A 72,089-nucleotide genomic window follows, 5' to 3' on the forward strand; every position below is an offset into this window, starting at 1 on the left:
CGCTCAAGGGAATTCCATGACTCAGCCCTTGTTATACCATTCTTTGTGACTGCTTATTAAATTCAAGTCTTCTCAGATGAAGGATATTTCTTTTGTCTCATAAAAATGCTCAAAGACTCTTCAGGCTTTCAAAGGCAGGTAGGTCCAGGAACTGCTAAGTCATGGTGCACCACAGATTGCCTTAAGATGTCATGGCAAATAAGTCTAACTATCCTCCCTAACAGGCAGCCATGGGACTGGCTACCCTTCATCTCAAGTCAAACTTGTTTCTTTACAGGCAAGTAAAGGAAACCCTCTGGAGATGATTAGGGAAGCAGTGAGCTTGGCATCCAGTCCCATCACTTCATGGGAAATAGATGGGGAAACAGTGGAAACAGTGTCAGACTTTCTTTTTTTGGGCTCCAAAATCACTGCAGATGGTGACCGCAGCCATGAAATTAAAAGACGCTTACTCCTTGGAAGGAAAGTTATGACCAACCTAGACAGCATATTGAAAAGCAGAGACATTATTTTGCCAACAAAGGTTCATCTAGTCAAGGCTATGGTTTTTCCAGTGGTCATGTATGGATGTGAGAGTTGGACTGTGAAGAAGGCTGGGCACTGAAGAACTGATGCTTTTGAACTGTGGTGTTGGAGAAGACTCTTGAGAGTCCCTTGGACTGCAAGGAGATCTAACCAGTCCATTCTGAAGGAGATCAACCCTGGAATTTCTTTGGAAGGAATGATGCTAAAGCTGAAACTCCAGTACTTTGGCCACCTCATGCGAAGAGTTGACTCATTGGAAAAGACTCTGATGCTGGGAGGGATTGGGGGCAGGAGGAGAAGAGGACGACAGAGGATGAGATGGCTGGATGGCATCACTGACTCGATGGACGTGAGTCTGGGTGAACTCCGGGAGTTGGTGATGGACAGGGAGGCCTGGCTGCTGCGATTCATGGGGTCGCAAAGAGTCGGACACGACTGAGTGACTGAACTGAACTGAGCTTGTCAAAATGGCATCGCCTATATCAGGGTCTGGTTTAAAAGGAGACCTATTGTATCTAATGTTCCTTTCTATACAATGATAGAGTATATTATAATTATTATTTCAGCTTTTTTTTTTTTGCTGCACAGGCTCAGCAGTTGCATCTTGTAGGCTCTCTAGTTGCTGCATCCAATTTAGTTGCCCCATGGCAGGCATGTGGGATCTTAGTTCCTTGACGAGGAATTGGACACACATCTTCTACAATGAAAGGCAGATTCTTGACCACTGGACCGCCAGGCAAGCCTTATATATATATATATATATATATATATATATAAAATTAATTCCTAAATCTTTTTTATTTTGAATTATGCATATTCACATGCTTATTTATCTGTAAGGAGTGTCATGTTTCTAGACAAGGTACTTAGCACAGTATCTTTCTTTTAGCAAGTGAAATTAATAAAAATCTAAAATTCTGGAAAATGGAATGAATTAAGATTCTAGTTCTGGAGGTTGAATTCTAGGTTTTGCTTTTAATCAATACAACATATACATGAAATAAAGTACTGAAATTATTTTATATTAAGGTCACAAAATCATCAAGCCAAACTTTTACATGTCAATATTTTTACTTTTTAGTAAAAATTATTTAAGAATGCCTTGTATATCTTGGCTTTATTATTTACAAATGCAGAGATTAGTGGAGTCAAATAACATGTGAAGGTGTTTAACATACTTCTTTCTGAATTTTTTATATACTCACTGTCCCTTGATTTACAAAGTCAATAGCAAATGGTGTCTTAGGGGATACACATAAACATAGGACTAAAATGTCATAGATCATTTTTGATGAGACTTTTCCTAGGTCCATTATGCAGTTTGTCTTGAGAGTTATCATTTTATGCAGAAGCCTGCTTTTTGGAGAAAAAGAAAAAAAAAAATTGTTAAGCTCAAAGTTGATAGCCAGGATGACTCAGACTACAAATGGTAGAGTAGACCAAAAGGTTCACTTCCTGGCACACAGATCCCAAATGGCAGGTGGAAGGCTTGTCACATTTAGTAGGATTTGTGTGTAGTCATGGCTGGGTGTTCTAGATGATTCCTGTCTTCAGTCTCCCTCTCTGGGGTCAAAACCCTTCTTAGAGATAACTCCGGCTAGATATGTCTAGAATTCCAGAGCAGTGATGCAGAACCTGTGGTTGGAATTCTTGCCAGTGTCAACCCGGAAGAAGCTGTAGTTACTGTGAAATGGAAATAACGGATGATATATTTAGGCAGAGTGTGATCTGAGATTCACCTGCTTGCCTGGTTTTCTAAGCTCAGTCGGCTTCCACTCCATCTGCTGAGTTTTCCCTTCCCTACTGGATGAAGGAAAACCTCCTTTCTTCCTTCACTCTTGTTCTGTCTTTGCCTTTTATCTTTGGGGTCTGGAAAGTGTTTCTAGATAGGTGGCAACAATATTTAAGTGTGAATGGTTTTGGACTATGTTTGAGAGAGTGTTATTCCTTTAGTAAGCCAGACTTGGGTTTAATTTATGAGAATCATACCACCCACATTAGTCTTTTGCTGTCATTGAAACATAGGTGGTCAGCAAAAAATTATATTTTTTGAATAAAGGTTAGAATCATCTTTTGAAAAGAGCAGATAATATATAAAATTAAAAGCTGACATCTCCAAACATTGGTTATATGACTGCAAGGTTTTACGTTTGATTAAAATGTAATTATGATAAAATAATATCTCTATACAATAACTTTTTATAGCTTATTTTACCATCTTGGTCATCTTCACAATCACTTTATCCATTCTTCCTTTGAGAGCAGATGGAACTGATCACACAAACATTACTGTCTATAGTCTTTTCTTCTTCTTTATAAACAAATGACTTTTGTAGATTTTATTGTATATAGTTCCTCAGAAGGAGTTTTAAGATAACTGCCTGTTTGGTGTAAAGCTTCTGAAAATTTGTAACTATGCTCATTTGATCTTTCCATAGAGGAGGAACTGAAGCTTCTAGAAACTTCTAGCTTGCCCAAGATCACAAGGAAAAACCAACACAGCAGAATTGAATCTGGGGCTTCAGAACTTCCAAATCCACACTTTTAATCCCTAAGTTTTTCTTTAATATGGGAATTCACACCCTAGACAAAACAATGACTCTCTTTCACTTTGCAAACATTTTTTTTAGTAACTTGCATTTGTTACAGAAATATTATAAGAATTTAAGCCACTGGGTTAATCTTGAAATCATAAAAATTCAAGTCTTTTCCAGAAAAAAAAAAAAAAAAAAAAAACCAGTTCAGAGCTAGGAACAAAGCCGTTCAGCAACTACTCTGTCTAAAGGAAAGGGTGGACTGGCTCTGGTCTGGTGTTTATGGAGACATAGTTCCTCTTTCCACTTGCTCTCTTATGTCATTAGGAAAACATAATTAAGAAGACCTGTAAACAGAGATTTATTTTCTTCTTTTAGGTTTTTATTTAATTTTTTTGGCTGTGCTGTATGGCTTGTTGGATCTTAGTTTCCTGACCAGAGATCAAGTTTGCTTGACTTCCCTATGGAGAAGAAAGCTTCCCCCTGCAGTGCAAGCACCGAGTCCTAACAACTGGACCTGGGGAAGTCCCCAGAGTTCTTCCTTCAATATTCTTGAAGCTTCTATAATGGGATGGAAAGCTTCTAATTCATGTCCTCTGAAAAGATAAATCTCCAAGTCCTTACGATGAGAACATGTGAAGGGAATTGGAGGCCTTTGGTAGCATCTATGTTTAAACACAATGGTCTGACTGTTTACATGGTGGGCGGGGGAGGGGGGTTGGCACTGATGTTATAGTTGATTTTGTGAACCCTGGGTGCAAACACTCTGGCACTATATTATTCTTTAGAAGTTACAGTAATCTGAATGAGCTGCAAATTTGATCTCAGAGTAGCTTCTAGAAACATAATCACTGGGGATCACTGAACCTGTGTGGCTAGTTTTCATTATTTGCAGGGGTAGGTTTATATGCATCCTTGACTTTTTAGTATTTTTCTTTAGCACATTGATTAAAGAAAAAAAGAAAGTCATGCAATGTGTGCAATCAGATTTAAACAAAATAAAAGTTTATGTACATTTTTATAAAAATTCTGAGAAGAGTCAAGATAATTGCATGGGTAAATTTAAAACCAAAACAAAAAATAAACTTAATTGCTTTCAGAACTATTTATAATAAAATGATAACATCATTAATTTTAATGTCTGTTTACTTGTTTGCTTCAATAATTTTTAAGTAAAGCATAAGAGGACATGAAAATATATGATATCTCTCTCATTTAAATATTAATCTTTCTAATTGAAGGTTAAGTAGAATTTGTGTTGAAATGATCATCTAAATAACCTTAATATTCTTCACAAAATTGCTTTTGACTTGTAAACACAATGCTTGGGATGATGGTGCACTGGAGAATAATATTATGAATGAAAACATCTGTGTTACCTTCAGGATAAGCGATTGTTTGCTAGATTTATTCCATCTGGAAAAATATTTTGAGCCCTGACTGCCTGTTGGTACAGTTCTAGGTATCATGTATACAGCAGTGAACAAAACTAAGCCTTTGACTTTGTAGAGCTTAAATTTATTTACTTATGGGTGAAGCAGAAAGCAAAATTAGCAACATCAAATGATGATAAGTATCCCAAAATAAGCTGAGTGTAAGGAGCAGGGAAAGTGGAAGTTGTTGCTGCTTGAGGTAAGCTGGTGGGGGAGGGACTCTCAAACGGTGACCCATTTGAATAGGCACCTGAAGAAAGAGAGGATGCAAACAGCAATGTCCCAGGGCAGAAATGTGTTCTATGCTGGAAAGGCAGGACAAGAAGGTCACTGTGGATTTTTCTGTAGCAGTGTTGGATGTTATTATAGGAAATGAAATCAGAGAGTCAGTCTGGGCCAGAGCTTGCATTGCCATGACTAAAATTGATTTTTACTTTGGCTTTTAATCTGTATGAGATTGGAAAGCCATTGGAGAATTTTCATTAACAGAGAAACATCTATATTTAGCAAACAAAAAACACATGATGTTCAGTTAAATTTGAACTTCAGATAAACAATGAATAAATGTGACATAAAAGATGTCCCAAACATTGCATGAGACGTTAACTTATGGTAAATTATTTATAATCTGAAATTTGTAGAATATCCTATATTTCAAAGGCGTTCTCACACTTATTGTTGTTTGGTCTCTAAGTTGCGTCCAACTTTTGTGACTTCATGGACTGTATCCTTCCAGGTTCCTCTCTCCATGGGACTTTCCAGGCAAGAATACTGGAGTAGGTTGCCATTTCCTCCTCCAGGGGATGTTCCTAACCCAGAGATCAGACTCTCATCTTCTGCTTTGGCAGGTGGGTTCTTTACCACTGAGCCACCATGAAGCCCATGTTCTCTCACTGCTGTGTGGTAAATAAACATTTTGTTAGGAAAGAAGTAGAAGCTGCTAGAATCTACTTTTAAAAATTCAAATATATTCATCCATTCTTCTTTAATCTGAAGCTGCTATGAAAACTATAACTCAGTGAGATGTGTGTGCTTATGAGAAGATACATGAATTTGCCTTATTTTAATAAATATCTATCTGTTCAAATTTTTTTGGATAACAATAAGGTATCTTTAAATAGGTACAATAAAGTATATTTTTGTACAATGTTTATCATTATAAACATAAATAATTATATTATTGAAAATAGGTATTAATTTTAAAAAGCATAAAGTGGACCAAACAAGATTTGAAAAATACAACAAATTATCTTGATTTAATGGATAAAACTAGGTCAATAAGTAACTAGATTATACATGATTTTTTAAGAATATATTGTACATTTATAGGCATTGTAAGCATTGCATTTACAAATATATTAGACCCGAAACACAAATTACAAAATCTTTCAGAAGTGAAATTAAGATATTTAAAAATACAATGAAATTATATTACAAACCGATGGCAAACCACAAATAAAATATCCCTTATGTCATATTTTTAAATATTAAGGCATACACAAGAATATTAGGAAAAATTCTAATTGATAACAAAATGATGCTTATTAAATCATCTGAAAAAGTAAAGCAGCAATTTGAACAAATTTGTAATTTTAAATGTATAATTTAGAAATCTGCCTGCAATCTAGGAGACCAGAGTTTGATCCATGGGTCAAGAAGCTCCCCGGAGAAGGGAATGGCAACCCACCCCAGTATTCTTGCCTGGAAAACTACATGGACAGATAAGCATGGTGGGCTACAGTTTAGGGGGTCACAAAGAGTTGGACATCACTGAGCAACTAACACACACACAACTTAGAAATAAAGTATCAGCTGAAAAAGTTGCAAAATGAAAAACAACCTGGGCCTAAGAGGTAGACAGAAGAAAACATCTTAGAGAAATATAATTAAATAGAAAGTATATATGCAGTAAAGTTCAACAAAGCTCTGAAAAATTTAAAAAAACAATGGTTTCTTTATTGAGAGAGGAAAAAAGAGAAAGCATATATATATATATATATATATATATATATATATATATATTTCAGTCATGACAGAGAGTGGATGACTATAGCTAAAGAAGACATTAAACAGATAATGAAATGATATTATAAACAATCTAAGAGCAACATATTTGAAACAAATGTGAAGAATAATTTGCTAAACTGTCCATTAAAAAAGTTAAATGAGTATTCTATGCTTTAAAGAGATGGAATATCATCAATATTTATTTCCACAAATAAAACTCAAGGTTGTGATGTCTTAGCTTCTACTCTACCAACTTAATAAGGAAGAAAATTTTCAGTCTTACAGAAGCTCTTCTAGAGAATAGATGAAGAAACCCCCACTCATTTCATGAGGTTGGAAGACCCTCACACCAAAATCCAACAAGGATAGTATGAGAAAGGAAAAAGACTAGCCAATTTCATATATGAACATGGATGTAATAGATTTTGAAAAAAAATCGCACACCAAATTTTAAATACATCCTGAACAAATTTGATCTATCTCAATGAATGTAGGTTTTATTAACATTCAGTTCAGTCGTTCAGTCGTGTCCGACTCTTTGCGACCCCATGAATCACAGCATGCCAGGACTCCCTGTCCATCACCAACTCTTGGAGTTCACACAAACTCATGTCCATCGAGTCGGTGATGACATCCAGCCACCTCATCCTCTTTCGTACCCTTTTCCTCCTGCCCCCAATCACTCCCAGCATCAGAGTCTTTTCCCATGAGTCAAGTCTTCGTGTGAGGTGGCCAAAGTATTGGAGTTTCAGCTACAGCATCAGTCCTTCCAATAAACACCCAGGACTAATCTCCATTAGGATGGACTGGTTGGATCTCCTTGCAGTCCAAGGGACTCTCAAGAGTCTTCTTCAACACCACAGTTCAAAAGCATCAATTCTTCAGAGCTCAGCTTTCTTCACAGTCCAACTCTCACATCCATACATGACCACAGGAAAACCATAGCCTTGACTAGACGAACCTTTGTTGGCAAAGTAATGCCTCTGCTTTTCAATATGCTATCTAGGTTGGTCACAACTTTCCTTCTGAGGAGTAAGCGTCTTTTAATTTCATGGTTGCAGTCACCATCTGCAATGATTTTGGAGCCCAAAAAAAGAAAGTCTGACACTGTTTCCCCATCTATTTCCCATGAAGTGATGGGACCAGATGCCATGATCTTCGTTTTCTGAATGTTGAGTTTTAAGCCAACTTTTTCACTCTTCTCTTTCACCTTCATTGAAGAGGCTCCTTTGTTCCTCTTCACTTTCTGCCGTAAGGGGGGTGTCATCTGCATATCTGAGGTTATTGATATTTCTCCCAGCAATCTTGATTCCAGCTTGTGCTTCTTCCAGCCCAGCGTTTCTCATGATGTACTCTGCATATAAGTTAAATAAGCAGGGTGACAATATATAGCCTTGACGTACTCCTTTTCCTATTTGGAACCAGTCTCTTGTTCCATGTCCAGTTCTAACTATTGCTTCCTGACCTGCATACAGATTTCTCCTTGTAAAATAGGCATAAAGAGATTGAGAATGTCTAAGAGTTTTTCCTACTATCTCCAAGATCAGGTTTAGGCTCAAATCCATATTTTTCTAAGCCAAAAGCTATTGTTTTTCAGTGAAGTCATACTCCCTTAAAAAATATTATTACTAAGGATAAAAACAAATACCCCACAGGATGACTTAAATAACAGCATAAATGACAATGTAAATTTTTCCTTGATCATTAAGATATCCAACTTGATGTAAGACAGAAAAGCTAGCAGTTTCTTTGCTTTCCATTTGCTAATGATAAGTGTGAACTCTAGGCAGTGTTCTGCAATAAACAGTATAAGCTCTCTGGTTTGTCTTGCAGGTGTTCCCATGTAACTGAGTATTTAGGAAAATAGTTTTGTTATTCCTTTATTTATTATAGCTTACATGTTGCAAAACATTGTGATCTACACAATCCTACTGCCAACAAAATGTGAATAATTACCTAGGACTGAGCTTCTAAATTAGACTCATACCAGCAAAGAGATGTCAGTAGGATTTTGGCTCCAGGTTTTTGCCTGCAGTAAGTCATTATAAGTTAAGTGGAAAGTCAAGTCTGTTCCCCTGGTAGCAGAATGTCCACCCTTGCAGGCACAGGGAGGCTTATTTTAGGGCAGAAACAATACCTCCCACATTGCATGATAATCACTCTTGTATTTATAGACAGTGTAAATCAATCCTGGGCAGGCAATAAAATGATCCTTTCTGCTTTTACTTTAGGTTATTTAAGAAAAGGCCTTCTGAAAAATTCAAACCTTTTTTAAAGCAATCCCACCCCTTAGTAAATTTCATAGTTCAATCTTCCACAATCACGTTGTGGTCTATTTGTGTGCCCTTAATGACTTTCCACTATCTGGAAAGCAGCACTGTATTCCAGCTGTGCAAGAAGGAGAATCTGTATTCCAGAACAGTCGATGCCCCAGCAGAAAGGCTGACTGAAAGCAGGTGTGCATCATTATGCTTAATACTCAGGGCTTCTCTCTCTTTTTTCCACCTTAGCATCCTAATAACTCTACAAGTTGTTTTTTGTGACTCACAAGTTTGCAAAGGCCTAAATGGCTTAAAGAAGGTGGCTTAACTTTTTCCTCAGATTAAATAAAAGCTAAACATCAGATATTCTTCATAAGATACCTTTTTTTTTAAATTAACATGTATTCTAAGTAATGGCAATGAACGATTAAGAGTACAGGGTAATGAGTACAGAGTGCATAAGATAATACAGAAAAACTATTTTGTTTCACACAAGATCAAGAATTACATAAGATTTCCACGTACAAAAATGAGCAGGAGATCACTGATTTCTAAAGTTATTATGCCACACACTTGCCATTAACAAATTAGCTGTAGATAGACCTAGAGACTGTCATACAGAGTGAAGTAAGAAAGATCAAAACCAAATATTTGTTTATATATATATATATATATATATATATAAATTAGAATCTAGAAAAAACAGTATGTGTGTGTGTGTGCTCAGTCATGCCTGACTCCTTGGACCCTATAGATTGTGTGACCCTATGGATTGTAACCCCTGTCAGGCACCCCTGTCCATGGCATTTTCCTGACAAGGATACTGGAGTGGGTTGCCATGTCCTCCTCCAGGGAATATTCCCCACCCAGGGATTGAGCCTTTGTCTCCTGCATTGGCAGGCAAATTCTTTACCACTGAGCCATCTGGGAAGCACAGAAAAAAATGGTGTGAATGATCTTACTTGCAAAGCAGAAACAGAGGCACAGACATAGACAAGAAACACATGGATGCCAAGGGGGAAAAGTTGGGATGGACTGGGAGATTGGGGCTGCCATATATACACTATTATGTATAAAATAGCTCACTAGCAAGAACCTACTGTATAGCACAGGGAACTGTACTCAGTGTTCTGTGGTGACCTACATGGGAAGGAAATCCAAAAAAGAGGGGATATATGTATATGTAGAGTTGATTCAATTTGCCACACAGTAGAAACCAAATATGCACCAGTAAAAATTATTTTTAAAGAATCTAGTTATGTGCTCCCAATTTTTGTTCATAGGTAATGAGTGAATTAAACCTCTAAAGCTGTGAAATGTCAGGTTTATTTTAATGCACTCTTGAGTTACACAAAAGTTTAAAAATAAAAATGCAGGAATAAAATGTATTAATTTTTTTATTTAATGTATGCCACTTAGTGCTCAGTCTAAATTGCAATATAACTGCCAATCATGTTGGTGATACATATTGAAAATCATATGGGTAAACAATATGTACAATACAAGAACGCATATAGACCAACTTCCTCCTCCAGGGGATCTTCCCCACCCAGGGCTCGAACCTGTGTCTTCTGTGTCTCCTACACTGGCAGGCTGGTTCTTTATCACTGAACCACCTAGGAAACCCCATGTAGACTGTACTTTCCTTTTTAAACAGAAGAGTAAAGTTTGAAGGAATTACTTTGCTAACATCTGAATGTTTATTCTATTAGCTATTCCATCCTGACGTTTTCGATGTTACAAAAGAGAAAGTTTAGGTAAAAGCCTATGTAAATTTCAGTAGTTTCCTACTTTCAGTTTTGTGGAAAAACAGGTGGGAAGTCCTAGCCGATTATACAACACAGTAAAAGCACTGCTGCATGAATCCCAAATTCAAATTAATGTTTCAACAGCTTCAATATTTATGTCACTAAAAGCTGCCTGAGGCAGAACTGCAGTGTGCTGTCTTCCACAGAGCCGTTGCTGACAGAATTTCCCCCCACTTACTGGGAAGTTGTAGTTGGGTACAAAGCTGAGATAGATACAACGTCTTGTGTCAGTTTTCTTTTTATGATATGAGTAAAATGTATCAGTATGGCTCTGACTTGTTTGGTTGTTATTAATAAGAATTCCCATAGGTAAAAATATCTACCGTAAAATAATTATCCTTGAAGAAAAAATGAATAAATTAAAAAGAAAACTACAAACATTATTAAAATAGAAATTGTTTATGCCATTAGGAATGAAGAGAGATGATTGCCTCATGCCACACAGCTAAGTGTCAGACCTAGGATACAAAATCAGGCAGCCTAGCTATAGAATCTACTCTTTTAAGGACAAAGTTATAATGTCTTTAGAAAACTACATGCCTCTTATCTGATTGTATCAGATAACTTCTCCTGTGCAACAAATGATCTTGTGGTGGGCAGACTCCAGGGTGTTCAAGACTTTTTATTAATATAATATCCTGCCCTGAGTGTAGGGTGTGCGTCTTGCTTCTAACCAAAAGAATGTGGCCAGGGTGATGTGATGTCACTTCCTGGATGATGCTACCTATGGAGGACTTGGTCTCACTGCTGGCAGATTCGCTCTAGAGATGCCCCTTGCTGGCTGAGTAAGGAAGTAGCCACATTGGCAAAGCCTTCATGGCAAGGAAGGTGAGCAACCCCTGGTGGTGGAGGGCAACCTCCAGCCCAAAGTGGGCAAGAAGCTGAGCCCTCTGTCTTGCATCTATGAGGAAACAAATTCTGCCAACAACCTGAGTGTGTTTGAAAGCACTTTCGTCTCCTTTTGACTTACTTCACTCTGTATGACAGTCTCTAGGTCCATCCACTTCTCTACAAATCACCCCAATTGTTTCTTGCTATGGTTGAGTAATATTCCATTGTATATGTGTACCACATCTTCTTTATGCATTCCTCTGTGGATGGATATTTAGGTTGCTTCCATCTCCTGGCTATTGTTAATAGTGCCGCCGTGAACATTTGGGTGCATGTATCTTCTTAAATTATGGTTTTTATCAGGGTATATGCCCAGTTGTGGGATTTCTGGGTCCAATCCAGCTTCTAGATAAAGTCACAGCCTTATTGATGCAATATCAACCTTGAGAGACCCCTAGCAGAGGATCCAGATAAGCCATGTGGTGACTCCTGAACCGTGGAAACTGAAATAAGCAATTTAAATTTTGCTGCGCTTTGTTACAAGAGATAACTAATACAGATCCCAAGTGACTGTGGTTTAAAACAACAACTATTCATTTAGCTCACAGCTCTGCAGTTTTGCAATCAGTTTGGATCCTACTAGATAGTTCTGGTCTGTGCTTATTGGTTCATGTATCTGTCAGCTGGAAGGTCAGGGCCATGGGTGTATCATACAGGTTTTGGCTGCAAGGGTTATCAACTTGGTCCTTTCTCCATGTGTACAGGTTATTCTGGAAGTGTTCTCTGGATGGTAGCAGTGTTCTAAGTTCTTAAGAGAGCAAAGTAAAATGAGCAAGTAATTTTCAGGTCTCTGTGATGTGACACTGGCTAATGTTTCATTGGCTAACAAACAAGTCACATGGGCAACCAAGACTTAAGAAGTGAGTGACAGATCCCAACCCTTGAGGGGGGAAATAGAAGACTGGCTGTGTTTACAAATCATCACATTGGTATTCTCTATCTCTAAGCAACACTACAATTCACCCAGTTGATGAGGTCTGAATCATCCTTTATTCTTGTCATTTTCTCACTTCCTATTTCACTTTTCTATTTGTGTAATCTAAGCTTAATTGGTTCATTTCTTTCTAACATTGTTGTGTTTTAGTAGAAATACAAATGACTGGGTTGTATGCACAGTAAAAATGTGCAGGAATAAAACACAATGTTTGCAGCTTAGGAAATCTTATGGCTGTCTGTCTGAGGTCTGTGGACAAGCACTGAATATAACCCTGGGTAGGGGTTTTAGTGTATGTTCCTAAAGTAGCAAAAAAACTAGGAGTCTCTTAAAGGTCATATGGAAAATGTGAAGTACTTCTTGGGGTTCTCTAAGGCTGAAGTAAAAATTGCTATAGCATACAGAACCTCTCAGTTTTTACTTCTGGGCAAAACTCAATTTGCTTTTTAATTAGGGTTCAAAAAGTATGGTCTACAAACCAAATCTGGAATATTGTGTAATTTTATAAGACAAATGAATTAAGAAACCTGTACAGATTCAACAGGAGAAAAATTAGAATACCCCTTTCAACAGAGTTGCAAAGACATCGTGGCCATCTTCATTTTACCACAGGAATTTTGTGGAATATAATTTAATGGATTCGTGGATGTTGATAAGTTATGCTCCAACTGCTTAGAAATTGTGAACACAGCCTTGGGCATTCAAGCAGTCAGTGTGGAGCCCCCACTCTTTCCATTTTTAGCTCTGTAATGGAGGAAGATACATGTCTGTTCTTCACTTTCTCATGGTGGAGCTCATATGCCTGCCTCAGACATTTAATTCTGTTATCCTTAGTCTGATCTCTTGCCAAGGAAAATTGGTAGATGGGAGGTTTCTGCATTTAGCCAGATTATTCTGATACTTAATTTCCTTTTGATCTACTGGGTTTCAGATCTAGCCAGAAAAATGCAAAACCAATTAAGACTTCACTATTTGGATTCTTCAAATGATAGGTTGCCCATTTTCTCCTAATACTAAAGATTTTAAATGTTGTCCAAGCAATAGTAAGTAATACGTGTATTTTAATGACATATTGTGCTTTAAAAGCTACAAAAGGATTTTATTTACATAATATCATCCATCCTTACAATTGAGGTAGGAGATAGATAGGCCCCTGGGCTGGACAGCTGGTCTTTGTCAAGTGGAGTAAGATTGAAGCTTTGTTCTCACCCAGACACTCCAAAGACAAAGCTAGTGGAAGAAGCTGAGCTCTGCTGAAGAGATAAGGTGCCTACTCTTGAGGTCAAGGAAGACTTCTCTTCTGCACATGTGTAGGAAGGCTCCTTGAAGGTCAAAAGGGAGGGGGCACCATCCCATAGTAAGTGTGGACATATTCCCACAGGCCTCTGTGGTGGGATCCATCTTAGCAAAAAGTTGCACAGGCATCTTGGGGAGGATCCTAGGACCAGTCAGGTAGGTATGAAAAAATAAATGTCCCTTTTCATTAGAGAGAATGTCCACATCCTTTCTCTCCAGGTGTGTATTTCTGCCTTGCTTCAGTCTTTTTATTTTTAATATATGTTGATTCTTAAAGTTTTTTTTTTTTTTAATTTTTACGATGTTGTGTTGGTTTCTGCCATACAACAAAGTAAATCAGCCACAATTACACTTATATCCCCTTCCTCTTGAGCCTCCCTCCTGTCCCTCCATTCCACCCCTTAAAGTCATCACAGAGCACCAGACTGGGTTCCCTGTGCATACAGCAACTTCTCACCAGCTGTCCATTTACACATGATAGTGTATATATGCTGATGCTAATTTCTCAATTTGCTCTACTCTCTCCTTTCCTACTGTGTCCACAAGTCTGTTCTCTATGTCTGCAACTCCATTCCTTCCCAACAAGTAAGTTCATCAATACCACTTTTTTTAGATTTCACATATATGTGTTAATATATGATAAATGTCGACAACTTCTTTATCCATTCATCTATCCACGGACATCTAGGTTGCTTCAATGTCCTAGCTATTGTAAATAGTGCTGCAATGAACACTGGTGTACATTACATAAATTGTTTCTCTGTGTGCTCTCTCACTTTATGTGCTGTGTCTCTGATAATAAACTTAGTACCTGTTTTTACAGCTTTTGTTTTCTTGAAACATTCCTGCTTCACTGGGATAAGAGTCAAGGCCATTCTGCTTCTAGCCTCTAGCCCCTGGTGGCTCTAGAAGTTGGGAGTCCTGGTTTTCATCAGGCTACCCAGGTTCATTTCCTGGGCAGGGACTGCTCACTGCTGTATCTCTGACATTACAATAACAGTCTAAATAAATCAAGAGCGGTTACTATTTTCTTTTTTTTAACACATAAAGAAATAAAATATCAAGAGAAATTAACTTACTTTTTGAAATTCACATTGCTAGGGCATGTTCAGGGCTCAAACACAGGCTGTAAATTTGAATAACAGGATAGAAGACAATATTTTTGACATGTCATTTACTGAGAAACGTAAATGGGTATGTAAAGAAAAGTGATCCTAATGTGCTATGAAACCTCTAAATAACATAAATACTGAAAAATGTTACATTTATAAAAAATTAATAAACTAATCATGTGAAAGATTAAATTAATATTACTTAATTGTGACTCATCTTTAGATTGCATTCAACCACTTTATAATTTATTAAGCAACTTCAATGTGTTTATTTCCGTATGCACAACATCTAAAAAAGAATCTAAGGAACACTCCACTATTAGAAAAAAAATAACTTGGAAATTCAGAAGGGCTTTGAGTCTCATTATCATTCTGCTGGTGCAGAGTGTTAATAACAGCATTGAGAAGCCTTACTTTTACATTAGCATAATTTTCATGTAGATGCCACCATCAAAGTTTACCTAAGTTGACAAATGACTGCAGCCCACTGCCACACCTGCTGCCTTTTCCCTGACAGCAAAGAGTACTATGCTATTGAGCTTTCAGAAAGGTTAATTTCTATTTTCTGCAATTATGAATGACATGGTTAGAGGAGGTTACAGGGAGTCGAATTACTGTGATTACTGTTTGCTGGAAACTATGTAAATATGTATAAAAGCAAAGTTCGTGAAAAATGAAATTATGCTAGACTTAATTTAACCTAGTGTTATTAATGTTATAACTCAAAAGTGTAAACAAAACACCAACATAATAAAATCCAAATCTCAATTTAAAAATTATTTTATTATGTAGCACAAATAAGATGTCTATTAACATTTTTACCATAGGATTGCTGTATTTGGGATCATGCTGAAGCACATTAAAATCCAATCCTGCATGGTGTATAATTTGAAAATGATGCTATTTTATTTGTTTTCCTAACAGCACTGCATCCAAATATGTTAGGCTCATCTTAGAGGCCAAATACTTCATCTGAGCTATGATTCAGAAAATAATAACTTGGTTCTACTAAGCATATATTTATGATTTAATTTATATTATGGCAATATTAGTAATATCTCAGTTATTTAGGATATCTGACTATTCAAGTCTTTGTTTTGAGATCAATTTTTCTGTTAATAATTTAATAAATGTCATCACTAAGTCATACTTCCACTCATTCTTATCTTTGGTATTTTCTCTAGTTCTTTCATATATGACATATTGAAGCATATACCAGATGTGTATGTATATGTTTTATATCCTCACATATGAGAAAAAAAATGTTTAAATATATGAAACAGGCAATCATTCTATGTTGGTTTTAAAACTATGCAATTATGAAGAAAAATTTAAGCATTTTCATATAAGAAAGGCAACACATAATTATGTAAAAGTATCAGTTCAGTTCAGTTGCTCAGCTGTGTCCTACTCTTTGTGACCCTATGGACTGCAGCATGCCAGGCCTCCCTGTCCGTCACCAATTCCCAGACTTTACTCAAAGTCATGTCCATTGAGTCGGTGATGCCATCCAACCATCTCATCCTCTGTGGTCCCCTTCTCCTCCCTCATTCAATCTTTCCCAGCATCAGGGTCTTTTCTAATGAGTCAGTTTCTGCATCAGGTGGCCAAAGTATTGGAGTTTCACTGTCAGAATCAGTCTTTTTAATGAATATTCAGGATTGATTTCCTTTAGGATTGACTGGTTTGATTTCCTTACAGTCCAAGGGACTCTCAAGAGTCTTCTCCAACACCACAGTTCAAATCATCAATTCTTCGGTGCTCAGCTTTCTTCATGGTCCAACTCTCACATCCATACATGACTACTGGGAAAACCATAGCTTTGACTATATGGACCCTTGTTGGCAAAGTAATGTCTCTGCTTTTTAATATGCTGTCTAGGTTGGTCATAGCTTTTCTTCCAAGGAGCAAGCATCTTTTAATTTCATGGCTGTAGTCACCATCTGCAATAATTTTGGAGCCCAAGAAAATAAAGTCTGTTACTGTTTCCACTGTTTCTCCATCTATTTGTCATGAAGTGATGGGACCAGATGCCATGATCATAGTTTTTTGAATAAATATATATTCAATTATATATATGTATATATTTGTATATACATACACACATATGTATATATTATGTGTAAATAGATAACTCATAAATATAAGTTGAGATTGCTTCAAACATTATTCAGAATTTCATGTTAGAAATGGAAGCTTTACTTGAACACTATCGTGTGTGTTTTCAGGATGCTGTCTTTAAAAACAAAGAAACCTTCCCCCCAAATTACATTATGTATTTATAAATATGGTTACTAGAAATTTGATATTCACAATCAACTATGAAATCATCAGTGGCTCTGACAGAGACCTATTTTACCCACCTTCTCTTTTCCTAGACATACAGTCTAACCAGCTTACTGTGCAGTAAGGCATAGTCATGTGACTAAGTGCCCTCCATTGGAAAGCAAAGGGCAGAACCCCAGCCTCACTCAGGCCTGTCCAGTAACACCTTGCATATGTGCCCTCCCATGCTGTTCTCCAGCCTGCTGCTGAAAGACACAGTGACCCAGGAGCCAAGAACTCAGTATGGCAGAGCTCACTGTTGAACACTGAAGTACTGTAGCACCAATCAGGAGAGCTCTGGCTACCAGCAATAATAGCAGTTTCAATTTTGTACAGAAACAAAATAAATGCCTCTCATATTTAGAAAGATTTACATTCTAGGGTTCTGTGCATGCATGTGTATATGTCTGTACTTGAGATATATATGAGAGTAGCTAATATGATTTAATCTTATATGTAGACTTAGAAGACATATGGAGTGAAAAAAAAAAACCTAAGATTTCAAAAGAGATTAGAAATGAGGCTTTTTTTTCTGGTTGTCCTTTGAAACAGGACAACCAAGAGAATTTATTCAAAAAGAAAAGAGGATTAACACTACATGATTTAAGAGCTATGAAGCTGCAGTAAGATAGTGGGGATTATCAAGGAATACACACATATTTTAGTGAAACAGAATACAACATCCAGAAACAGCCCCATAGAAATATAATCAGGTGATTTTTGACAAAGGTATAAAGACAAATAAGTAGAATAAAAAGTGCCTTTAGAAAAAAAAATAGTGGTATAAAATGTAAAGTCTACATGCTAAAAAAATAAACTTTGAATCTATTAAAAAAATAAAATTGGATCACAAACCTAACTATAAATTTATAAAACTTCTGGTAGAAAACTTTGAAGAAAATCTTTGTGACTCTGTGATAGGTAAAATGGTCTTGGATATATTAATTAAACCACCATCTATGTAAGAAAAAAAATTTTTTGGCTTTACTGGATAGAAAAATTTGGCTCTATGAAGTGTCCCATTAAAAGTATAATAAAGCAAACATCAGACTGGGAGTAATATTTGTAATAGACATATTTGAGAAAAGACTTGAAAAAGTATCAAGGATACTTAATTCTCAAAACTCAAGGATAAGAAAGCAAATGACCCAATAAAAACGTGGGCAAAGCATTTGAATAGAAACTCCACCAAAAAAGATTTATGAACAATAAATAAGGACCTGAAAAGGTAGTCAATTTCCATGTCATTAGTCATTAGAGAAAAGTAAATGTTAACTCAGGGTTACACTGCGTGTTAGAAAGACTAAAAAGTAACAAACATAGCAATATCACATTTGTCAAAACACCCAGTTGAAACTACTCAGAGTGGTTTACTGCAAATAAATAAAGAAATTAATTACACAAATTTCCAGTCACCAGTGGCCAAGTCCCAGAAATGCACATTACGTTTCTCTACAGCTTTGCATGTTGGGAGAATTCTCTTCCGCAGAGATGAAAGCCACCTCCCTGAAATGGTGTCCATTGGTCCATTTCTGTTTAAAACAGCCACAAAAATAACATTCAATATCAGGTAAGTTGTCAGCCAACCCTCAACTCTGAGATAGTTGCATCTGTGTTGTTGTAACTTAATCTGGAAGAGTCTATTTTGACTCTTCAGTGCTAGATCTGTTTCTTTGCCCACTTTTGTTATTATAATCAAACATAATGTTGTGCCATCACTGTATAATCATAAGGGACGTGATTTAGGTTATACCTGAATGGTCTACTGGTTTTCCCTACTTTCTTCAATTTAAGTCTGAATTTTGCAATAAGGAGTTCATGATCTGAGCCACAGTCAGCTCCTGATGTTGTTTTTGCTGACTGTATAGAGCTTCTCTTGGATTGCAAAGAATATAATCAATCTCGTTTCAGTATTGACCATCTGGTGATGTCCATGTGTAGAGTCATATCTTGTGTTGTTGGAAGAGGGTGTTTGCTATGACCAGTGCATTCTCTTGCAATGTTTCATTTTGAACTCCAAGGCCAAATTTGACTGTTACTCCAAGTATCTCAACTTCCTACTTTTGCATTCCAGACCCCTATGATGAAAAGGACACTATTTTTCATTAGTTCTAGAAGGTGTTGGAGGTCTTCATATGTTCAACTTCAGCCTCTCCAGCATTAGTAGTTGGGGCACAGACTTGGATTACTGTGATACTGAATGGTTTGCCTTGGAAACGAACAGAGATCACTCTGTTGTGTTTGAGATTGCACCCAAGTACTGCATTTTGGACTCTTTTAATGACTATGAGGGCTACTCCATTCCTTCTAAGGGATTTTTGCCCATAGTAGGAGATGTAATGGTCATTTGAATTAAATTTACCCATTCCGGTCCATTTTAATTCACTGATTCTTAAAATGTCGATGTTCACTCTTTCTATCTTCTGTTTGACCACTTCCAATTTACCTTGATTCACGGACCTAACATTCCAGGTTCCTATGCAATATTGTTCTTTACAGCATTGGACTTTATTTCCATCACCAGTCACATTCACAATTGGGCATTGTTTTTGCTTTGGCTCAGCCTCTTCATTTTTCTGAAGATATTTCTCTACAATTCTCCAGTAGCATATTGGGCACCTACCAACCTGGGGAGTTCATCTTTCAGTGTCAAAACTTTTTGCCTTTTTATAATGTTCATGGGTTTGTCAAGGCAAGCATACTGAAGTGGTTTGCCATTCCCTTCTCGAGTGGACCACGTTTTGTCAAAATTCTGTGGCCCTACACAGCATGGGTCATAGTTTCATTGAGTTAAGACAAGGCTGTGATGCATGTGATCAGTTTGGTTAGTTTTCTGTGATTGTGATTTTCATTCTGTCTGCCCTCTGATGGATAAAGATAAGAGGTTTGTGGGAACTTGCTGATGGGAAATATTGGCTGTGGGGGAATCTGGGTCTTGCTTTGATGGGTTGGGCCATGCTCAGTAAATCTTTAACCCAACTTTCTGATGATGTTTTCGAATTCAACATTGAAAAAACAGAGATCATGGCATCTGGTCTCATCACTCCATGGCAAATTGATGGGGAAACAATGGAAACAGTGACAAACTTTATTTTCTTGGGTTCCAGAATCACTGTAGATGGTGACTGCAGCTATGAATTAAAAGACATTTGCTCCTTGGAAGAAAAGCTATGACCAACCTAGACAGAATGTTAAAAAGCAGAGGTATTACTTTGCCAACAAAGGTCCATATAGTCAAACCTATGGTTTTCCCAGTAGTCATGTATGGATGTGAGAGTTGGACCATAAAGAAAGCTGAGCACTGAAGAATTGATGATTTGAACTGTGGTGCTGGAGAAGACTCTTGAGAGTCCCTTGGACTGCAAAGAGATCCAACCCATCAATCCTAAGGGAAATCAATCCTGAATATTCATTGGAAGGACTGATGCTGAAGCTGAAGCTCCAATACTTTGGCCACCTGATGCAAAAACTAACTCATTGGAAAAGACCCTGATGTTGGAAAGATTGAAGGCAGGATGAGAATGGGATGACAGAGGATGAGATGGTTTGATGGCATCACTGACTCAGTGGGCATGAGTTTGAGCAATTTAAAGGAGTTGGTGATAGACAGGGAAGCCTGACATGCTCCAGTCCATGGGGACACAAAGATTCGGACACAACTGAGCAACTGAACTGAACATAACTGAACTGAATGGCCTGCCTCAGAGAATCCTGCCCTTCTGTCTCACTGTTAAGCTAAAGTGCCTTTGTTCAGAATCTCATCCACCTGTAGATGACAGGAAGGAAGAAATTAACACAGCCCCCTGCCAGAGGCTTTCCATTATAGGAGATACTTAAAACATTAAATGACCTTTTTCCTCTGTTTCATCTCCCTTATCTTTGATCCATGCAAGAACCTGACATCCAGACTGTGACAAGATGGTTATTTGGAGACATTAGTCTACTATTTTGTCTGTCAGCCTCCTTTTTAAATATAATCCTATTCTCTGCCTGAATACCTACTGCCTCAGATTCACTGGCCTTTCATGTGGCAAGCAGAGCCAGCTTGGACTTGCTAACCCTGTGTGTGTGTGTTGGGATTATTTCCTACATCAGCACAATGTAGGGATTTGCTATTTCTTGCTGAGTTACATGCTTTTATGTTCATTTGAAAATGTCTAGAAACATTATTCAAATAAACATCTAGTCTTGATATAAAAATAATTAAAGCAGAAGACTTGGCAGGGCTATTTTGTTTTCATCCTCTTTTTTGTCTTATTGCTCACAAACTAACCAACCATCAAAAAGACACATAGGTACCCAAATTGCACCCCTCTGGGCAAATCTAATTCCATCTGCATTCTGAATATGGCCTCAAGCAGTTAAGAACTCTCCTGCATTATCCCAAAAATCAACAGCAAAGTTTTAATTAAAAAAAAAAACAAACTAATTAATCCCTAAGTAATTTTGGAAATTTTTAACTTCTAAGATAAAAACCAAATGAACTCAGTAAGCCATTTTTGAGAGGCAGGAGGTTGCTGACAATATATCCACCAGGTTAATTAAAAAACAAATATTAAAACTGAAAAGTTGGCTCAATTTACTGATTGCTTAGGAAGTAATACATCCTAGCATATGACATATTTAGGCTTCAATGAGAACTTCGTCTTAGGCCCAAATTTGCAGAAGTAATATATGTATGAGAGAAAATATAAACTACTAGTTTATTTCAAACATCACAGAAGGTATTCATTTTTAAAAAGTGGACCTATTTTTTAATTAAAAAATAAAATATACATGATAAACCTTTGTGAAAGAAAATACGTAGAACAATTTGACATATAACTTTCCTAATCTAAGGAGTTAGATGAAGTTTTTAATTTTCATTCACTCAGGAAATATCATGTTTCAAGGAACTACAAAAGGATTACAAAGATAAATACAATATAGCATTTGCTTTTATGCAAGGGAACTATGGATATTCTATATAGGAAAGATACTTCCATTGACTAAAACATCGAAGCTTTACCATACTGTTACTATTGAAAAGCAATTTGGTATTGCTTGTGTGGCTGAACAGAGAAGGCAATGGCAACCCACTCCAGTACTCTTGCCTGGAAAATCCCATGGATGGAGGAGCCTGGCAGGCTGAAGTTCATGGAGTCACTGAGGGTCGGACACGACTGAGCGACTTCACTTTCACTTTTCACTTTCATGTATTGGAGAAGGAAATGGCAACCCACTCCAGTGTTCTTGCCTGGAGAATCCCAGGGACAGGGGAGCCTGGTGGGTTGTCATCTATGGGGTCGCACAGAGTCAGACACGACTGAAGCGACTTAGCAGAAGCAGCAGCAGTGTGGATGAAACCTAGTAACATACTTGTCAGAGTAAAATTAGTGAGTCAAAGTATTGTATAAATATTTTAAGCATTTTGATGCATAATGCCACAATATCTTCTATAATAACTTTATAATTTCACATTATCACTAATAAAGTCATATCCCCATACACTCACTAAAACTCACTAACATGATGTAGTATAATAATAATAATAAAAAATAAAGAACAGAGCCCATTCATGTGCTTATATTTGATTACCGAAGTTAAATCCTCAACTTCTTGACTTCTTAAAAGCTGTAATTCTAACCACACATTTAACCTTCAGTGTCATCTAAGGGAAGTTTCCAGAATATCTATGGCTTGTCACATTACTCACATTCTGATTCAGTAGTCCTTATGTAGGCTATCTGTGCATCTTTATTTCGGAAAAGGAGCTGGGGCTCATTTAAAAATGGGCCTTCATTTACTTTAACTACTTCCAGAGTTCTGCTCTTAAACATTTACAGGCAAAACCTCTGCATGAGTACAAGCAGGTGAACTGTCAAGGACTCACATAGATAATAAGTCCTACCCAACGGCAAGCTTGACTGATGATTAGTGAAATACAAAAACAAGAAACCACCACTACTGGCTGCTGAGGGAGCTTGAGAAATCATTTCATCCCCTAAAGATTGGGTTTTTTTATCTGCAACTTCTAAAACGTATACTCAGAGGACACAAGCCAGGACATATTTTGATGCTGATAAAGCAAACACTGTCACCGCCACCTTCCTGCTCACTCCCTGTGAAGCCTGGGGAAGGTTCCTGAGCCAGCATTAATATCTGGGGCCCTGATTGGTCAGATACAGTTCCCTGAGTAAGTCCCTCTTTGGGGTTTTATTGTCTCCGATAACTGCATGAATTTAAGAACATTATTAACTTAAATCGGAGAAGGCAATGGCAACCCACTCCAGTACTCTTGCTTAGAAAATCCCATGGATGGAGGAGCCTGGTGGGCTGCAGTCCATGGGGTCGCTAAGAGTCGGACAGGACTGAGCGACTTCAGTTTCATTTTTCACTTTCATGCATTGGAGAATAAAATGGCAACCCACTCCAGTGTTCTTGCCTGGAGAATACCAGGGAGGGGGAAGCCTGGTGGGCTGCCGTATGTGGGGTCACACAGAGTTATAATGCTGCTGGTAAAAATACCAGTGCATTTCTGCTCATTGAAAGAGACACCAGCTATTTTTTTTTTATGGTGATCAATCTTTAAATTGTCATTTATATCAAGTGATCTGTTTGATCAAATGAGATAAACTAGTTCATAATAATATTTGTGCCAAGAAGTTATACTTTCCTGTGGATGAGCTGAATTTCTTAGAAATCTCAGTGATGAAGTTGGAGTTCTGTTCAGAGAGCAGAAAATGAATGAAAAAGAAGCAACAAAGATATTGCACACTAACTTGCTATTAGTTGTGTTTTGTTTTCAGACAGATTGTGAAAGCTAGAGCCTGTGGCATCCTCTCACTAGTTCCGAATCCAAACTCATCTAAAAGTGATAAATCCTATTTTTGAGACAGAAGGCAGCCCCTCAAACATGATCTCTGACAAAATATCTCTCAGGTCACCTGGGCTTTTGCTTTGAGATGTTTTCTGTGACATTTCCTCTTCCCAGACCTAACGGTGGCCCCACTGTCTATCGACGTGAGTGCTGGGGAATTGATTGGTTAGAGGAAATCTTCCCCCCTAGTGAAACCAAGCAGGATGCTGTGGGGCTCCTGGGCATCAAAGCCTCTTTGCTCCCAGTTTCTTGTTTGTAGGGAAGAGTCTCCAGCCTCAGCGACCTTCCCTGAGTTCCAAAGTGCAGGTTCAAATAGTTGCTAGTCAGGGAAGAGAGAGAATGTAAAGACAAGGAAGGAGCACCCAGGAAACACGAATGCAGTCTTGGGGCAGGGTCCTAGTTACTCCTCAAGAGATACATATAACAACATCTTTGTGTTCTTCTGCAGAACTATAACTCCCAACAGATGGAAGATGTTAACTACTTGATGAAGCAGTCTTCATTCCAGAAAGAAGGTCACAGTTTGATAATCTGGAGAACCACAGAAGCTCATAGGAAGACCAGATGAGGCCAGACCTTGCACCCTCTGATTCCTATCAGCAACTTCACCTTTGAACCATTGCTGTGAAACTGCTCACCAAATCCCTCTGGGTTGAGACACACAGTTTTGAGGACATTAGCCCTCTCTGCCCTCCTTTGCCTGGCAAAGCGATAAAGCTATTTTTTTTTTTTTTTTTAGACTTCACCTATCTTCTGCCTCTGAGATTTGATTAGGCAAAGGAGCAGAGGCTAAGATTCACCATCACAAACACCAAAGCAAACAATCCAGAGTGTGTCTCTGTTGAGAAATCGCCAATCAAGGGCAGTGCATGTTTTAGATTCTGCCTTTCCCTGCCCTGATGTCTCTATGGCCCTTGTTCCATGGTGGCTTGTGTGATCTCTGTTGCTGTGCACTAAAGTCAAGGCCTCTGTCTTCATAAATTAACCACATTTCCAAGTAAGTTCAGACGCGTCTTCTGTTAGCTCTATATCTAAATTTAGCAGCTCTCACTGCTGGTGGACTCCTGCTGGCACTTTCACAAAGACAGGAGAGTTGCTTTCACTTTGTTTTTCTCCAAGTTGTGTGGCCACCAAGGATATCCTGTCATCTTTCATTTGTTCAACACTTGACTTACAGCAGCACTTGTGCCTGTAGCAAAGCACTATTCCATTCAACAAAGCACTCACTCCTACCTCAGGCCAATTTGCTTTTACTCATCTACCATGGTGAGATGCCGGTGTATCTTAAAGAGGGTTTTGAATAGCTTCTTCAGGTTGTAAAAGTTTGTTCCAGGAAATAATAAATGGACTGGAAACCAGAGAACCCGTTAAGGCTTCAACTCTTGCTTAAGATATTTCCCATCTAAGAGTGAGAGATGATTTACCATCCCAGCATTTTCTTTTCTTACTAATAAGATTTTATCTCTGTTTCAATTTGGGGTGTGGTTAGGGAAAGAAAGCTTGACTGTGTGTGCAACAATTCTACCCTGGTTGGTAAGTGATCCCATGTTGACTCATCTTGCCGGACTCACTCAAGCTCTAGCTCTGAAATCGACTAAATGTTTAACTTGGAGTGATTTTTTGTTTTGTTCTGTTTTTAGTGCAACTAAGCCTCAATTTCCTTATTTGTAAAAGGGTCATAATTTTAATACGACTCTTTGACACAGTTGCCGAAATGATAACACAAGGTAACTGATTCATAGATGTGTGTGCTTAGTCACTCAGACGTGTCAGACTCTTTCCAACCCCATGTACTGTAGCCCACCAGGGTCCTCTGTCCATGGGGATTCTCCAGGCAAGAATATTAGAGTGGGTTGCCATGCCCTCCTCCAGGGGATCTTCCCAAACCAGGAATCAAACCAGGGTCTCATGCATTGCAGGTGTATTCTTTACCAGCTGAGCTATCAGAGATTCACAGATTATTGGAATTATACATAACAATTTCATGTACCTGATTAAAACTCTTAAAATAGATTACCATTAATTTTTGATAAGATGCAAGATCCTTAGTAGTGCTTTAAAAGTGCTTTAAAAAGGCTTTGAATATTTTGATCTTCTCACTTCACATTAAATTCCTCCTTGTTATTCTGCCTTCCTCTCTCTTGGCATCTGTCTCAATGTAAATAACCTCTGTAAAACATTAATAAGTGTTCCTAGAGTCCTCAATTACTTTTCCTAAACTCCTTCTTACTGGTAAACATCATAGCAGAATTTCTTTTCCATGGATTGCCAAAGCAACATCTCCCACCTCACACTTTGCTCTGCAATGTGATGATGCCTCTCCTCCATAAGAAAAAGAGTCTGTCTTCTTGTTTAAAACCAAAACAAACAAACAAACAAACAAAATCTATTAGGAACAACTGTGCTTGCCTTGACCAACAAAATAGAGTGGAAATGGATACTTTACTTATTTCAGGTGTATCCTTAACTGGCTTAGCAACTTCTATATTCTGTTCCAGGACATTTGTAAATATGGTGCTTTTACCATATTCTGAGCCAAGTCATCATGCTGTGACGAGCCCAAGCCTCCTGGATGCAATGATTGACAGCTGATGTTCCAGTCTCCTAGCAATGAGAGTAATCTACGTTGGATGAACAGATCAGGTGAGCCTTTCACTGACTCTAACCTGCCAGTGTTGAATGGCAACTGCAATTAAGGACTCAGATCAAGAGCTGTACATGGGATAGCAATCTGAAAGCCAATTATGTTACTCATGTAAGTTTTAGAGTGTTTTTCTCTGTAGTATCAAATACTCAGAGCAGGTTTTGGTGAAGTTTTATGTTTTAGCTTATTGATTTGATTTAGTAGCTGAATTTCTAGAGCCATACTTGTAAGCTTCCTTTGTGACACAATTCCTTATTTTGTTTGGCCTTTGGATTCTTTTCCTCTCACATGCAGTTCACCTTCTGTGTACAATTTCAGGAAGTCCATATACCCTCCAAATCTCATTCATTAAATCTTCCTAGACAACCAAAAACCTTACCTTAAAAGATTCTGGTTCAGAACATTTAAATTTCTTTCTTTTTTTAAGTGTTTATTAAATTTGTTACAATACGGCTTCTTTTTTATGGTTTGGTTTTTTGGCCTCCAGGAATAAGGGATCCTAGCTCCCCAACCAGGAACCAAACCTGCATCCCTTGCATTAGAATGTGAACCACTGGATAGCCAAGGAACACCCTTAACTTCCTTTCTAATGGCCTCCTCTCATTGATATCCTCAATCATGTTTGTCTAATAACAGTGCAACTTAGTACAGAATAGGAAAGAGACAGAAAAAGGTATAATAGCTACAGACTGAAGAAATTGGTGAAGCGAACACCTAGGATGTATATCACCCATTACATAATGAAATCAGGCTTAAAAGGAATAGAGTTATTTTAAGTCTAATCTTGAAAAGCTGTTTATCTATTCAGTTTTTAGTTTATTTGTGTATTTATTCACTACCTTCTCACTTGTCATTTAGTAAATATGGATGGAGCTCCAGTTAAGTGCTTGGCCTTGTGCAGAGAAATGCACACTAGAAATGAATGAAAAACTTTTTTTTTTTTTTTCCCTCAAGATGTTCACAGCCTAGTTGGAAACACAGATAGGCAAAACAAAACAAACAGTGGAATTTCTTTAGAACAGGAGTAAAAGTGTATCAGGGAGCATCTTCTTTTGTCATTTATGACCTACATTTGAAGATGAATGTGAGTTTTCAAGGAAGGAAATAAAAGTTAATGACAATTAGAAAAAAGTAGGAGATAACAGCTGTCAGTTTTGAAAAGATTAGAATTGTTGAATAATTCAATGTGAATGTAAGGTGTAGCTGGAGATAATCCTGGTTGTGTAATCAAGGCCAGGTTATAGCACGTTAGGGGGTTTATTTATGAATATATGAGCCATGCCTGTAGGGCCACCCAAGATGGACAGGTCATGGTGGAGAGTTCTGACAAAATGTGGTCCACTGAGGAGGGAATGGCAAACCATTTCAGTATTCTTGCATCGAGAATTCAATGAACAATAATGAAAAGGAAAAAAGATATGACATTGAAAGATGAACTTCCCAGGTCAGTAGGTGCCCAATATGATACTGGAGAAGAGTGGAGAAATGACTCCAGAAAGAATGAAGAGACGGAGCCAAAGCAAAAACAACAACCAGTTGTGGATGTAACTGGTGATGTAAGTAAAATCTGATGCTATAAAGAACAATATTGCATAGGAACCTGGAATGTTAGGTCCATGAATTAAGGTAAGTTGGAAGTGGTCAAACAGAAGATGGCAAAAGTGAACATCAACATTTTAGGAATAAGTTAACAAAAATGGGCCAGAATGGGTGAATTTAATTTAGATGACCATTATATCTACTACTGTAGGCAATAATCCCACAGAAGAAATGGAGTAACCCTCACAGTCAATAAAAGAGTCTTAAATGTAGTACTTGGGTGCAATCTCAAAAATGACAGAATTATTTCTGTTCATTTCCAAGGCAAACCACTCAATATCACAGTAATCCATGTCTATGCCCCAAACACTAATGCCAAAGAAGCTGAAGTTGAATGGTTCTATGATGACCTCCAAACCTTCTAGAACTAACACACACACACAAAAACATGTCCTTTTCAACAAAGGAAACTGGAAGGCAAAAGTATGAAGCCAAGAGTTATCTGGAATAACAGTCAAGTTTGGCCTTGGAGTACAAAATGAAGCAGGGCAAAGGCTAACAGAGTTTTGCCAAGAGAACTCATTGGTCATAGTAAACACCCGCTTCCAACAACACAAGAGACAACTCTATGCACGAACATCACCAGATGGTTAATACCGAAATCAGATTGATTATATTCTTTGCATCCAGTGTTGGAGAAGCTCTATTCAGGCAGCAAAAACAATACTGGGAGCTGACTGGGACTCAGATTATAAAGTCTTTATTGCAAAATTAAGGCTTAAATTGAAGAAATTAGAGAAAACCACTAGACAATTTAGGTATGACCTAAAACAAATCCCTACAATTATACAGTGGAAGTGACCAATAGATTCAGGGGACTAGATCTGATAGACATAGTGCCTGAAGAATGGATGGAGGTTCGTGACATTGTACAGGAGACAGTGACCAAAACTATCCCCAAGAAAAATAAATGCAAAAAGGCAAAATGGCTGTCTCAGCAGGCCTTACAAATGGTTGCCTCAGGAAGCTTGAGAAAAGAAAGGAAGGTAAAGGTGAGGGACATAAGGAAAGATATATCCACCTAAATGCAGAGTTCCAAAGAATAGCAAGGAGAGATAAGAAAGTCTTCCTCAGTGATCAATGCAAAGAAATAGAGGAAAACAACAGAATGCGAAAGACTAGGGATTTCTTCAAGAAAATTAAAGATGCCAAGGGAACATTTCATGCAAAGATGGGCTTGATAAAGGACAGAAATGGTATGGACCTAACAGAAGCAGAAGATATTAAGAAGAGGGGGCAAGAATACACAGAAGAACTGTACAAAAAAGATCTTCACGACCCAGATAATCACGATGGTGTGATCACTGACCTAGAGCCAGACATCCTGGAATGTGAAGTCAAGTGGACCTTAGAAAGCATCACTACGAACAAAGCTAGTGGAGGTGATGGAATTCCAGTTGAGCTATTTCAAATCCTGAAAGATGATGCTGTGAAAGTTCTGCACTCAATATGCCAACAAATTTGGAAACCTCAACAGTGGCCACAGGACTAGGTAAGGTCCATTTTCATTTCAATCCCAAAGGAAGGCAATGGCAAAGAATGTTAAAACTTACTGCACAATTGTACTCATTTCACAGGCCAGTAAGGTAATGCTCAAAATTCTCCAAGGCAGGCTTCAGCAATACATGAATCGTGAACTTCCTGATGTTCAAGCTGGTTTTAGAAAAGGTAGAGGAATCAGAGATAAAATTGCCAACATCCTTTGAATCAAAGAAAAAGCAAGAAAGTTCCAGAGAAACAACTACTTCTGCTTTATTGACTATGTCAAAGCCTTTGACTGCGTGAATCACAACAAACCTTGGAAAATTCTTCAACAGATGGGAATACCAGACCACCTTACTTGCCTCCTGTGAAATCTGTATGCAATTCAAGAAGCAACAGTTAGAACTGGACATGGAACAACAGACTGGTTCCAAATAGGAAAAGGAGTATGTCAAGGCTGCATATTGTTACCCTGCTTATTTAACTTATATGCAGAGTACATCATGAGAAACGCTGGGCTGCATGAAGCACAAGCTGGAATCAAAATTGCCGGGAGAAATCTCAATAACCTCAGATATGCAGATGACACCACACTTATGGCAGAAAGTGAAGAGGAACTGAAGTGCCTTTTGATGAAAGTGAAAGAGAAGAGTGAAAAAGATGACTTGAAACTCAACATTCAAAAAATGAAGATCATGGCATCCGGTCCCATCACTTCATGGGAAATAGATGGGGAAACAGTGGAAACAGTGTCAGACTTTCTTTTTTTGGGCTCCAAAATCACTGCAGATGGTGAACGCAGCCATGAAATTAAAAGAAGCTTACTCCTTGGAAAGAAAGTTATGACCAACCTAGATAGCATATTCAAAAGCAAAGACATTACTTTGCCAACAAAGGTCCATCTAGTCAAGGCTATGGTTTTTCCAGTGGTCATGTATGGATGTGAGAGTTGGACTGTGAAGAAGGATGAGCACCAAAGAATTGATGCTTTTGAACTGTGGTGCTGAAGAAGACTCTTGATAGCCCCTTGGACTGCAAGGAGATCCAACCAGTCCATTCTGAAGATCAGCCCTGGGATTTCTTTGGAAGGAATGATGCTAAAGCTGAAACTCCAGTACTTTGGCCACCTCATGTGAAGAGTTGACTCATTGGAAAAGACTCTGATGCTGGGAGGGATTGGGGGCAGGAGGAGAAGGGGACGACAGAATATGAAATGGCTGGATGGCATCACTGACTTGATGGACGTGAGTCTGAGTGAACTCTGGGAGTTGGTGATGGACAAGGAGGTCTGGCGTGCTGCGATTCAAGGGGTCACAAAGAGTCGGACACAACAGAGCAATTGAACTGACTGAACTGAACGACTTCATTTTCACTTTTCACTTTCATGCATTGGAGAAGGAAATGGCAACCCACTCCAGTGTTCTTGCCTGGAGAATCCCAGGGATGGGGGAGCCTGGTGGGCTGCCATCTATGAGGTCACACAGAGTCTGAAACGACTGAAGTGACTTAGCAGCAGCAGCAGGAAGAAATTCCATCATATTAAGACTAAGAAATACTGGACCTAATATTGCATAAAATTGAGGAAAATGCCAAAGGGCTAAAGGAGAAAAAAAATCCAAGAAAAAAAAAGGTCAAATATTTGAAATTCAGGAATGATACAAAGAGTGATAACTGAATATTTAGAAGTCATTGGTTACATTTTTCCAGAAAGGGTTATTCAGTGGTGGGAACAAATGTCAAATAATACATTAAACAATGAATAGGCAGGGAGGGAATGGAGAGAATGAATACAAACTGGTTTTCAATGAAATTGGGTTGAAAGGAGACATGCCTGGAAATGAATTCAAGTCAATATGTATATGTATTTATTGTATATATTATCAAACTTAAGGCATCATTGTTTGAATCTGTCACCATTGTCTTATGTGTTAATAAAAATCGAATAAATACCTTGCTAATGAAACTATAATACAATATCATCTTATAACACAGAGTGTTATTAAATATTTATTTCACTGTGGTATGTATGCCAAGAAGAAAATACAAGCCAAAGACCAGCAATGACAACTACTGTACATTATTCTTATTGCCTACCTATCCACCTAGTGGATGGTGACAACATCAAGAAGAGATGGAAAGAATATACAAAAGAACTGTATAAAAAAGTTCTTAATGAAATGGATTACTATGATTGTGTGGTTAGTCATCCAGAGCTAGACATTCTGGAGTGTAAAGTCAAGTGGCCTTAAGAAGTACCGCTACTAATAAAGCTAGTGGATATGATGAAATTACAGAACTATTTAAATCCCTAAAGGAGGATTCCATCAAGGTTTTGCATTCACTATGTTAGCAAATCTGGAAGACCTAGAAGTGGCCACGGGACTGGAAAAGGTCAATCCTCACCCCAATTCCCAGGAAAGGTAGTACCAGAGAACTTGCTAACCATGGGACAGTTATACTCATTTCCCATGCCAGTAAGGCCTTGCTTAAAAGCTCACATGCTAGGCTGTGGCATTATGCAAACCAAGAACTTCCAGATGTTCAAGGTGGGTTTAGAAAAGGAAGAGCAACTAGAGATCAAATTGTCAACATTTGCTGGATTACAGAAAAAGTGAGGGAATTTCAGAAAAACATCTGTCTCTGTTTCATAGACTATGCTATAGCCTTTGACTAGGTAGATCACGACAAACTGTGGAAAGCTCTTAGAGAGATAGGAATTCCATATCATCTTATCTGTCTCTTGAGAAACCTGTATGTGGGTCAAGAAGCAACAGTTAGAACCCTGTATGGAACAACTGACTGATTCAAGATTGAGACAGGAGTACAACAAGGCTGCCTCCTGTCACTCTGTGTGTTTAATGTATATGCTGAGCACATCAGGAGAAATGCCTGGCTGGATGAGTTGCAAGCTGGAATCAAGACAGGCGGGAGAAACATCAACAACCTCAGATATGCAGATGATACCACAATAATGGCAGAAAGCAAAGAAGAACTAGAACCTTTTGATGAGCTTGAAGGAGGAGAGTGAAAGAGCCAGCTTAAGACTAAGTATTAAAAAAAAAAAAACTAGGATCATGGCATCTGGCCCCATCACTGCATGGCAAATTCAAAGGGGAAAAGGTAGAAGTAGTGACAGATTTCCTCTTCTTGGGCTCCAAAATCACTGTGGATGGCGACTGCAGCCATGAAATCAGAAGACAATTGCTTCTTCTCAGGAAAGCAATGACAAACCTAGACAGTGTGCTGAAAAGCAGTGACATTACTCTGCTGACAAAGATCCATACAGTCAAGGCTATGGTCTTCCCAGTGGTCACGTACTGTGAGAGTTGGACTGTAAAGAAGTCAGAACACCAGAGAAGTGATGCCTTTGAACTGTGGTACTGGAGAAGACTCCTGAAAGTCCCTTAGACAGCAAGGAGATCAAAGCAGTCAATCTTAAGGGAGATCAACCCTGAATATTCACTAGAAGGACTAATGTTGAAGCTGAAGCTACAGTATTCTGGGCATCTGATGTGAATAGATGACTCATTGGAAAAGTCCCTGATGCTAAGAAAGATCAAGGGCAAAACGAGAAGAGGGCATCAGAGGATGAAATGACTGGATGGCATTACAGATGCAAATAACATGAACTTGGGCAGACTCTGAGAGTTGGTGAGGGATAGGGAGGCCTGGTGTGCTGCAATCCACAGGGTCAGAAAGAGTCAGGCACCACTGGAAGACTGAACAACAACAACATATCCACCAGCAAATATAAGCCTCCACCAATGATAAGAAGCATTAAAATATCAGAAAGGATATAATGTGGGAAATTATGTGTCTTAGGGTCAATAAAAGTGATATAATACATACAGGTGTGTACAAATGAATGTGTGTGTGTGTGTGTATAATGTACATTCTCAGAAGTTAAAAGGGAGAATTAAAGTAAATATTAACAACCTACATATTCCTATAAGTGTAAACATAAATATATATTATTAACTGATTCTCTTTATTAAACCTAATACTGTGATCAATATTTAGTATTAATATACATTTGTCTTGGACTGCAAGGAGATCCAGCCAGTCCATTCTGAAGGAGATCAGCCCTGGGATTTCTTTGGAAGGAATGATGCTAAAGCTGAAACTCCAGTACTTTGGCCAACTCATGTGAAGAGTTGACTCATTGGAAAAGACTCTGGTGCTGGGAGGGATTGGGGGCAAGAGGAGAAGGGGACGACAGAGGATGAGATGGCTGGATGGTATCACTGACTCGATGGACATGAGTCTCAGTGAATTCCAGGAGTTGGTGATGGACAGGGAGGACTGGCGTGCTGTGATTCATGGGGTTGCAAAGAGTCGGACACGACCAAGTGACTGATCTGATCTGATACATTTCAGGGCAGCTCAGTTCAGTTCAGTTGTTCACTTGTGTCTGACTCTGCGATCCCATGAATCACAGCACGCCAGGCCTCCCTGTCCATCACCGACTCTGGAAGTTCACTCAAACTCATGTCCATCGAGTCAGTGATGCCATCCACCCATCTCATCTTCTGTCATTCCCTTCTCCTCCTGCCCTCAATCCCTCCCAGCATCAGGGTCTTTTCCGATAAGTCAACACTTCACATGAGGTGGCCAAAGTATTGGAGTTTCAGCCTCAGCATCAGTCCTTCCAATGAACACCCAGGACTGATTGTAGGATGGACTGGTTGGATCTCCTTGCAGTCCAAGGGACTCACACGAGTCTTCTCCAGCACCACAGTTCAAAAGCATCAATCCTTCGGTGCTCAGATTTCTTCACAGTCCAACTCTCACAACCATACATGAAGACTGGAAAAACCATAGCCTTGACTAGACGGACCTTTGTGGGCAAAGTAATATCTCTGCTTTATAACATGCTATCTAGGTTGGTCATAACTTTCCTTCCAAGGAGTAAGCATCTTCTAATTTTACGGCTGCAATCACTATCTGCAGTAATGAGCCCTTAGACATGGACAAAGAATATTGAGGTTTTCATCTGATTTTGGAAACATGAAGTACATTCAGAAAAATGTGGAGTAATACTTTTAAAGGTGAAACACATTTCAAGGACTTCTGAAATCTCTGTCATCGCAGATGAGAAATTAATAAGAGCTTTAATATTAGCTTTTTTGTAAAACTCAAACTGCACCAGGTTTTCAAGCCTGCTGTGATGGAGCATTTTTTTTTTTTTTTAATAAGAGGTGTTTTAGGTTACCCTTTTTGCATCAAAAAGAACATCCATTAGTGTTACACACTTTTCCTTTATCATTTCTTGGTTTTCAAAGCTGACATTATGAAAGAAGTTACTAGAAAAAAATTGAAAAATTTAGTTGTTTGATATGAATCACCAAAATTTAGAAGTTTGACTCTTGCTAATGAGTTAAATAATTACACCTCTCAGGGAATGAAAAATGACCTTCTTAAAGTTTTCTTTCTCAACCAAAAGTAATATGTAAAGATATTGAATGACTCATAGAACTGATAATGAGTTCCTTTATTTTTCTCCACTGCTAAATTCAAAGCTATAATTTTATTTAAAATGGGGCTTACCATATCTAGATTAGTCCATTTTTATCACATAATTATTGATTTTGACTGAAATTACTGAGAAGACATATACTACAAATTTTTTTCATGTGATATTAAGTACAAAATGTGACATGAGTGATCAAAACTGTGAAAAATCTTAAGCAGTCAGCAAAGGAAAGAGGTTCTATCTAAATATCATGTTTCTTTAATATTATTACAAACAATCAAGATACAGGTTAGTGTGCATACAGTTAAGTATAGTTGTGAAAAATGAGAGTGAGATTAATGAAGTAAGCAAGATTACAGCAGAGGAAAACCTGGAATTATTAAAGTCTAAACCTATCCTATACCTAATTAAAATAATTATAACCAAAACAACAAGCACAGTAACAACAGAATTATTATGATTATATAGAATATATATGTATATACATAGTAGAATTTATATAACTCTAGATGTATTAGAGTTAAACATATATTTAAAATCAGGACTTAAAACACTGATCAGAATTTGTAAAAAGAATCTAAATAGCATTATCTAAATCCCAGGTTACGGAATGGAATGGGATAAAAAAAAAAAAAGCCAGTTGCATAAATAAATAGGAATAAACTTGGCTTGATTAGCTCAAGTTACTTAGGGTCAAAATGGATATTCATTTAAGTAGAAGTAACTAAGTTTTCCAATAGCATATTTGTTATATAAAACCATTGTCTTTGTTAAATTGACACACATGCTCTTTCTAGCACCTAAGCAACATCCTCCATAAATTTCTTCCTCTTTTCTCTCCATGTTGTTTCCTTATTAAAAAAAAAGAAAAAGAAAAGAAAATCTTCCCCTGACCGTGGTATTCCATCTAGTTCTGGACCCGTTAAATTCCTCCTCTTTATTATAAAACTTCTCAAAACAGTTGCTATGGACTGTAACCCATCAGGCTTCTCTGCCCATGGAATTCTCCAGGCAAGAATACAGGAATGGGTAGCCATGCCCTCCTCCAGGGGATCTTCTCAACCCAGGGATCAAACCCAGGTCTCCTGCATTGCACGTGGATTCTTTACCACTGAGCCACCAGGGAAACCCCTTCTGTCTCTATAGATTTACCTATTCTGAATAACTTATATACTATGTGGTCTTCTGTGACTAGCTACTTTTACTAAACATCATGGTTTCAAGATTCATCCATACTGTAACTTGTATCATTACCCCATCACTTTTTGTGGCTAAATAATACTCCACTGCATGGATATACTGTATTTTGTTTATCCATTTGTCAGCTTATGAAATTCAGGTTGTTTCCACCTTTTGGCTATTATGAATAAGGCTAATTTTTGTGTGGACATGTATTTTAGTTTCTCTCAGGTATCTACAAAAGTTTATAATTTCTGGGTAATAAGGTAACTCCAGTATTCTTGCCTGGAGAATTCCATGGACAGAGGGGCCTAGCAGGCTGTGGGATCTTTGCCACTGGGTGGCAAAGAGTCAGACATAAATAAGCGACTATCACTTACTCAAGGTAACATATGGTAATGCTTCACAAGTCACTATATTGTTTTCAAATATGGCTACACTATTTTATAGTCCCACCAGCAGACTATAAGGAGTTTGATACTGCTCATTCTTGCTAACATTTATTGCCTGACTTTTTGATTATAGCCATACTAGTGAGTATAAAGTGAAAATTCATTGTGGTTTCAGTCTGCATTTCCCTGATGGCTAAAGAATCTTTTCATGTGTTTATTGGTCAATCACATAACTTCTTTATAGAAATATCTATTCAGATCTCTCACCTAATTTTTAATTGGGTTGTTTTCTTATTATTGAACTGTAAACATTCTGTATATCCTACTCAAAAGTACCTCATCATACATTTAATTTTCAAATAACTTATTGTATCTTTTCACTTCCTTTGATAGTTTCCTATGAAGTAGATATGTTTTTTATTTTTTCATGAAGTCGAATTAAATTTGTTTTCTTTTGTTGCTTATACTTTTGGTGTCACATCTAAAAATCTTTTGTGAAATCTGAGGTCACAGAAAACTATCCCTATATTTTCTTCTAAAAGTTTTGTAGTTTCAATTTTAATTTTTAGATGTTGAATCTACTTTTAGATAAACTATGTACATAGCATGAGGTAAGAGTCCAATTTTATTACTTTGGATGTGACTATCCAGTTGCCCCAGCATCATTTGTTGAAAAGACTATTCTTTCTCAGTTGAATGCTGCTGACACCTTTGCTGAAAATCAACTGACTGTAGATACAAAGTTTTATTTCTGGACTCTCAATTCTATTCAACTGATCTATGTGTTTATGTGAGTACCACATTGTTTTGGCTACTATGGCTTGTAATAAGATCTGAAACTGGGAGGTATGACTCTAACAACTTTTATTTTTAAAGACTGATTTGGCTTTTTAAGTCTCCTGCCACGTGAATTTTAGACTGTGTCAATTTCTGTAGTACAGCCAGCTGGGATTCTGATAGAAATTGTGTTCAATCTTTAGACAAATTTGGTGAGTATTACAATCATACGTATAGTAATTCATGAATTCAGTGAACATTTTCCACTATTTGAATCATTTTTAGTTTCTTTCAACACTACTTCATATTCTTCAATGAGTATGTTTTGAAGTTTATTGATTAAATTATTTATATTTTTGATGCTATTATAACTGATATTGCTTTCTTAATTCTATTTTGATTTTTCATTGCAAGTGTGTAAAAATACAATTGATCATGTACCTGCAAAATTGCTCAACTTGCTTATTATTTTCCCGTGTTTAGTGCATTCCTTAATAGTAGTAGTAGTAGTAGTCACTCGGTCATGTCCAACTCTTTGTGACCCCATAGACTGCATCCCACCAGGCTCCTCTGTCCATGGGATTCTGCAGGCAAGAATACTGGAATGGATTGTCATTTCCTTCTCCAGGAGATCTTCTCAACCCAGGGATTCAACCCAGGTCTCCTGCATTGCAAGCAGATTCTTTACCATCTGAGCTACAGGAAAGAATACAGGGCTACATAAAGTGCATTCCTTAGGGTTGTCTATATACAAGATTATATTGTCTATGAATAGAGATTGTTTTCAGTCTTCCTTTTCAATCTGGATTCCTTTAATTCCTTCTTTTCTTGACTAATTGCTCTGGGTAGATTTCTAGTAGACAACCTCATCTTGTTCCTGGTCTTTAGCTGGTAATTTGTTGTTAAATTACTGATTCTTTAATTGAAAATTTTCAACTTTGAACCCATTCCTGGAAACAGACCCTCTCCTCTAAAGTGCCTTGACATCAACCTCTTTACCTATGGAGTAGGAAGGATAATGTGTGGATCCCAGCATTCCTGACCCTCTTCTTCCTCCTTTGGGTACCATTTGGGCTCCCACTAGTTTGTTCATCTGAGATGAGTTCTCCATCACTGAAAAACATTCTAGACCATCTTCACTGAGGCCACAGTGCCCATGAAAGCCACCTTGGTTGTCTCTTGATTCTATAATTAGGTAGCGGGAACAGCAGGTGATAAGACTATTAGCCATAGTCAGATTTCCATATTCTCATGCAGTTCCTACTGGTTATCAAACCCAATTAAATCTCCTTATGAGGTCAGTTCTATCTGTCAACAACACAACCAAAATCCTAACACAAATATGAACACAGAAAAGGCAGCTACAGCCAAAATAGCAAACCTAATAAAAAAAAAATAACAACAGTAACAACAACAAAAAATAGATAAAAATTATAGTTAGGGACTCTCTCCTGGACCATCTGAGCAAGGATCTTCCCAAAGCAATATCTGGGTCTGGTTTTTCAAACATGAGGTCTCAACAGAGGAGATGGATAAGCTCTCGAGGCCAGGTACCTGGTCACTACAGGCGACACTGCTTGGGTCCTCATGATGATCCTATGACTAGTAAGACTGCTATTCCCTCTGACCCATCCCATGAATCTGAAGATGCATCAGGTGCCTTACCAACTTTGATCCAGGTCTTTGGAGCTTTAAAAAATAAAACAAAACAGAAAAAACAAAATAGTACTAGAGATTAGGCCAAGGTCCATCTGTTCCCAGGAGAACAGAAGGTTCTATACAAGGCTTAGAGTCCAAAGGGGGTTAAGGAAGAATCACAACTTCTGGAATAGGAGCTGAGACCACCATGTCTGGGACCACTGTCCAACCCTGACTATAGGTGGGTCCCCTAGGACCTCTAAAAACCCCTATTGCTACATGTCCTGCTCCTGAATGAACTGGTCTATTATCTATATGTTTTCTTGCTCACTTTTGACCAGAGTCCCTGACAGGAAGCATTGCAATTAGGGCTACCCCCGTGGGGCATATGGAAGACCATGTACCCATTCTACTACCTGTACCTGTACCTAGTGTAGTTGTCTCTCAAAAACAATGCTTGTTGCATGTGTCTTTTTGAATTATGGTTTTCTCTGGGTATATGCCTGGTAATGGGATAGCTGGGTCATATGGTAGTTCTATTTTTAATTGTTTAAGGAAACTCTATACTGTTCTCCATAGTGGCTGCACCAATTTACATCCTCACCAATGGAGCATGAGGATTCCCTTTTCTCCACACCCGTCCAGCATTTACTCTTCATAGATTTTTTGAGGCTGGCGATTCAGATCTATGTGAGGTAACACCTCATTGCCATTTTGATTGCATTTTTCTAATAATTAGTGATGTTGAGCATCTTTTCATCCATTTGTTAGCCATCCATAGGTGATCTAAATGGGAAGAAAACTGGAAAAAGAGAGGCTATATGTGTGTGTGTGTGTGTATGTGTGTATGTGTATATATATATATATATATATATGATTCACTCTGAAGCATTGTAAAAAATTAATACAAAATTGTAAAGCAACTATTGTTTTTAGTCGCCCAGTCATGTCTGACTCTTTGCAACCCCATGGAGCCTGCCAAGCTTCTCTGTCAATGAGATTCTCCAGGCAAGAACACAAGAACACTGGAGTGGATTTTCATTTCCTTCTCCGGGGGTTCTTCCTGACTCAGGGATTGAACACAAGTCTCCTGCACTGCAAGCGGATTCTTTACCACTAAGCCACCTGTGAAGCCGAAAAGCATCTACACTTCAATAAAAATTAATTTTAAAAAGAAAGAAAGAAAATAAATAGCTAAAAAAATACTGGCTGCCTGAGGGAGAAAAATTAAACAGCTGCCCCCATTGCTGAGCCCAAGGAAGTCAAAGCCCTCTCTGAGACTTTCTCTATTCAGCAGCCCCATCTTGCCTTTGTGGAAGGCCCCAGGCATCTGGAGAATCACCTTGGGTAATAAATGGCTCAAACCTGTAGTTTAGCAGTTGAGTCTGCAGTGTTTCCTGGACATTGTAATCACTACATGTTATAGCCCAAGCTGAAGGTACTTGGTAAGTGATATTGCAAAGGCACTTTTAAGCATTCCTTTCCACTGGGATATTGAGGATATCTTGCTTTCAAATGGAATGGGTTACATCATTAGTGTTCTTCCATAAGAATGCCTAAATTCCTGGGCTCTCTACCACCAATAGGTAGGTCATGGCTTGGAACAAGTCTCAGTCTTAGAGGAAGAACTTTGCATGATAAAGATGACATCTTCCTGGTGGGCCTACAGCTGGACACTGTCTTATGCTGAACTCCTGAATTTTCCAGCCTAATGACCTTAGATGGTAGAGTCTCCCTGCAATGCAGGAGACTTGGGTTCAATCCTGGGGTCAGGAAAATCCCCTGAAGGGAATGGCTATCCATTCCAGTATACTTCCCTGGAGAATTCCATGGACAGAGATTATAGTTCATGCGGGCACAGAGTCAGGCATGATTGAGTGATTAATGACCTCAGACCAGTTCAGTTCAGTTCAGTCGCTCAGTCGTGTCCGACTCTTTGTGACCCCGTGGACTGCAGCATGCCAGGCCTCCGTGTCCATCACCAACTCGCAGTTTACCCAAACTCATGTCCATTGAGTTGGTGATGCCATCCAGCCATCTCATCCTCTGTAGTCCCTTTCTCCTCCTGCCTGCAATCACTCCCAGCATTAGGGTATTTTCCAATATGTAAACTCTTCACATGAGGTGGCCAAAGTATTGGAGTTTCAGCTTCAGCATCAGTCCTTCCAATGAACACCCAGAACTGATTGGTAGGATGGACTGGTTGGATCTTCTTGCAGTCCAAGGGACTCTCAAGAGTCTTCTGCAACACCACAGTTCAAAAGCATCAATTTATCGGCACTCAGCTTTTTTCACAATCCAACTTTCATATCCATACATGACCACTGGAAAAACCATACCCTTGACTAGACAGACCTTTGTTGGCAAAGTAATGTCTTTGCTTTTGAATATGCTATCTAGGTTGGTCATAACTTTCCTTCCAAGGAGTAAGCATTTATTAATTTCATGGCTGCAATCACCATCTGCAGTGATTTTGGAGCCCCCCAAAATAAAGTCTGACTCTGTTTCCACTGTTTCCCCATCTATTTCCCATGAAGTGATGGGACTACATGCCATGATCTTAGGTTTCTGAATGTTGAGCTTTAAGCCAACAATTTCACTCTCCTCTTTCACTTTCATCAAGAGGCTTTTTAGTTCCTCTTCACTTTCTGCCATAAGGGTGGTGTCATCTGCATATCTCAGGTTATTGATATTTCTCCCAGCAATCTTGATTCCAGCTTGTGCTTCCTCCAGCCCAGCGTTTCTCATGATGTACTCTGTATATAAGTTAAATAAGCAGGGTGACAATATGCAGCCTTGACATACTCCTTTTCCTATTTGGAACCAGTCTGTTTTTCCATGTCGTTCTAACTGTTGCTTCCTGACTTGAATATAGTATTCTTGCCTTGAGAATCCCATGAACAGTATGAAAAGGCAAAATGATAGGATACTGAAAGTAGAACTCCCCAGGTCAGTAGGTGCCCAATATGCTACTGGAGATCAGTGGAGAAATAACTCCAGAAAGAATGAAGGGATGGAGCCAAAGCAAAAACAATACCCAGCTGTGGATGTGACTGGTGATAGAAGCAAGGTCCGATGCTGTAAAGGGCAATATTGCATAGGGACCTGGAATGTTAGGTCCATGAATCAAGGCAAATTGGAATCTGTCAAACAGGAAACGGCAAGAGTGAATGTCAACATTCTAGGAATAAGTGAACTAAAATGGACTGGAATGGGTGAATTTAACTCAGATGACCATTATAGCTACTGCTGTGGCAGGAATCCCTTAGAAGAAATAGAGTAGCCATCAAGGTCAACAAAAGAGTTCGAAATGCAGTACTTGGATGCAATCTCAAAAATGACAGAATGATCTCTGTTTGTTTCAAAGGCCAAACCATTCAATATCACAGTAATCCAAGCCTATGCCCCAAGTAGTAACACTGAAGAAGCTGAAACTGAATGGTTCTATGAAGACCTACAAGACCTTCTAGAAATAAAACCCAAAAAAGATGTCCTTTCATTATAGGGGGCTGGAATGCAAAAGTAGGAAGTCAAGAAACATCTGGAGTAACAGGCAAATTTGGCCTTGGAGTTTGGAATGAAGTAGGGTGAAGGCTAATAGAGTTTTGCCAAGAGAACACTCTGGTTATAGCAAACACCCTCTTCCAACAACACAAGAGAAGACTGTACATGGACATCACCAGATGGTCAAAACCGAAATCAGATTAATTATATTCTTTGCAGCCAAAGATGGAGAAGCTCTAAACAGTCAGCAAAAACAAGACTGGGAGCTGACTGTGGCTCAGATCATGAAATCCTCATTACCAAATTCAGACTGAAATTGAAGAAAGTAGGGAAAACCACTAGACCATTCAGGTATGACCTAAATCAAATCCTTTAATATAAAACAGTGGAAGTGAGAAATAGATTTAAGGGACTAGATCTGATAGAGTGTCTGATGAACTATAGACGGAGGTTCATGACATTGTACAGGAGACAGGAATCAAGACCATCCCCAAGAATAAGAAATGCAAAAAAGCAAAACGGCTGTCTGAGGAGTCCTTACAAATAGCTGTGACAAGAAGAGAAGAAAAATGCAAAGGAGAAAAGGAAAGATATAAGCATCTGAATGCAGAGTTCCAAAGAATAGCAAGGAGAGAAAAGAAAGCCTTCCTCAGCTATCAATGCAAGGAAATAGAAGAAAATAACAGAATGGGAAAGACTAGAGATCTCTTCAAGAAAATTAGAGATACCAAGGGAACATTTCATGCAAAGATGTGCTTGATAAAGGACAGAAATGGTATGGACCTATCAGAAGCAGAAGATATTAAGAAGAGATGACAAGAATATTCAGAAGAACTGTACAAAAAAGATCTTCACGACCCAGATAATCATGATGGTGTGATCACTCAACTAGAGCCAGACATCGTGGAATGTGAAGTCAAGTGGGCCTTAGAAAGCATCACTATGAACAAAGCTAGTGGAGGTAATGAAGTTCCAGGTGAACTATTTCAAATCCTGAAAGATGATGCTGTGAAAGTGCTGCACTCAGTATGCCAGCAAATTTGGAAAACTCAGCAGTGGCCACAGGACTGGAAAAGGTCAGTTTTCATTCCAATCCCAAAGAATGGCAATGCCAAAGAACGCTAAATCTACCACACAATTGCACTCATCTCACACACTTGTAAAGTAATGACCTCATCTAACCCTAATTACTTACCCAATTTCCCATATCTAAGTATCATAATATTGGGGGTTAGGAGTTCAACAAATTAATTTGTGAGGATATATTTAGTCCACAATACATTATACCCCTATCTTCTATTCATCTTTCCCTGATATCTTTCTTCACCTTACTGGAAACACTTGTGACTCAAGGAATTTCATACTTCTCTCATCTGCCTGGAAATGTATTCCAAATATCTTCCCATTTTCCACTATTGAAACTCCTTCAATATTTGAATCACTTAAGTAAATAATACCCTAATTCTACTCTTAAATATTGTAACACTCTCATTCTCCTAACTTCATTTATTATCTTTCATAGCACTAATCACCAATGAGCCTGCATGGCAGGGCTCATAGCTTCATTGAGTTATGCAAGCCCCTTTACCATAACAAAGCTGTGATCGATGAAAGAGCACTTAGTAATAGTCTACATAACATAAAATTTTAGGATTTTCTGACTCTCATGAAAAGTGAAACTCTATTAGAGCAGAAATTTAATTTTTAAAATTTGTTGCTATATTTCTAACTTCTATATTCAGGTAAGTTCAGTTCAATTCAGTTGCTCAGTCATGTTCACCTCTTTTTGAACCCATAGACTGCACAACACCAGGTTTCCCAGTCCATCACCAACTCCTGGAGTTTACTCAAACTCATGTCCATTGAGTCGGTAATACCATTCAACCTTCATCCTCTGTCATCCCCTTCTCTGCCTGCCTTCAATATTTCCCAGCATCAGGGTCTTTTCAAATGAGTCAGTTCTTCTCATCAGGTGGCAAAATTATTGCAGTTTCAGCTTCAGCATGGGTCCTTCCAATGAATATTCAGGACTGGTTTCCTTTAGGATTGACTGATTGGATGGCCTTGCTGTCCAAGGGACTCTTAATTGTCTTCTCCAACATCATAGTTCAAAAGCATCAATTCTTCAACTCTCAGCTTTCTTTTTGGTCCAACTCTCACATCCATACATGACTACTGGAAAAACCACAGCTTTAACTAGATGAACTGTTGACAAAGTAATGTCTCTGCTTTTTAATACGCTATGTTTGTCATAGCTTTTCTTCCAAGGAGCAAGCTTCTTTTAATTTCATTGCTGCAGTCAACATCTACAGTAATCTTGGAGCCCAAGAAAATAAAGTCTCTCTCTGTTTCCATTGTTTCCCCTTCTATTTGCCATGAAGTGATGGGACTAGATGCCATGATCTTAGTTTTCTGAATGTTAAGCTTTAAGCCAACTTTTCACTTTCCTCTTTCACTTTCATGAAGAGGCTCTATAGTTCTTCTTCACTTTCTGCCATAAGTGTGGTGTCATCTGCATATATGAGGTTATTGATATTTCTCCTGGCAATCCCAATTCCCGCTTGCACTTCATCCTTCCCAGTATTTTGCATGATATATTCTACATATAAGTTAAATAAGCAGGGTGACCATATACGGTCTTGACGTATTCCTTTCCCAATTTGGAACCAGTCTGTTGTTCCATGTCCAGCTCTAACTGTTGCTTCCTGACCTGCATACAGATTTCTCAAGAGGCAGGTCAGGTGGTCTGGTATTCCCATCTCTTGAACAGTTTTCCATAGTTCGTTGTGATCCACATAGTCAAAGGCTTTGGCATAGTCAGTAAAGAAGAGGTAGTCATTTTTCTGGAACTCTCTTGCTTTTTTGATGATCCAGTGGATGTTGGCAATTTTATCTCTGGTTCCTCTTTCTTTTCTAAATCCATCTTGAACACCTGGAAGTTCTCAGGTCATGTTTGTTGAAGCCTGGCTTGGAGAATTTTCAGCATTACTTTGCTAGGGTATGAGATGAGTAGAATTGTGTGGTAATTTGAACATTCTTTAGCATTGCCTTTCTTTGGGACTGGAATGAGAACTGACCTTTTCCAGTCCTGTGGCCACTGTTGAGTTTTTCAAATTTGCTGGCATATTGAGTGCAGCACTTTCACAGCATCATCTTTTAGGATTGAAATAGCTCAACTGAAATTCCACCACATCTACTAGCTTTGTTCATAGTGATGCTTCCTAAGGCCCACTTGACTTATTAAGGGACACTTAATAAGGCCACTGCTTATTGTGAAATTCAGACTTAAATTGAAGAAAGTAGGGAAAACCACTAGACCATTCGAGTATGAACTAAATCAAATCCCTTACAATGATACAGTGGAAGTGACAAATAGATTCAAGGGATTAGATCTGATAGACAGAATGCCTGAAGAACTATGGACAGACGTTCATGACATTGTACAGGAGGTAGTGATTAAGACCATCCCCAAGAAAAACAAATGCAAAAAGGCAAAATGGTTGTCTGAGCAGCCCTTACAAATAGCTGAGAAAAGAGGAGAAGCAAAAGGCAAAGGAGAAAAGGAAAGATATAACCATATGAATGTAGAGTTCCAAAGAATAGCAAGGAGAGGTAAGAAAGCCTTCCTCAGTGATCAATGCAAAGAAATAGAGGACAACAATAGAACTGAAAAGACTAGAGATGTCCTTATGAAAATTAGAGATACCAAAGGAGCATTTCATGCAAAGATGGGCACAATAAAGGACAGAAATGGTATGGACCTAATAGAAGCAGAAGAGATTAAGAGAGGTGGCAAGAATACACAGAAGAACTATACAAAAAAGATTTTGATGTCCCAGATAACCATGATGGTGTGATCACACACCTAGAGTCAGACATCCTGGAGTGCTAAGTCAAGTAGACCTTAGGAAGCATTACTATGAACAAAGATAGTGGAGGTGATGGAATTCAAGTCAGGTATGACACATAATTAAAAATGCATACTTTTAAATTGAATCAAATTGCAATGCAGTATGTTTAGTCACCTAAGGAAATACACAATTGAAATTATTATTTTTTAATTTTATTTTATTTGAAATTATTAAAATTATAACTGAATGTCAGTTACATATTTTGTTGTTTCATATCAGTTTTTCATTATCAGATTTTGAGCTCTATAAAGTAATGCCTTTATTCAGTACCGAAATTTTAGCAGCTGGACACTCCCTTGCTCATCACTGGAGTTCAGTGAGTACTCGAGTACATGGCAACATCTATTTTATGTTTATCTTATATAATGATAGCTTGTTGCCAATAGGAGTCCTGCTGAGTTTTCTGCTTTGAACTATAAAACTCTTACCTAAATTACTATGCACTATTCTGTATTATCTATGTGTTATTTCTGTGTTACAGCAATAGGGGATCCAAGAAATTCAATTAATTATAGGAAGAACCCTTCCTTTTAAACTTAAAAGATAGTTTTTAGAGCAATTTTCAATTATTTTACACAGATTGTTTTATTTTTTAAATTCAACTACCTTAATAAACCTAGCCTGTCAAAATAAATGCCACCTGCAGCATTATGTATTGCATTCATTGAGGTGATTCATTTGTGGACAAATCGCTTGCTGTATAATGTTTTCCATGAAGGCTGGCACAGCTGGTTTTTAATTTATCTGTAAAGCAAAACTATTCCCTTTGGAGTAAATGTTTTCATTTGGAAACTTTGATTTGCCATGTTTGCAAACAGCATTTTCCTCATTTTGCTGGGCAAAGGAAAGTGTAATAAGAGAGCAATCTGAACACATACAAGTACAAATCAAGTAACTTCTTTCCACTTTGGCTTGCTTCTTATTCTTGATAAATAGATAATTCTCAAAAATAAATTAATTGGCTTAACGTACTTAACATACATAAAATACAAACCTGTGGGCATGTTAAGTTGCTTCAGTCGTGTTCAACTCTGTGTAACCCCATGGCTTCAGTCATGTTCGACTCCGTGCTACCTACCCGGCTCCTCTGTCCATGGGATTCTCCAGGCAAGAACTCTGGAGTGTGTTGCCATGCCTTTCTCCAGGGAATCTTCCCAACCCAGGGATTGAACCTGCATCTCTTACATCTCCTACATTGGCAGGCAGGTTCTTTACCACTAGCACCACTGAACTTGGCTACCCAGATAAACATATCTGCTTAGAACTTTACACTTCCACTTACTTCCTACAAGCTTGGAGAAGAATATGCCAACCGACTCCAGTATTCTTGCCAGGAAAATCTCATGGACAGAGGAGCTTGGTGGGCTACAGTCCATGGGGCCACAAAGAGTCAGACATGCCTGAGTACACACACACAATACAAGCTTAGTGAGATGAGGACAAGGAACACTGCTGCTATTTTGTAAATGAAGGAGAGAAAACCTAACATTATGTATTGACTCGACCCTTAATTCCAGGGTCAAGAATAATACCCTGATTCGCTTTGCTCAGTACTTTTTCTACTCCGTATATTAGTCTACAATATTATCAGTAGGTTATGAACTTGGCTTTGGTTTCACTGACATGAAAATGTGTTTACATGTGGCTCTCAGACTTCCTTAAAATTTATACTGCTTTAAAGCAAATAAAAGTGACCAATGAGTCAAATGAAGATAATTATATCCAAATATTAAGAAGCCATGATTCTAATGTCACTATCTTTCCTGATGAAATTTATCTAGATGGAAAAGGTAGAACAGTTGAGGGAAGGGCCAAGTGTGCTACTGTGGATAGTGTTTCAGTAACAGTGCACAGGCCATGTTTCCTCAAAGTGTAATTGATGTGTATCATGTTTAGTGTCCCAACTGTATTTTAAGGTTTAGCTTTATATTCTTTCAGGCCTCATTTATTATACATAAATCTATTTCAATAATTATGACAAAATAATGCTATATTTGCATCTACTGTTTCAACTTGGGGGTTAACATCTATTATTAACAGAAATCTAAGTTTTAACATGCCTTATAGGCAATCTTGATGCAATCAAAGCCATAAGCACTACAGATTTAGAGTGTAGGGTAAAACTTTGGAACAAAGGGCTCCTGTAACCCAGTGGCTCAAAGATAATAGATATTTGATTTTCCTTCAAACAGGAGTCTAGGTTCAGGAGGGCAGTACATATTAGACCATGGTGCCACTGTTACAGGAGATATTGTTCAGAGCCCCAGATGCTGTCATTCTAAGCCTGTTGAAGCTCACTCTCAAACATGCAGGTATATTATATTTCAGCTTGGGGAAATAGGAAAGGCAGAATATGGAACTATTGGTGCAGGTGATGGTTACAGCTCAAAAGATAAACTTCCAGACCACGGTGGACTTACCACCTGAATCTGTTTATTAATCACATGAAGGCCCAAACAGTCCTGTCCACTGGGTAGGTTTCTTCTGAAAGGATCTTTAAGGACCTAGAACTCTTCCTTGTAAGTTCATTATTTTCAACATGTGAATGCCAGGGTTGTCCTGCTTGTGTTCCTCCAGCTTGTTGTGGGTGAAATGACCATGAAGGAGCAATTTGGCTATTACTAATGGAACATGGAAGTGGCATGAATCATTTCCATCACATCCAGGCTCCAGAATGCATGGCCCTGGGGAGGAGGAACAGAAATGTGCTAATTGACCAGCTATAAGATGTATGCCAACTAGAGTGTAATTTTATCTTTTAAGTGGTAATCAATAAATTTCTTCCCTTATTTCTTATTGACTTAGTCCTTTTTTGATTCAACAAGTTGTTATTTAGTAAAAGCCTTCTGATTTAGTACTCTAGAATTTCAAAGAAAACATTTACTAAAACATTGCATAGGTTTAGATAAGTGCTTTGCTTTTATTGGGAACATGGCAGATGCCAGTCTAAATAAATTTCTATATGATTGATTAGCAACTGTCTCTCTGTATGTCTAAGAAGCATCATAGCACTTACTGAAGAATTCATCCTTCATTTTTATGAAGGATGCTCTCCTTTATATGAATAGTTTGCTCTCAAAGGAAACTATGTCTCTAGGAAAAAATAAAAATAACCTGATATTTAACTAGAATTAAGCAATTGTTTGTCAGGAACACTGTTAAATATTTTCACATATAGTAGCTAATTTAATGGTGTCATTGGTAGTAACGGTGTTTCTCTAAGGAAGGGCTGGATAAAGCAGAAAGAAGGCCGAATACCAAAGAATTGATGCTTTCAAACTGTGGTGCTGGAAAAGACTTTTGAGAGTCCCTTGGACAGCAAGGAGATCAAACTAGTCAATCCCAAAGGAAATCAACCCTGAATATTCATTGGAAGGACTGATGCTGAAGTTCCAATGCTTTGGCCACTTGATGCAAAGAGCTGACTTACTGGAAAAGACCCTGATGCTTGCAGAGACTGAGGGCAGGAGAAGAAGGGGGTGACAGAGGATGAAATGGTTAGATAGCATCACTGATTCATGGATGTGAATTTGAGCAAACTTGGGGAAACGGTGAAGGACAGGGGAACCTGGCATGCTGCAGTCCATGGGGTTGCAAAGAGTTGGACACAACTTAGCAACTGAACAACAATGAAGGGCAAAATGTAAAACTAGGGAGAAGGGGAGGATAATTCATGGAGGATGTGAGTCCAGGAAGACAGGTCATTGAGTTAAGGAAAATCCTTGTCAAAAACTACAGAGCTGAAAAGAATATCACAATGAAATCACAGAAAACTCAAATAGGTCCTGATCCACATCCAGTAATTCTATTCTGTTTTTCTGGCTAGCTCTTTTATGCTTGTTTCCCTATTTTCAGCAAGGAGTCTTACACACATTTTCTAAGACATTAGATAGAAAGGAGCTTCGTAGTTCTGATGTGACTGAAACTATCCTTTCCATCTTATTTAATAACATGAAGAAAGTATCTCTTCCAGAAAAAGGCAATTCTTCCCATATGTTCTCTCAGCCCAGACCCTCCTGTTCTTAGAAATGTCACTTCATAGGTTTGCACCCCTTTCCTCATATGTCATCAAAGTGATTCTCTCTAAAGGGTAATTTCATTACAATACTCTCAGAGTCCCCAGGCCCCACCCAGCCATCACTGCTGATGGAGCCAGGCACCGGGGACTGGCTGGTCCTTAGTCCTTAGTCCTTTTCATTTAGACTGGAAAGCATCACTTGTAGCAAAGCACAATCAGATTAATCTCCAGCTTACGACAGTCACCCTTCTTTGAGAGAGGTCCCAACTATAGAGATGAGTCTGAAAGTAATGATGTACAAAGTCCTTGCACCTGAACCCTGACCTCTGGCCATGTCCTGGGGGTGGACAACTGATCAACGCTGGACCAAGTTTGGAAACTTGAACGGAGACACAGAAGCTGGTTGAAGCTCTTACCTTAATGGTCTTGTGATATCCTCCAGCTGCTGAGGGCTCCAGGGACCACAGCGGGGGTGGGGCTGAGGTTCCCGGCTGCTTCCAGGTCTGGATCTGGCCGGTCCATGGCAGGGGCTCCGGAGCTCTGTGGGACACAGTCCTCAGCCTGTCCTGGGCCCCAGCTCATCCGCTGGCCCCGAGGCCAGAGGGCCTGGAGGGCCAAGAAAGAATGCCCAGGCCCACCTCTCACCGCACTCTTCAGAGAGGACCACCTTTAGGCTGATCACTGGCGGAGCAGGAGGAATTTTAACCACCAGGCTAATGGTCTCGCGATAACAGCTGCTTGCCTGCGCCGTTACACTTTGATCTCACAGACGCGTGCAGCATCTGCACCGTCACCAGGCTGTTGTCCTCATGTGCTGTTGACCCGGGCTCCACACCCTTTCACAGTTCATCTTGTACCACCCAGCTTACTGCTTCTCCATCCACTGAAACCATCCTGTCTGCTGTCACAAAGGACCTCTGTGTTGGCTGCTCCACAGGTATGTAGTTTTTTATCTCCTCACTTTATAGAGATGTTTAATGCAATGGTTGATTCTCCTTTTGTCAAATGAGCTACTATTGTTTAAATCCCTTGATTGTTTCCTCATTCATCTGTTTCTTCTTTTCTAGATATTTTTTTCTTCTATACTTTCTACATAGTTTTTAAATATGGTGCTTTGAATGACCTCCCTTTTCTTCACTGGATATCAAATTTTTTTTTTTAAGTGAGTTAAGCATATGGGAATAATATATAGTATTTATAATGAGGAGTTGACGTTTAAGATTGTGGCTTATGTAGGTCGGCTAATGGTCTATCTAATAAGAGACCCTAGATATGGACTGAGTCACTCAGACAAGTTTAGAACCTTTCTGCCGGGCTCTTTGTGGAAGCTGGCTCCCAAGAAAAAGGGGAGGAAAGAACAGAGCTAAGCTTGTGCTGTGCTGTGCTTAGTTGCTCAGTCCTGTCCAACTCTTTGTGACCACATGGACTGTAGGCTGTCAGGCTCCTCTATCCATGGGATTCTCCAGGCCATAATACTGGAGTGGGTTGCCACACCCTCCTCCAGGGGATCTTCCCAATCCAGGGATCAAACCCAAAACTCCCACAAGTATTGTGGGCAGATTCTTTTCCATCTGGGCCACCAGGGAAGCCCATGAATACTAGAGTGGGTAGCCTATCCGTTCTCCAGGGGATCTTCCCAACCCAGGAATAGAACTGGAGTCTCCTGCATTGCAGGCAGATTCTTTACCAGGTGAGGTATGAAGCCCAGACCTATGCCATTGTAGGAGAAATAAAGAGAACCCAGCAGTCCTCTGTTTCCTCACTATGGAAGGAAACATTGCAGATGTGTGTGAATGGGTACAAGAATCCACAAAAGCACTGCAACTCTGGAGGCAGATTATAAACACTGTGAGTCAAGTATATGACAAGTCCATAAAGAGATGAGAGAAGACACCTTACTCCATGCTTGCTTTCCTCTTCTACCCCTTATGCTGCTGATAAGTCGCTTCAGTCATGTCTGACTCTGTGCGACCCCATAGACGGCAGCCCACCAGGCTCCCCCGTCCCTGGGATTCTCCAGGCAAGAACACTGGAGTGGGTTGCCATTTCCTTCTCCAATGCATGAAAGTGAAAAGTCAAAGTGAAGTCGTTCAGTCGTGTCCAACTCTTAGCGACCCCATGGACTGCAGCCTACCAGACTCCTCCGTCCATGGGATTTTCCAGGCAAGAGTACTGGAGTGGGGTGCCATTAGGCTGACCCAAATGGTTACTTGTTTATAATTTGCCTAAAGTACAAAGAAAAGTCCTTGAGTACAGCATCTTCATTTTGTTCAATCTGTATCCCAGTGTCTACTATAATAACCACAATGTAAGAGGCATTGTTGAATGAATGAATGGATGTACAAGACAAATATACAAAAATGTATCACTTTCATTGTTGGAAGAGATTACTGCTCTGTAGGCTTCAAGGAGATAGAATCTGAGTTGGACTATAAAAAATACAATTATCCTAAGTAAGATAGTGAGAAGAGTATGACCAGAAATAAAGTTAAAAACAAAATATCACAAGACATTTTTGGGTCTGTGATATTTATTAGCATTGACATTATATGAACCTCTTCTATTTACTGCTGTAGAATAAAGGAACATCATAAAATAAATAAATGGAAGATTAAAATTACACATTTAATTTTTAAATTTATTTTCCCTCTGAAATGATTAGAGGTTACTGACTCTAATATTTAATTTTATAAACTTCTGTGTTTAGAGAGGAATGTATGGTGGATGGGGGTGTGTGGGTATACCACTCGTGTATATACATGAGTGTATATGTATATAACGATCCCTACAAAGAATTACTATTTTAGTAGTACATGATTATTAAAAACATGAGCTTTCCCAGGTGGCTCAAGTGATAAAGAACCCACCTGCCAATTCAGGAGATGCAAGCAGGAGATGTGGTTCAGGAAAATCGTTTGGAGAAGGAAATGACAACCTACTCCAGTATGCTTGCCTGGGAAATATCATGTCCAGAGGAGCTTGACAGGCTACAGTCCATGGGGTTGAAAAAGAATCGGCCATGACTGAGCAACTGAGCACAGTAAAAAATATATAGATCATAATCTTTAAAATGTTTTTTTTTTTTTTCTTATCTAACTTACTTCCAAGAATTACAAATGCTTATTGCCTAAATTTTCCCCAAACTGATACATTGACAAAGACATTTTTTCCTCCAGTTACTAGAGTCTATATACTCTGTTTTTGAACTGTGGTGTTGGAGAAGACTCTTGAGAGTCCCCTGGACTGCAAGGAGATCCAACCAGTCAATGCTAAAGGAAATCAGTCCTGAATATTCATTGGAAGGACTAATGCTAAAGATGAAACTCCAATACTTTGGCCATCTGATGTGAAGAACTGACTCATTTGAAAAGACCCTGATGCTGGGAAAGAGTGAAGGCAGGGGGAGAAGGGGATGACAGAGAATGAAATGGTTGGATGGCATCACCAACTTGATGGACATGAGTTTGAGCAAGCTCCAAGAGTTGGTGATAGACAGGGAAGCCTGTTGTGCTGCAGTCCGTGGGGTCACAACGAGTTGGGCACGACTGAGCAACTGAACAGATATATTCTGTTTAGCTTACTTAAGAGTTCTTTTACTCTTGTACCTTTTTGTTGTTGTTGTTGTTTTTTTTAGTTTTCTGTGTTCAGAAGCATCCTGTAAGTAATCACATGCTATTTTATTTTCTGAGGGTCCTGTTAATTGCAGTATATAGCATTGTAGCCTGAAAAATAATATATAAGAAAGCATCTGTGCTTATTTGCTCTAAGATGCTTCACTGGAAGACTAATATTGGAAAATACACTAGTATTCCTTTTCTTCAGGATCAAAATTTCAAGACTGTGGTGCAATCAACAATAGCAGAGATAAGATTCCTGCTGTTTCTCACTAGGGAGTTCAATAATCTTTTGATTCTATTCCTATAATATCACACAAAATTGCTCATAGCAGGTAATAGAAGGTATTAAAAGAACAGATTATGAAGTGATGGCTTTCTCAGATCTATAGACTGTTTCTGATTTTTAATTCTGTGTTTTATCCATATTGATTGGAACATGTGAATAGTACCTATTGGACTGAACAGCTCAGCTTATAAATGAAATTGTAATTGTTTTAAGTTAGCCTACACATTTTGAAGCTTTTAACAGTAATTTAAGGCCTGAATTGTGTGTGGCTTTTTGTATAGAACTTAGCTAAAAGACTTAGAAAGGTCAATTTCATTGCTCTTCTGTATGAAAAACATTTTAGGCAAACTACAGAACTGTGTGCATTTATAACCATCATATATTGGCTGAAAACGCTTTTTAAAAATCCACACCATTTGCTGCCCTCTGAAAATTTTGTCTGCCCTAGACAATGAGCTTGATCCAATGGGGCAGGGAGGTGGGGGAGGGCAGTAGGCCAAGCATATTTTATCGTTGCACATTGTGAAACTGTGGCAAAAAGAATGTTTTATAACTCTGAACTTTAAAAAATTATGTCTAACTGTATCTCCATTATCCTCAGGCATGCATGATGATTTAGAAAATATTGTTTATGTGGATTTTCTAATAAAGGGCACATATACTTCTACCACACATGGAGGTATTAAGCATACTTTTTTTGAGGTCAAGATAAAAATGTCCCTTGGGAATATTATTTTCACTCAGAAACTGAAGAAAGAGTAGCTACAAAAGTCAATGCACATTAGAAAGTGACAATACTGTCTCTGAAAATAAAATTTATTTACATATATCTGTGCATAGGGTATTTCTGTGCACTCTTAAAAATGGCTGTAGATCACAAGAAGCTAATGTGTTGCTATCTATCGATATTTACCATATTAGATATTAATGTAGACTTATAGATGTATATTTTTATTCCAAAAAGATAGAATAAATATATTTGTTTAAAAGGGCCAATAATTAACCTTTTACAGGTTAGCATATTTTTATAAAAATACCTATAATTTCCAAATCTGAAATATAAAAACAGTGAAAAAAGTAGCATTGTTTTACATTTTTGAAAATCTGCTCTTTTCACTAATTAGATAATAACTGGATTTATGTATCAGATTCTTCATTCAATCTATTGAGGTATATTGTTTTCCTTGAAGGAAATGAATAAGCTCGCTTCATTCAGTTTAGTTGGAAGACAATGCTGTTTTAACAGTCTTTTCAGATGGTGATGGATATATTTCTCTAATATGACACCAACACTAAATAACTATTAATTTAGTAATAGTTGTTTGCAAAGTGGAATCTGTGATGATGTTAGTGGATTCTTTGTTTTCTCTTATATTAAAAACCCACTTTGAACGGGTCTCTTACATATGCATTATTTTGCACCTTCATGTATTGGCTGTTAAGAAGCTGGTGATTGTGTCTGATATTGACATATTTCATTTTACAATATACAAAGTCACTATCAGTTTCATCAATTTTTTCAGTGAAGCTGGGATGCTGATACAAGCTTTCCAAAATGCTAAGTTTTCTTCTAAAATTGAATTGTATTATTGGCAATGTGGTATAAATGCCTAGCATTTTTAATAGCAGTATAACTTATATTTAGGTTTTTGATTGCTAAGGCATCCATTTTAATGGCATTTACCTTGAATAAACATATAGCCAGCTGCCTGACACAGCTACTGACAGAACACCTAGGTAAGGAACCAGGCTGTCCCACCCAAGAAACTCCCTTTCAAAAAAAAAAGCCCTGAACCTAGAGATTGCCATGGTGAGTGAAGTAAATCAGACAAAGGAAGTCAAATGCCATATAATATCACTTATATGTGGAATCTAAAAGATATGGTACAAATGAACTTATTTACAAAACAGAAATAGAGTCACAGATGCAGAAAACCAACTTATGGTTGCCAAGGGAGAAGCAAGCAGAGGAGGGAAAGAATACATTGGGATATTGGGATTGACATATACATACTACTATATATAAACTGCATAACTTATGAGAACCTACTGTATACCACAGGGAACTCTAGTCAGTGCTCTGCAATGACCTATATGGGGAAAGAGTCTGAAAAAGAGTTTTGTCCTTCAGTCACTCAGTCATGTCTGACTCTTTGTGACTCCATGGACTGAAGCACACCAGGCTTCCTTGTCCATCACCGACTCCCGGAGCTTATTCAAACTCATGTCCATTGAGTCAGTGATACCACCTAACTATCTCATCCTGTGTCATCCCCTTCTCCTCCCGCCTTCAGTCTTTCCCAGCATCAGAGTCTTTTCAAATGAGTCAGTTCTTTGCATCAGGTGGCCAAAGTATTGGAGTTTCAGCTTCAGCATTAGTCCTTCCAATGAATATTCTGGACTGATTTCCTTTAGGATGGACTGTTTGGATCTCCTTGCAGTCCAAGAGACTCTCAAGAGTCTCCAACACCACAGTTCAAAAGCATCAATTCTTCAGCATTCAGCTTTCTTTATAGTTCAACTCTCACATCCATACATGACTACTGGAAAAACCATATCTTTGACTAGATGGACTGCTGTTGCAAAGTAATGTCTCTGCTTTTTAATATGTTGTCTATGTTTTTCATAGCTTTTCTTCCAAGGAGCAAGTGTCTTTGAATTTCATAGTTGCTGTGATTTTGGAGCCTCCCAACAAAAAAGTCTGTCATTGTTTCCCTATCTATTTGCCATGAAGTTATGGGACTGGATGCTATGATCTTAGTTTTCTGAATGTTGAGTTTTAAGCTAACTTTTTCACTCTCCTTTTTTACTTTCATCAAGAGGCTCTTCAGCCCCACTTTGCTCTCTGCCATAAGGGTGGTGTCATCTGCATATCTGAGGTTATTGATATTTCTCCTGGCAATCTTGATTCCAGTTTGTGCTTCATCCAGCCTGGCCTTTTACATGATGTACTCTGCATATAAGTTAAATAAGCAGCCTTGACGTACTCCTTTCCCAATTTGGAACCAGTCTGTTGTTCCATGTCCAGTTCTAACTGTTGCTTCCTGATCTGCATATAAGTTTCTCAAGAGGCAGGTCAGGTGGTCTGGTATTCCCATCTCTTTAAGAATTTTCGACAGTTTTGTGTGATCCTCAGAATCAAAGGCTTTGGTGTAGTCTATAAAGAAGAAGTAGATGTTTCTCTGGAATTCTCTTGCTTTTTTGATGATCCAGTGGTGGTTGGCAATTTGATCTCTGGTTCCTCTGCCTTTTCTATATCCAGCTTGAACATCTGGAAGTTCACAGTTCCCATATTGTTGAAGCCTGGCTTGGAGAATTTTGAGTAACTGAGTCACTTTTGCTGTACCATCTGAAACTAACACAACATTGTCATACAAGTCATTGACAACAAGTCAACTATTCTGTGCTCCAATAAAATAAAAAAATTAAAAAAAATGTAAAGCCCTGGGTGATATACATACCTGACACCTTTTCCTGTCCCTCAACCTAATTTCCATTCTTAAGCTTTAAAGTCACCAGTAAGGAGTAAGCCCTCAAAATCCTAGGCACCCTGCACTCAGAATGCAAAAATGAGCCCAAGGCCAAACTCCATCTCTGAGTATCAGAGTACAGAGACTGAATTCAGCTTTGTAACTAATGCTAAAGCCCTAGCATGTTTCAAGTTGGTCAAGAGGCTAGTCTGACAAGTTGTGAGTTAACAATGGCTGAGAAGGAGTAGATGGAGTTAGGGAAGTAACAAGGGGATCAGATTGTATAAAGCTTTATAGAGCATCATACAGATGTTTTCTCTTTTTGTTGTTGTTTGGTTGCTAAGTCGTGTTTGACTTTTTTTACCTTCCCTTTTATTAAATACAGACACATTACAGGATTTTGGGGAGAGGAGTTGTATAGCTTAATTTAAACTTTGAAAGAATCAGTCTAATTATAGAATTTAAGAATAAGAGAGAGCATGAGCAGACACACATCCATGATTTAGGAGACTATTACGGTAATTCAGATGAGATATCATGGTGATTTGGCCTGTTCTTGTAGCAGATACTCAGTTGTGTCTGACTCTTTACAACCCCAAGGACTGTAGTCTCCCAGGCTCCTCTGCCCATAGAGTTTTCCAGGCAAGAATACTGGGATAGGCTGCCATTTCCTACTCCAGAGGATCTTCCTGACCTAGGGATTGAACCCACATCTTTTGCATCTCCTGCATTGCCAGGCAGGTTCTTTACCACTAAGCTACCTGGGAAGTCCCGGTAGCAGATGGCTTGGTAGGATTAAGTGATTAAATGGTGGGTATATTCAGAAGACAGATCTCTCAGGAGTTTCTAATCAATTGAATGGATGCTATGAGAAAAAGACTTGTCTAGAAGGACTCTAGATTTCTTGACCTGAATTTATGAATTAACAATATTGCCATTAATGATAATGGTTGCCACTTTGGCTAAGTTTGAGCACTATCAGTTTAGCATTTACACAGGACATTTGAAATATCTTTTAGATTCATAGCATCAGATATTAAGTATGTAGTTGAATGGTATATATTGGACTGGTTTGAGGGGCGAGTTGATGCTAGAGATAAGGAGTCCCTCATCGTTATACTGGGAGTGTGTGTAATTTGAGAAGAGAAGGAAAATACGTACTTAACTTTAGACCCTTCTCATATTAGGAAGATGGGCAAAAGAGGAAGAAGTAAACACACCAGAAGAAGCAAACAGTGAAGTATGGGTTCATTCAAGGAATTCTGAGTTTTTTAGATCAAGTGAAAAATAGTAGGGCTGATTTCCTGTATCAAATTCTGTTGACAGTAAGATGAGAACTGATTTCATTGAATTTTCATGAAAACCAATGGCAGACATCATAAAAAGTTCTCCAGTGGTAATGTGGGCAAAATCCTGATTACACTGGTTCAAGAGAGAATAGGATCCTTAACATTAAGCTGAAAATCTTAGAACAGGGAGAACAGTTTGAAACAAAATATGATAGGGCCCTTTAAAACAATCTATTAATATCCTTCAACACCATATTTAGTTTTGTTGTAAATCAAGGCTTGTTGTTGTTGTTCAGTGGCTAAGTTGTGTCCAACTCTTTTTGACTCTGTGGACTACAACATGCCAGGCTCCTCTGTCCTTCGCTGTCTCCTGGAGCTTGCTCAAACTCAGGTTCATTGAGTTGGTGATCCTATCCAACCATTTCATCCTCTGCTTCCCTCTTCTCCTTTTGCCTTCAGTACTAAGTCAGAACCAATGTAGGATTGTATGTTCTATTTAAAATCCTATAAATAAGATCAGAGGACAAATATAGCATGTTTAAACAGGCATTTGACTCTCATAATATTATGGAAACTATAGTTTATCAAGACACCTAAGGACATGGTAGAAAACTATGTTATCATTATCAAAAAGGATGCTAGTTTTTCAGCATTTTTAACTTTCCTCTGTGTCAGGGGAAAGTCTTGTGTAACATAAAAAAGCAGAGGGAGTATACATAATCAATTTCATTCAGATAATTTTGTTTTTCTTAATCTATATGATAAATACAGAGAAATCAATAGAGTCTCACTAATTATATTTCTGTTTGCATTAATCACATTAAATATCCCTCAAAGAAATCATGCAGTTCATACTGGGATATCACAGTTAGCATCTACTTCCTTAATATGTAAAAATTACTTAAGTTTCACTAATTTTTAGTATTTTTAAAACTTTTAATTTATTTAGTAAATCATTTTTTTTGAATCTCTGACTATCCTAAGTACTTTTCCAGAAAGTGGATGAAAGTCAGCAAAGAAAGCTGCTAAAAAATTTATACTTGCTATATATGTTGCTTAAAAATAAGAGGTCATGGAAGACTGCAGTTCAAGGGCAAACATTTAGCAAAACTTAAATGCTAAATTGAAAGCATTTGGCAAGTTCTTCTCTATGCTGTACCCAGGACACATCACAACAGTTTTTTGTGTTTTTTTTTTTTTTTTTTTTCCCAAATTGGCTTAAACTCTTGAGAAAAAAAGTATTTAATATTTGTTGATACCAGTTGTAACATCTGTGGTTCCCATTTTTGCTCCTCATGTACTGTGACCATCCCAGAATGATAAAACTGAACTTTTGCCTTGACTGTACAGCCAATGAGAAATGAAATGATATGGAAACTCAGAGAACAGAACCCTGGGGAATGAAGGACTAGGCTTGAAAAATATCTGGAAATCACCCATCTCTTAAGAGGTTAAGGGAAAGGAAGTGAAAGAAATATCTATAAGAAGTTAGTAGGGAAAGATGTCTATTTAGGTCTTCCCCCACACCATTTTTTGATTGGGTTGTTTGCTTTTTTGATCTTGAGCTCCATGAGCTAGCTGTATATTTTGGAGGTTTATCCTTTGTTGCTTTGTTATCAAATATTTTTTGCCATTCTGAGGGTTGTCTTTTCATCTTGATTACCTATTTCTGAGATAGGAATAGAGACAGATGAAGAGAATGGAAATCTGGACACAGAAGGGTTGGGAGGGGAAAGTGGGACAAATTGGGAGATTGGAATTAACTAACACACACATACACACACACACACACACACACTAGTGTGTAAAATAGATAGCTAGTGGGAACATGTTATAAAGCACAAGGAGCTCAGCTTGGTGCTCTGTGGTGACCTAGAGGTGTGGATTGGGGTTGGGGTGGGAGGGAGGCTCAGGATGAAATGGATAAAGATATGCATATGGTTGATTCATTTCATTGTACAGAAGAAACTAACACAACATTGTAAAGCACTTATATTCCCATAAAAAAAGAATTCAGTAGGGGACTCAGTGAATCAAAAATAAGCACTAGAAAAAATAAACTGAATGCATATTACTATCTTATATCTTAGATATAGAACTAATAAAATAAATACAGATAATTTAGAAAACCTAAGAAACAAATATGACTGATAGAACGTAAGATAGTAGATATTAGTCTAAGAATCAGTAAATGAGTAAACCTGAATATGTTAAATTTCTGTTGTGAAAGGCAAAGAGGTTTATTGAAATGAATTCAACCATATACATTTTTACAAATAATTCATTAAATTATATTAATAATTATAGAGAAAAATTGAAAATGACGGATTGCAAAAGATTCCAGGCTAAGGCTAGCAGAAAGCAAGCAGCTATATTAATGTTGTCAGAGAAGAGAAAATTTAAGAAAAAACTTTAATATAACAGAGAAGGACAGTTCATATTATTATGAACTAAATCCTTGTGTTCTTAAGTTCAGATGTAGAAACCCCTATCCCCTGTATGGTGGTATTTGGAGATGAGACTACTAGGAGGTAATTAGGGTTGATGAGTTCATGAAGGTGGGGCCCTTGTAGGCCTTAGAGTTAGTTCCCTTATAAGAAGAAACCCCAGAGAGTATGGTCTTTGTCCTCACACACAAAGGAGTTATGTTACCACGTATGATATGGCAATTGCCTCCAAGCCAAGAGAGGAGGCCTCAGAATGAACCCTACCTTGATGGCACTTGGATCTTGGACTTGCAAGTCTCTAGAAGGGTGAAAGATAAATTTATTTTGTTTAATCTGCCTGTGTTTGTATGCATACTAAGTTGGTTCAGTCATGTCTGACTCTCTGCCACCTCATGGACCATAGCCCCATAGCCTGCCAGGGTCCTCTGTTCATGGGATTGTCCAGGCAAAATTCTGGAGTGGGTTGCCATGCCCTCCTCCATGGGATCTTCCTGACCCAGGAATCAAACCTACGTCTCTTATGTCTCCTGTATTGGCGGGCAGGTTCTTTACCATTAGTACTACCTGTGAAGCCCTTTAATCTGCCCAGTTCATGGTATTTTATTATGGTAGGTCAAGTAAACTAAGACAGTTATTTTGAGAAAAAATCTAAGAATTCATAATATTCATGAACCTTCATACATGTAGCTATATATGTAATATAACAATAAAAATTACTATAAAATTGAAGACATTAAACTTTTTAGAGAAAAGACAGAGTAAAAAGTAAAAAAAAAAAAAAAAAAAAAAAGAATAGAATAAAGAAATGAAGTAAGCCAGAAAGAAAAACACCAATACAGTATACTAACGCATATATATGGAATTTAGAAAGATGGTAACAATAACCCTGTGCACGAGACAGCAAAAGAGACACTGATGTATAGAACAGCCTTATGGACTCTGTTGCAGAGGGAGAGGGTGGGAAGATTTGGGAGAATGGCATTGAAACATGTATAATATCATGTATGAAATGAGTTGCCAGTCCAGGTTCGATGCACGATACTGGATGCTTGGGGCTAGTGCGCTGGGACGACCCAGAGGGATGGTATGGGGAGGGAGGAGGGAGGAGAGTTCAGGATGGGGAACACATGTATACCTGTGGCGGATTCACTTTGATATTTGGCAAAACTAATACAATTTGTAAAGTTTAAAAATAAAAAAAATAAAAATAAAAAAAAATAAAGAAAAAGAGGTGGAGAATGAAAAAAAAAAAAAAGAAATATGATTAATACAACTGAAAATCTTGACCTAATGAATGTATATGGAACCCTACACTCACAAGTCCAATATTTACACTCTTTTAAAAACTTTTTTATAAGCAGTAGTGGATAGTTTCCATGTACAAGGTCTTAAAAGAAATGTCAAGTAATTTAAAAACAAAAAGCCTAATTTTACTTAATACATTTTAAAAATGCAAAATGCTAGCCAAAATTATATTTTACCACTATTTAAAATAAAATACACTATTCTGAATAATTATTGAACAAGAAGAAAATTAAAATTATTATTTTTAAGACTAGAAATACTACTTGTGATATGAGTAGCATAACAGGAAAATATGTAAATAAAAAAAGAAAATGTGTGAATTTAGTATTTGGCTAATGCTAAAACAAGATTTATTCTATGAAAACCTATTTTATAAAATAAACTCAAGGCAAAGAAAAGCCTCACAGGCAAAAAACAATAACTTTAAATAGAATAAAAAAAACTTTAGTATAGTTCAGTAAAACCCAATGTTAGTCTTTTGGGAAACAAACAAACAAAGAAACAAATACTGGGAAATTTGATAAGGTACACATAACCTTAGAAATAAAAAACAGCAAAGTCAAGTCATAGAGTAAATAAATAAAATTGTGAAAGCATATTATATATAACTTTATGTCAATAAATTAAAAATTGTAAATAACATAAATGCTTTTCTAGAGAAAAAAAATTCCATACAGTGATTCTTATAAATAATTGGTAAGGCAGACAAAATTTTTTTCTCAAAGAACATACAACACTTTGATGATATTACTGGTGAGTGTTATCAAGAATTTCTCAAAAAGAATATAGAAAATGTTGGAATTCTGTCCACTCTAAGTTATATAGTTAGAATGGGTCAACAATTAACACAAAAAGAAAGTTATAAAGGGTTTTTGCTTGGTTTTGTTTTCTTTTATCCCTTTCTTAAAGTATCATCAGCTGTTGTTGAGTCACTTAGTTATATCCAACTCTTTTCCAAGCTCATGGACTATAGCCTGCCAGGCTCCTTTGTCCATGGGATTATCAGGCAAGCATACCGGAGTGGGTTGCCATGCCCTCCTCCTGGGGATCCTCCTGACCCTGGAATCGAACCTCTGTCTCCTGCATTTCAGGAGGATTATTCACACACTGAGCCACCTCCGGTCCTTTTAGGAGGAGGCATTTTGGATCTGTGGAAGAGAGTCAGCATCTATCAATTTTATATACTTCTGAAGTAATTCTGTATGTGTCCATATGGAATTAGTGGCTTATTTAAAATATGATGCTAATAAAAGCCAATTGCACTTACAGTGCTTGATCCACATCTACTCTAGGCAGTCAGGACCCTGAGATGGGAACATGACTGATGAGAACCACAGTCTAATTCCCAAAAAGGTATAATTTCTATGTGTTGTTTGTAGTGATTTATAAAATCATGGAAATATTTGCATTAATAATATTTTCTTTAACTTTTGAAGTAAGCTATCCTTATAAGTACATAAACTTACTTTAATAGTAAGTAATAATAAATCTGATTTATCAGACTAGAGTTGCTCCATGAGTGGAGAGTTCTCTTGAGGGCTGTGTCTCTTGAGGGAGAGGAGGAAACACAGCCGTTGTTGTTGAGTCAATTAGTCATGTCCAACTCTTTGTGACCCCATGGACTGCAGCATGCCAGACTTCCCTGTCCTTCACTATCTCCTGGAGTTTGCTCAAGCTCATGTCCATTGAGTCGGTGATGCTATCCAACCATCTAAGCCTCTGGTATCCCTGTCTCCTGCCCTCAATCTTTCCCAGCATCAGGGTCTTAGAGCAGGGGACTGTCTGATCCTCTGAGGTAGCAGATCATAAGATCGTGCTAAAATAAGAGCTAGACCTTTCACATGAATAATGAAACTGTCTCTGGGAACCCTAGAATGTTTTTTGTTTGCTTTTTATATCAGTGGTAGAAGTACCTAGTTATGCACTAGGAACAACAAAACTGCACAACTGGAGAAAACTAATTTTGAGGAGGTAGTAACTATAATTCTAGGGTTAGTTACAGAGATAATGGGTGTGAGGCAGGGCTTCTAAACTAAGAAATACTTAAAAAAAAAAAAAATTTTTTTCTTCTGTCTTTCTAAGTCAGACCAAAATTGGCCTTCTAAGAAAGCCAGCACATAATGGAAAAAAGCAGTCCAAAGATACTTGGTTATTTCAAAAATGCTATATGGAATAGTTTCTGGTGACCTGTTTTAGCAAGATATTCAAAATAGCCTTTATGTTCTGCCATAGAAATTTTCCGGTATTTCTGTTTAGTATTTTTTACATGATGATTCTTAGTTTCTTGATACTGCTATGTAATTATTTTTCAGAAGCAAAACTGGGCATGTTTTCTTATTTCTATTGAGTTAATGTTCATTTTGGCAGTTACTATAATTACATGGTGCTGAATTCAGGAATGCTGGCCAGAAAAAAATAAGATGGAAACAGGTGAAGTGCTATTACGATTCACATACTAGTTTCCCTATAAATGATTTCACAAGTGAAACATTCCTCTCTCTCCAAAGGCTTCCAAAACACTACAAAAAGAATATGATCAAAAGCATTTTTTTTTTCAACTCAAGGCAAAGCAAGTAGAGGAAAACTAAAACATAAAAGGAAAAAAAGCACTCTCTGTCATTATACTTGCAAAAATGTTTCATTTCCCCTAAATATTGCATATATTTTCAGTAGTACTTATTTTGCATGTTTAATGTTATTCAGTTACAGGAAAATGCTATTCTTGAGAATCCAATCCATTTCAAAGAAGAAGCCCTCTGCTGTTAAACTACTATGAATAAAAGAAAAAAACAAACTTCTCCAATATATTAATTATTGTGATTGTATTTTAAACAGATAATGTATTTAATTTTTTTTCTGAAAACAGCTTCATCTCAAAAGCGATGGGAGAGAGATTTACAAAAACAAAGAATCTAGAAATGTAAATAGTTGATCAGACAGCAAAAGGAAAAGAATAACATTTTTAAATAGTGATAAAGCTTCCAGTAAGATTTAATAGTAGCTGGGACCATTTGAGTATTCTGATTAAAGGAATGGGATTCCCTAGTTGCTCAAATGGTAAAGAATCTTCCTGCAGTTAGGGAGACCTAGGTTTGATCCCTGGGTCCGATAGATCCTCTGGAGGAGGATATGGCAAACCACTCTAGTATTTTTGCCTAGAGAATCCCATGGAGAGAGGGGCTTAGTGGACTACAGTCCATGGGGTCACAAAGGAATAAGAAGGCTTAGTTTGTTATAAAATATTAATTATGTTGCTCCTTTGTATTAAGCTAATATGAAAAATTCAAGCATAAAAATGCAATGTCAATTACAATAAGAGCATAAAGTTACAAGCTATTCCCTATGAGTGAGCAGAATCTGATTTTTGTTGACGTATATCAGTTCAGGTGTCCATGTGGCCTTTGTGATAACTAGTTATGGTGAAATTTTAAGGCTATTCTTCCCAGTTCTCCATTTTGCTAGTTTCTCTGCTATAGTTTTGTTATATACCTATTTCATCACTCCAAAAGCAATCCAGGCAATGTTTATCAAATAAACTCTAAGTACTGGATAAACTTTCAACTAATGTTCATTGAAGAAAGACTGAATAAATGATTCTATTTCAGACTTAACTTTGAGTAAATATTTTGTTCATCAATGGATGAAATAATACTTAGGAAATTTTACAGTACATATATAATTTTCTGTATAATGGTCAACACTGAAATCAGATTGATTATATTCTTTGCAGCCAAAGATGGAGAAGCTCTATACAGTCAGCAAAAACAAGACCAGGAGCTGACTGTGGCTCAGAACATGAACTCCTTATTGCCAAATTCAGACTTAAATTGAAGAAAGTAGGGAAAACCACTAGACCATTCAGGTATGACCTAAATCAAATCCCTTATGATTATACAGTGGAAGTGAGAAATAGATTTAAGGGCCTAGATCTGATAGATAGAGTGCTTGATGAACTATGGAATGAGGTTCGTGACATTGTACAGGAGACAGGGATCAAGACCATTCCCATAGAAAAGAAATGAAAAAAAGCAAAATAGCTGTCTGGGGAGGTCTTACAAAGAGCTGTGAAAAGAAGAGAAGTGAAAAGCAAAGGAGAAAAGGAAAGATAGAAGCATCCGAATGCAGAGTTCCAAAGAATAGCAAGAAGAGATAAGAAAGCCTTCCTCAGCAATCAATGCAAAGAAATAGAGGAAAACAACAGAATGGGAAAGACTAGAGATCTCTTCAAGAAAATCAGAGATACCAAGGGAACATTTCATGCAAAGATGAGCTGGATAAAGGACAGAAATGGTATGGACCTAACAGAAGCAGAAGATATTAAGAAGAGGTGGCAAGAATACACATAAGAACTGTACAAAAAAGATCTTCATGCCCCAGATAATCACGATGCTGTGATCACTGACCTAGAGCCAGATATCCTGGAATGTGAAGTCAAGTGGGCCTTAGAAAGCATCACTACGAACAAAGCTACTGGAGGTGATAGAATTCCAGTTGAGTTATTCCAAATCCTGAAAGATGATGCTATGAACGTGCTGCACTCAATATGCCAGCCAATTTGGAAAACCCAGCAGTGGCCACAGGACTGGAAAAGTTCAGTTTTCATTCCAATCCCAAAGAAAGGCAATGCCAAAGAGTGCTAAAACTACTGCACAATTGCACTCATCTCACATGCTACTAAAGTAATGCTCAAAATTCTCCAAGCCAGGCTTCAGCAATATGTGAACCATGAACTGCCTGATGTTCAAGCTGGTTTGAAAAAAGGCAGAGGAACCAGAGATCAAATTGCCAACATCCGCTGGATCATGGAAAAAGCAAGAGAGTTCCAGAAAAACATCTATTTCTGCTTTATGGACTATGCCAAAGCCTTTGACTGTGTGGATCACAATAAACTGTGGAAAATTCTTCAAGAGATTGGAATACCAGAACACCTGATCTGCCTCTTGAGAAATTTGTATGCAGGTCAGGAAGCAACAGTTAGAACTGTACATGGAACAACAGACTGGTTCCAAATAGGAAAAGGAGTTTGTCAAGGCTGTATATTTTCACCCTGTTTATTTAACTTATATGCAGAGTACATCATGAGAAACACTGGACTGGAAGAAGCACAAGCTGGAATCAAGATTGCCAGGAGAAATATCAATAACCTCAGATATGCAGATGAAACCACCCTTATGGCAGAAAGTGAAGAGGAACTCAAAAGCCTCTTGATGAAAGTGAAAGTGGAGAGTGAAAAATTTGGCTTAAAGCTCAACATTCAGAAAACAAAGATCATGGCATCGGGTCCCACCACTTCATGGGAAATAGATGGGGAAACAGTGGAAACAGTGTCAGGCTTTATTTTTCTGGGCTCCAAAATCACTACAGATGGTGACTGCAGCCATGAAATTAAAAGACGCTTACTCCTTGGAAGGGAAGTTATGACCAACCTAGATAGCGTATTCAAAAGCAGAGACGTTACTTTGCCAACAAAGGTTCACGTAGTCAAGGCTATGGTTTTTCATGTGGTCATGTATGGATGTGAGTGTTGGACTGTGAAGAAGGCTGAGCACCAAAGAATTGATGCTTTTGAACTGTGGTGTTGGAGAAGACTCTTGAGAGTCCCTTGGACTGCAAGGAGATCCAACCTGTCCATTTTGAAGGAGATCAGCCTTGGGATTTCTTTGGAAGGAATGATGCTAAAGCTGAAACTCCAGTCCTTTGGCCACCTCATGGGAAGAGTTGACTCATTGGAAAAGATTCTGATGCTGGGAGGGATTGGGGGCAGGAGGAGAAGGGGATGACAGAGGATGAGATGGCTGGATGGCATCACTGACTCGATGGACATGAGTCTGAGTGAACTCCAGGAGTTGGTAATGGACAGGGAGGCCTGGCATGTTGCAGTTCATGGGATCGCAAAGAGTTGGACATGACTGAGGGACTGATCTGATCTCATCTGAAGTTGATGTATTTGTTACATTTCAGATTACATCATTTTAGCCAGGTCATGTACTATGTTAAAGGGGAACCCCAGAAAAAGAAACATTGATTTTTACATTTGATAATTTTTTATTTATATTTTGAAATAATTATGAAACCATTGCAAGTTCTAGAAATAGGATATCAATTACTCTGTAACATTTACCAAACATCTGCTAGTGATAACCACTTATAAAACTCTACTACAGTGTCCAGAGCTAAGAAAATTTTTGTTAGTACTGTTAAAGAGGAAATATTTTTTCCTCTACACTTGTAGGCTTTTTTGGCTGGTCTAATAGTTAAATTGACATAAGACATTAACAGGAGAAAAACAAATGTGATTTTGTGTATATGGAACCTTACATAAACTTGAGAGGACTCAAGACAGTCAGGTGACTGAGGCTTGTGTGCCATCCTGAGCTAAAGGAGAAGGGATGGGGGTCTGGGACTACAGAGGGGAGGAATACAATTTACAGGGAGATGGGAAGAGCCAGTGTCTGGAAAATAAACATTTATCATGCCGTGTAGAGATAATGGGACAAGAAGAATTTCTTGAGAATCAAGAACAATGATAGATTTTTTCTTATAATATTTAGTCTTTTGTCTTCAATTCCTAGAAAACTCCAGAATCATAAAGGTGAAATGGGTGTATTGTTATTTACAGCAAGCCCCTTACTACCACAAATGTGTTAATGTTAATGAGGTGACTTTTGGAAGCACCTAAATATGGTGTCTAGTTGTCAGGAGAACCAAAATTGTGGTTAGATAGTTGGAACATTTAGTCCCACCCTAGGATATATGAACACAAGATGGTGAAGTAGAAGGATGTGTGCTCATCTTCTCCTTTGAGAACTGCAAAACTGTAACACTGCTGAACAGCCATCAACAGGAGAATGTTGGATCCCACCAAAAAAAGATACCACTTGTCCAAGGGCAAAAAAAAAAAAAAAAGCCCCAACAAAATGGTAGGAGGGGTGAAACCACATTTGGAATCAAATGTCATACACACCAGAGATGCTCAGAGAGCTCAAATAAAACCTTGTCTACAAGGACCTTGTGTGCAAGGTCTCTTGTAGGACCAAGAGACCCTACAGAAACTGAGCCAGACATGCTTTTGAGTGTTTGAGGGTCTCCTGAGGAGGCACTGGTCAGCAGTGGATTGATGTGGGGACAGGGACTCTGGCTACAGCAACCTTGGCCATGCAGCGTGTGCCATAAGCCCTCTTGGAGGACATTGCCATTAGCCCCACCTAAAAGCCATCAAGCAGACAACCCACAAACTACAGAACAATTACACCAAAGAAATTCTCACACTGTTAAGAAACTTCTAGCACCCACATAGATTTCCCAACCTGGGGATCCAGCAAAGAGACTGAAAACCCTCAGGGAATTTGACTTTGGAAGCCAGTGGGATTTGATTACAGAACTTCCACAGGACTGGGGAAACAAACTATTGGTGGGCACAAATAAAACCTTGCATGCATCAGGAGCCAGGAGAAAGTAGCAGTGTCCCCAAAAGAGACTAAACCCGACTTGCCTATGAGTGTCCAGGAGTCTCTGGCAGAGGTGTGGGTCGAGGAGTGCAATAGTGCATGCATAAGTTCTTTTGAAGGAGGTTGCAATTACCTCATTAGTTTGGCCTCAGGCAAACTATGGCAAACTAAACTCAGGCAAACTAAACAGCTCCACCCATCAATGGAAAATTGGATTAAAGATTTACCAGGCATGGCCCCACCCATCAGAACAAGACCCAGATTCCCCCACAGGCAGTCCCTCCCATCAGGAGGCTTCCACAGGCCTATTATTCTTATCCATCAGAGGGCAGACAGAATGAAAACCACAATCACAGAAAACTAATCAAACTGATCACATGGATCACTAACTCAGTGAAACTATGAGCCATGCTGTGTAGGGCCTCCCAAGATGGATGCGTCATGGTAGACAGTTCTAACAAAACGTGGTCCACTGGAGAAGAGAATGGTAAACCATTTCAGTATTCTTGCCTTGAGAATCCCATTAACAGTATGAAAAGGCAAAAAGATATGACACTGAAAGATGAACTTCCCAGGTCAGTTGGTGCCCAATATGCTACTGGAGAAGAGTGGAGGAATAATTCCAGAAAGAATGAAGAGGCTGAGCCACAGTGAAAAAATGCCCAGTTGTGGATGTGACTGGTGATGGAAGTAAAGTGCAGTGCTGTAAAGAACAATATTGCATAGGAAACTGGAATGTTAGGTCCATGAATCTAGGTAAATTGGAAGTGGTCAAAAGGAGATGGCAAGAGTGAACATCGACATTTTAGGAATCAGAGAACTAAAATGGACTGGAGTGGGCAAATTTACTTCAGAGGATCATTATAACTACTACTGTGGGCAGGAATCCCTTAGAAGAAATGGAGTAGCCATCATAGTCAACAAAAGAGTCCAAAATGCAGTATTGGGGTGCAATCTCAAAAACAACGGAATGATCTCTGTTTGTTTCCAAAGCAAACCATTCAGTATAACAGTAATCCAAGTCTATGCCACAAACACTAATGCCAAAGAATCTGAAGTTGAATGGTTGTATGATGGCCTCCAAACCTTCTAGAACTAACACCAAAAAAAAGATGCCCTTTCCAGCGTAGGGGATTGGAATGCAAAAGTAGGAAGTCAAGAAATAACTGGAGTAATAGGCAAGTTTGGTATCGGAGTACAAAATGAAGCAGGGCAAAGGCTAACAGTTTTGCCAAGAGAGCACACTGGTCATAGCAAACACCTTCTTCCAACAACACCAGAGACGACTCCACATGGATATCACCAGATGGTCAATACAAAGGCAGATTGATTATATTCTTTGCAGCCAAGGATGGAGAAGCTCTATACAATTAGCAAAAACAAGACTGAGAGCTGACAGTGGCTCAGATCATGAACTTCTGATTGCAAAATTCAAACTTAAAGGAAGTAGGGAAAACCACTAACCATTCAGGTCTGACCTAAATCAAATCCCTTACCATTATACAGTTGAAGTGACAAATAGATTTAAGGATTAGATGTGATAAAGTGCCTGAAGAACTATGGATGGAAGTTCATGACATTGTACAGGAGGCAGTGATCAAGACCATCCCCAAGGGGGAAAAAAA

The 72,089-nt window shown here is 38.2% G+C and overlaps 1 long non-coding RNA gene across 1 annotated transcript; it reads right to left on the reverse strand.

Annotated features, from left to right (window-relative positions):
* Positions 1 to 14,676: 14,676 nt before the first annotated feature.
* LOC132342417 (uncharacterized) lies at positions 14,677 to 51,531 on the reverse strand. The gene is made up of 3 exons (XR_009490783.1): positions 51,019 to 51,531; positions 18,573 to 18,658; positions 14,677 to 14,815 (listed from the first exon to the last, which is right to left on the reverse strand). It is a non-coding gene; the product is annotated as an uncharacterized lncRNA (long non-coding RNA).
* Between the last annotated feature and the right edge of the window lie 20,558 nt (positions 51,532 to 72,089).

This window comes from Bos taurus, chromosome 16, assembly GCF_002263795.3.
Source record: "Bos taurus isolate L1 Dominette 01449 registration number 42190680 breed Hereford chromosome 16, ARS-UCD2.0, whole genome shotgun sequence".
NCBI classification, from domain to species: domain Eukaryota; kingdom Metazoa; phylum Chordata; class Mammalia; order Artiodactyla; family Bovidae; genus Bos; species Bos taurus.